The sequence below is a fragment of the Lygodium microphyllum genome, chromosome 10, assembly GCF_053477565.2.
Source record: "Lygodium microphyllum isolate KBCC chromosome 10, Lygodium_microphyllum_v1.1.10, whole genome shotgun sequence".
Lineage (NCBI taxonomy): Eukaryota > Viridiplantae > Streptophyta > Polypodiopsida > Schizaeales > Lygodiaceae > Lygodium > Lygodium microphyllum.
In genome coordinates this window covers 161,627,375-161,699,463 of record NC_141144.1, presented here as the reverse complement: position 1 = coordinate 161,699,463, position 72,089 = coordinate 161,627,375, and the positions used below count along the sequence as shown (strand labels likewise).

Here is a 72,089-nt window from a genome sequence, read left to right as displayed (position 1 = left end):
GGGGTGTAGGCCAAGGGCATCCTATACTTGAATCTCATCAAAAGCTCAACCACGCTTCGATTGATTCGATGTAGTCTCGTGACCTGCAAGCTCTCTCTCTCTAGAGCTTGGTTTGACAGACATGGGCTGGACGTTGATAGGCTCCCACTTACACCTTCTCTCTCTCTCTGAGAGGAACAGAGTCATCAGACAGGAGATATGGCATATTTATATACAGAGGACATGGGTCAGCCCTGCACAGCCACTGCCATCGAAGATGGCACATTATTATACACAGTTCTTGAGCATATCAGAGCAGGGATTCATAGAGATTCCAAGATATATGCAGATCTATATGCCACATCGATTGAGAGTTCTTATTGGACAGCTCAAGGTATCATCACATCAGCTTATGATTGCGAGTGGTAGAGCCAGTGGCATCCCACGGGAGGAGAGGATATGTCCCCTTTGCAAATCAGAGGTGGAGAGTGAGGAGCATTTTGTTCTCAGATGCCCGGCATACTCAGAGTTGAGATCTAGATACACATTGAGCAGCTCACTTCAGGGATGTATGACTGATATGGATCAGAGATCATTTGGCCGTTTTCTGGGAGAGGCATGGCACATCAGAGAGCAGAGCACACAACGGGTCCCAGTCAAAGAGGGGCCCACCCAGACGACTATTACACAGTTCTTTTAGACAGACAGAGTGAGAGCTACTGTACCAGCCTCCAGCCAGACCTCCGAGCTCACACTACAGCAGGCTGAGGACCAACGTACCCGACGCCGCACAAGGATCCGTGGGTTTCGAACCCCACATCCACACCGACAGGAGATCCGGAGGATTCTTGATCTACATCGACAGCAGACTGAGATTCGACATCACTCGACACATTGGATCTCAGATCTCCCGTCGTTAGAAGACGTTAATATATATATATATATATATATATATATATATATATATCTCTCTCTCTCTCTCTCTCTCTCTCTCTCTCTCTCTCTCTCTCTCTCTCTCTCTCTCTCTCTCTCTCTCTCTCTCTCTCTCTCTCTCTCTCTCTCTCTCTCTCAAAGCCAGGACTGCAAATGAGGTCTTCCCTAGTTACTCAGGACCTTAAACCTTAGCTGGCCAGCACCTTAGCCTTCTCGATTACTCCAGTTGCAACTCCGAGGCATCTGAGAACTCTTTTTTTCCCATTTTACCCTGTTATTGCCCTACTCATGACTGTTTTATGGCAGTGAACCTTAAGCTTCCCACTCCTATTTCTTCCTCCTATCCTACTCTAAATGCGTTAAAAATCAAAAGTAAAGTACTAAACTAATTTCTCCTACTCAGCAAATCACCAGAAACCAAAAATACTTAATTGTAGCACATATTTAAAAAAACCCAAAATCTCCTATCTATCTCAAGCTCCAGTTCGGAGATAAAACCCTTACTTCGATGCTTGATTTGAAGCGTGCAAGCGCTCAAGCTTCAATCCGTTGGTCTCGAAAAACAAAACTAAAATGTAGAGGCGAGCTCAAGCTCAACCGCCAAGACCCACTGACCACTTATTGGTCAAGCTTTTCAAGCAAGCACTAATGGCTACCTCTCACATAGCCGATGCTCTATCCCTCTCTACGAGTATAGTGAGCTTACCTTAATGCCCGATTGAGTTACTTCCTCTCTCAAGCACTCTAATAGCTCCACAATTCGTGATGCACACTCAAACATCCTCAAGCCTCTTCCTTCAAGCTCCATCCTCCATAGCCATGCGCGAGACGAGAGAAGAGAAGAGAAAAAGAGAAGAAGAAGAGATGGTGGAGGACTTCACCTCCAACATCTCTCACCCTCACACACTCTCTCCCTCACTCACTCTCACTCCCTTCCTCAAGCACAAGCAAGCAAGCAAGCAAGAGAAGAGAAGAGAAAAAGAGAAGAAGAAGAGTCCACTCTGCCACACACCAAAGAATGAGCTCTTATTCACTTTTTGAACTTTATATACAAAACCCTCTTTCCCTTGGGCGATCATCCCCTTTTTACATGGCTAGCACCCTTTTTTCCATTGTTCTCCTATCTTCCTAGCTTCCTTCCTACTGCCCATCTACCTTTACAATTTGCACGGGTGAGAGCCCGATGCTCTTTTACAAAGGTTTTGGTTGTGCCTTTGTATTTAAAGGTGCACCTTCTTGCCTTTGGCTTCTTGCGGCTTCCATGGTTGCATCTTGTACTCCTGGTGGTTGTTCCCATGCTTTTAGATTTCTTCCGGGCCCACTTTCTTATAGGGCACCTTTTCCTTTTTTCCACCTTGTGCTTTTCCTCTTGATGCCTCATTTTCCGCTTCCTTTGCTTTGCAGTAAACAAACCTATAGCTAGCCTTGGGGAATGAAATGAACTTGGCCTAGATTGAAATAAAATAACACGAATTTCAAGAAACAACAATTGAATCAAATGGCCATAGCCATGCCATAGATGGAAATGTATTAAATCTATAGCACAATGAGAGTGGGACTTTATGACCTAAAGAAAGTCAAAAATGTGCCAAATGTTGTCAATTTGAGGCAGAACTCAAAGCTCGATGAAAGTAGTAGATGTAGATCTGACAATTTTAAGTGGCCATGGAAGAGAGAATTTAAAATCACTTCAAAAGATGGCCTTCGTAGTGGTCACCGATCTTTCATAATTTTTCCAAGTGCTGAAATGAAGCAGAATAAGTTCCAGGCAGTGCAAACTCTGAGACAGTCAAGCACAGAAATTTATGGACTTCGAATCAGTCATCATCGAAAGCTGGAGATGCCAAAGGTTGGGCACAGGGTCCAAATGGAAGTATAAAGGAACTTTAAAATTGAAGAGGGCTGACCTTTGGGAGCTAAAAGACCCCCAATTTTTTGTGTAAAGGGGGGGGGGGGGGGGGGGGGGGTCGACTTTTTTAGCACAGGTGGAAAAAAACAGTCATGTCTTGCACATCGTAATGATTTTTGGAGGGTGGGCTATAAGCTTACAAGCAATCACATAATCTGATCTTATCAGGTTGATCCTCGAATTTCTCACTTCATATCACCGATCGTGACTCTGAAATTGATAGCTTGAGTAGGAAGTTCAAAAATCACTCTCTCTCCTCCCTCTCTCTTCTCCAATGGGCTATTCTCATGCAGGTACTCTTTGGAGAAGACCGGGATGGAGATCGATTTTTCGGCTGGAACCCCAGATTGATATGAGAGCATGCTGATGCTCAAGAGTGATGACCAATGCTATTTGGAGACCAAGGGCAGGTCTAGTGGCTATCCAAAAATTCAATTCTTGAGACCCAAAACCCAAAAAATTGCCTAAGTCTCTTTTTGATAGAAATTCGGATTCTTTTTTATAATTTATGGTGCAAATATTATTCATATGCAATGAAAATGTATTTGAAGCTTGGTTATGATGTGTTTGAGGGCTCCAAATCATACAATGTAGAACCTATGTTGGTGCATGTGAGTTATTAATTTTTAAAGCCCTAAAATGTGTGTTTTAAGTGAAAAAATGATGTTTTCTTGGTTTCAAGGAATCAAAACATGTTCATACGAGATAAAATTAAATGTAATGATGGTTCAGACTGTGAATTAATTTCTTGACTTGGAAAATAAAATTGTTTATATAAAGAAAAATATACAGTTTGGGACAAAAGAAAATAGAAAAAATATAGTTTTTGCATCTGGAAAATCATGGAAAATTAGAGGCATGTTTGTGCAGGTATAATGAAGGTAAAGCATGAGGATAGGCCTTAGTTTATCCTCGTATGTATGTCAAAGTGTGTGTTTACCACTTCCTACATAAAGAAATATACATGAAAAACCCTTTCAACTATCAAATGCAAAATCTTAAATGGTAGGGGGGAGCGGATTGTGGGAGTTAAGTATCATTTAAATTTTAATTATATGCATATCCCAACATATAGGATTTGTTTTATTTAAGTCTTAAAAGGGCAGTAGCACTACCGGAGTGCCCACCTCCAATCCAAAGCTAGAGTCAAGAAGGAACCGTGCTCGAATCAAGGAGAAGAATTCCCAAATCTTAATGATCAAAGCAAGGATCAGGGAGGCCGAGATCCTAATCCTAATAATCCACTCTTTGAAGATCCCTCCACTTCCACCGTAGACATCATAAAGCTAGCAAATATCAACCAACTTTGGGTGCACTTGACCAAGTCCAAAGCCCTCTCCCTCAAGCATTGGCACCACATCAATTTCCTCCTAAGCATTGAGTCTAGGCATAAACTCCCTTTACTCCAACACCAACCTCCCGAGCCGATCTCTAGCCTCCATAAAATCCCAGCCCACCTCACCCCTTACTGCCTCCATCTCTCCTCTAACCCTCATCACCCAACCTCCACCCCATGACCAAATCCAACAGGAGGATGTGCTTGACACAAAGGATGAAGGCAAGATCATCAAGTAATTTTATGGATCCAAGTCCACCATTACATGTTAGTGTTAAAGGCAGTGGGCAATTAATAGGCCACCAACAACCCATTAATGAGCCAATGAGTGCAGGAGTAGTGAAGACCATCTAGCAAAGCACATGGGTGGAGAGAATATCATAGCAAGCAACATGCTATATAAGGAAGGGAGGGAGAAGATCAAGGGTTACACATAGAGGGAGAGAGCAAAAGGGATCAAGTGTCCAAGGAAAATTAGGATTCAAAGGCTCAAGGTCTTCAAAACTCGACTGTTAGATCTTTCATGTGTTGCTCTGACCAGTCCTTTGACTAGCATCTTGAGTGCTATCTAGTAGCAAAGCTATCACTTGTATTGTCCTTAGTCACAGCATTTGGCAGTAGTACTTCCATCATCTTTGTATTCATTGATTACCATGAGTTTATGAAGGTTCTATGATCCCTCACTGATTGTCCTCGAGTATTGTGTTGCCATCACATCCATCTCTACTACCAAGATAGTTATATTGTTTTCATATAACAATATGCATTTGGGATTATTTTGTTTTTTAGTACATTTGGTATCCATTTTTATTGTTATGACTATGTTGAGCTCTGCACACCGGATGCTGATGGTAGAGTAGGATGTTGATGTCTACTTGTGTCAGCTCTGCACTCTGTGGTAGTAGTGTGTTGGGACCTAAAATGGGCCCGACACTGGCTCTAAGGCACTAGTCGAGGCCTCTACTACTCACCTCAAACCATCCCACACAGCCTTGCAGCCAGAAGCATCTAAGAACTTTTGCGTTTGTACATTTTTTTAGTCTAACAAATATTATTTCCCACACTCCTCAGAGGGAGCCCCTAAATATATTGGTGTTATACACCATGTAAGTACATACAAAGGGATCACCCCTTGGCTAATCACTGCGGCTCCACTATGGCTCTCCTACGGCTCTCCTACACCTTAGGGATTGACCCCAAGATGCGTCATGAACACATAAAACATTTGAAACACACTCCACTCTTTCAACTGATCGATCTAGGAGATAATAGATAAACCTCATCGAATATCCCCCAAAGAACCGAATCTCTAATCCTACAACTTGGGACACCTCGCACTCTCAACATAGGTCATCGCTCATACAAACAGGTGCTATGCATCCAGGATATGATACCATATGGTGCATGCAATGCAATTGTGTATGACCACCGTGCTCAAACAAGTTTATTCATTAGCAATCAACATGGTGAAAGTGCAAAGATAGTTCTTTTCATACTTTCCTTCTAATACGCGATTGCTTCATTGCTTGGGCTAGTATTGAGCTTTCTCCTGCTACTAGATCCTTTTAATTTTAGAAAATAATGAACCTTACATGGCATGCATCATGAAACAACCGAATTTAGCGTACTTTAAACACTCAACAATCCCCTTCTCCATATCGTTTAGAGTTATGCATTTGTTGGTAGGTTTAAGGCGTATTTTTCATGTATTTTTCTTTTACGAAAGCAATAAAAACCCACTTTAACAAAAAGATAGGCCTAAAATGATTCTAAACTTCACGCTTTAGCTCTACCATGCATTCACAAACATTAATCTTATTTTTCAAATGCAAAAAATCTATTTTTCCCTTTTTTGCTATTTATTTATAGAAAATTAATTATATTTATTGATTTACTAGCTTAGATTGATTGATCTTATTGAAAATGATTTTCTTATCATGTTTCAATCCATAATAGAAACAGAATATGCACGACGAAAACCCCAAAACCGCATATTTTTCATTAAATCGCATAGTCTCGAGTTTTGCGTGTTTAGCATAAAATCATTATATGACTAGTTTTTTGTGATTTCTTCAACATGGTTGATAAATCAAAACATCAACAATCAAGAATGATCATTTCCATCCAAAATTGATCATAAAATAATGAAATCGATGACTTACTCATCAATTTGTGCATTATGGCATACGTATTTCAAAATTGGAGGCATGTTGACGCTCTTCAATGGCCACTGATGATCCATCCAAGCTCAATTTATGTCCCTTTTCACTCCTGCATCATCGCACGATCAAAATCTTTCCTCTTAGCCCACCCCCTTCTCTCATACACTAATCCATGAGAACAAACAGGAGGAGAGAGGAGAGAGAAAGACTAAAATCAAATCTCTTCAATTAATGCATCATTTTCTGATATGTTTGTCATGATGGAGGGCAAAGAAATCAAGCAGCTCAATGCCTAGAGCATTCCCCTCATGATTAAGAGTAGCAAAAATTAAAATTTTAATCTGAGTAAGACTCCTCCTCTGGAACCAAGGGAAAAACCAAAGCTACTAAGACCACTACACCAACTTCTCTAGCTATTGGAAATAGAATTTCATCTAGAAGGAAGAGGAGACCTACAAGGGGTTCCCAAAGCACTACTATGTATTCAAGGGTTTTATACAGGAAATTGTTGGATATGATTGCCAAAATCACCCACACAACACCTCCATTGATCACAGCCCAAGTCCTAACAACATCACAACGAAAGAGAAATAGATCTAAATGGAGATCTAGATCAAGGACCAATACTTGAGAAGACAAAAATGGAAAAGTCACTAAAAAGTTAGTTGTTGTGACACCAAAGTCTCCACAATTCAAGAAGAGCAACTACTTGAGGCAGCTAGTAATCCACAAGAGGAACCAAATGTTAGTTCTTGTGATGCCAAAGTCCACAATTCTAAAAGAGCAACTGCGTGAGGCAATCGGTAGTAATCCACAAGATGAACCCACGCTGTTTGAGAAAACTATGAGTCAAGAGGAGACGACCGAGCAACCACTTCCTAGCGATGTTGCTTATGTTGAAACAAAAAGTCCAAAGAAGGAGAAGATAGAGCCCTCATGTATTACCAAGAAAAAACTCAAGGAAGTTGCCAGTCCATTATCCTAGCCAAAGTCTCCTAAGAACAGAGAACGTTTTGCCACCTAAATCCAAATAGAAAAATCTAATAGCAAAAGCCTAGTGTACCTACTCAATCTACAAAAAGGAACCACAAGGAACAACTTAGAAAACATCTAAAGATCAATAGTCTCCCTCTAAGACCATTGTCAGAAACAAATCTAGAAATTTCAAGTTTGAGACTATTTCCAATCAGTCTAAGGATCCAAGTGTATAGTCTTCTTTGAGTGTCATAATTGACATGTCCACTGAATCAGAAGTTACCACTTCCATCTATGATGTGATATCCCCATAGTCACAGCCTTTAGCTACTACTATGACCAAGACTTTCACTTCAAATGAGGAACAAGCCTCTAGTGCTTCTACCTTAAAACAAAATACAAGCTCCAACCCAAAGAGCACAATGAATCTGTTGATTTTGTAAGTCATATTCTTCTCCCCTAAAACCCCTTGCACACTTGAAGCCTAAGCAATCTCTCTTGGAGAAGGTGGATAAGTCATTGCAGTAAGAATATCAAGGGAAGGCCGAGCATCAAAAGGAACTAAAGGACATAATGTTATCACTCACACATACACACATTCATGATGACATTGGAATTCAAATTGCCAAGGATGAGAAGCTTTTAGAAAGGCCTTTAATATGGTCAAAACAGGCACACATCTATTAGTTCTTTCTAGCACGTGTGGAAGAAGTCTTAAAGCAATTTACTAAGGTAGAGTATGAGAAGCATTACTTGATTCTAGTATTCCACATTGGGCAGTGCACAACAAGCAAGGAAGACGTTGTGGCATTGGCCCAAAAAGTAGAAGGTCAAAGTGAGCATGAAAGGAAATGGTATTCTAGTTGAGGTTTAGCTACAAGATATGGCAACCATCTAATGACTATTGCTAAGCAAAGAAAGGAACTCTAGACTTTCTTGCATGATTTGACATATGTAGCCACTACGTCTCTAAGAGTGCCTTGTAATTGTCCATAGTGTCAACTTTTCTAAACTTGCCAAAAATGATCCCTTCTATGACAAACTCCTATCCGAGGAAGAACTACACATTGCAATTCGATTGGGAAAAAGAAACTTGATTATATGTTTTCTACCTCACATATGATCCAAAACTTCTTGATGGCCACACTTTATTATAGTATAATCCCAACTTCTACAAGTGGTTTATTCCAAAGTTGAGTAACACATAACTTTATATTTCCTTTGCTTCTACCACCATAAAAAATGAATCTTCTCATTACATGATGTAAATCATAGTGATGTACATAAAACTCCTACTGACCACAATGGATAACTAAGAGTAGTGTGTTTGGAACTCTAGATCCTAGGCCCATAGCTATTGATGTCATGCTACTAACCCACCTCATCAATTTATCCAAGTTGAGCTAGCTAAATCCCAAGATGCCCCAAAGGAGGCTGCCTAAACTCATCTCTAAATCAACACTACTAAACTTCTTTTGGCCTCCAACCTTTGCTAAAATGTTGATTGTTTAGTAGCACAACTGGTCATTTGGCAAAGAAATTCAGTTCCTCTCAAAACGAATGCCTACTCTAATTTGATGTAATATTCCAAGTTCATTCTTATAGAAGTGGTTTTCTCATTGACTTGACCTTGCTCATGATGGCAATCACCTTGTGACAATGGCTAAGTAGTGACGTATAGTGAATACACTTCAATCTGACCCAACTTATTATGAAACCACTTCACTACACTCTATCATCCTAGCTTGAAATATGGACATGCCATCATTGACAAAATTTTGATTGAAGAGGAATTACATATAGCTAGTTGCTTTGCAAGACTTTCCTTGCTTAGAAATTTGATTACTTACCTTTATGGATTGGTTACCAAACCAATTGACTTGGATACTTTTGTTAAATTGGAGTACAACCCAAGTTTCTACAATTGGTGGAAAAACAAGATAGTAACTCTTGTATATTACTAATCCTAGTTACTTTATATGTATTTATTTCTTTAGCTCAACATGTTGCATTGAAAAGAACCTAGTACCCTCTGGCCTTTGAAGTAATGCTACATCTTATGCAAGGGCAAGATCCATAGTACAAGATGTAACTTTTTCTTAGGTACAATGGCACAAAGCAACAAAGTTGTTATTAATGCTTTCTATTTTTTGCCTTTGAATCCACTGCATAGCATTCTCAAGGTTTCACCACGTGAATATAGGCAAATAATAGGTGACACGACAATGCAAATGAATTCCTGTTTGAAGCCAACATCATCAATAGTAGAATCTTTCTTTGAAGATTCCAAGATATGGCAACATTATGACAACAAGATCATTTGAGAGACTCTAACAAAAGACAAAGATATTAGAGAGCCATCAATACTATCCCAATTTCTTCGTCCATAGCACACCTTCATTACAATCATCCACTAGTCATCTATTTTTATGTGAGAAGCTACAAATTGCTTTATGTATAGGCATTCAAATGTTCATCAACGAGGACATGTTCTTCTTCAAGAACAACTTCATCAACAACACGACAATGTGCTTCCAATATCTAGCCTCAATCTCTCATCTTTGTTGTATGGATGTCAGTGCACTAGCTCTCTTGTAAGCCAAGTTTACTAGTCTCAATCAACCTTGTGATCTCTTCTCCTTCCATTTCAATTTTGAAAGGCTACCTGGTGAGTTGTATAAGACTATCACTATGCCGAAAAAGAAGTAAGAAAAAAAAAGAATCTAAAAAAGTGAAAACAAGCGACAAAAAGAAAAAGAGAGAGAGAAAATAAAAAGAGATATGCACACACATGCCATGTATCGCACCTAGGGGTCCTCAAGTTGGATGTGTTCGATGATCCTAGTTGGCTAGCTCCGTCTCTAATCCCTTAGTCCTTTTCCCATTTCCCCCCATAATTACCTAGGGCACATCAAGGTCAAGACACATCTAGGGAGTCTCACCTCACCTTGGTTAGACTTGTCTCCTTAAGTGACTTGCACTTTTTCCCTTTCCACTTTATTCATCCCAGTGCCAACACAAAACCTTGAAGCAAGCTGGAAAAATTACTTCAATTGTAGGATAGCAATTCCATCACATTCTACCTGTGTTTGATCTAGTAGCGAACCATATGCTTCAAGAGCTTATTGACCTGGACTCCAACTTTTGTCCCTGTCTCCCCAAGTGTATCTCTCCAATAACTTCCTTTTCCCTCAACCATGCTCCTTCTTCCCATCTTCATCAAGTTCACGATTCCTTGCTTCATCAACCAATCATCAACAGAAGAATCCTTGGAGTTGTTTTTGAACTAAGTATTAAACTATGTAAGCATGTGCACTCACATTATATTTGCATTATGAGCTACTTGCATTTTTGGGTCCTCAAGTGTGGGACAACACTTCAAGCTTGCCTGGAGTTCCTCGACCCATCTTGCAAACCATCAATATTCTACGTCTTGTGCACACATAAAAGACTATCACCTTTACCTAAGAAGGGAATGCATGTGATGTTTTCCTTTGTAGGTACCATAGTTCATGGAAAAGCAAGTGCCATCACTTCTATACCAATACCAACTCTCCCAACTTTTGCAACCTCCAATTTTTTTTCCTATCCATTCAAGCTTTCTCTTTCTCCCATAGGAGATATCACCAATCAAGTATATTCTCAAGAAATAACACCAACTTTTAAAATTTTTGTCACCAACCATCTTATTCTCATTGCATCTACCACAATACTAGTAGCATCACACGTACCACATGCAACATGAATATCATCATCATCATCTAGAGTTCTTCATTAGTTGCAAGCATTACTCCTCCATTAGGACCATTGCTTCTTTAAAGATACTTCATCGACTATTCCCAACACTATGCATCTACCTTTGACACATGGGTGCCATGGGTTTGGCACTTGTCTCAAAGGGGGGATAATGCTAATAGTGTTTTGTGAAGATTAAACTAAAAAAAGGTGATAGCAAAGTTAAAGCTAAAGTGCCGAATTTATTTGATGGTCGATTATTGTTTTTGAAGCTACAATGTGTTAACTATGGGCACTATGATTTTACTTTATAAACATCAAATTATTATGGATGCATTATTTTGTAAGAGTTGTGCTCACTCTCATGCAGATTGTATTATTAACCACAACTGTGTTTGTCACACCTATAACTATTGCATGGGTTGCACACATGGATTTGTGTCTAAAATAGCATAGACTAGGTCTATTTAGACTAAGGCACAAGCATGCTTCAAGGAATGACTAGCCTAGAGCTCACAAAGTGGGTAGAACACCCAAAGAAGGGTGCAAACTCTAATTCATAGTGGTGTAAACCCTAAAACGCAAAGTGGGGTGCAAACTCTAAAACACAAGCAACATGCCAATCTAGTATGAGTCAATGGTCAAGCAAGAAATCTTCAAACGATACCTAGGAGCAATCCAAACAATGTTGAAATGATTGCCAAGGAGTGTATTAAGCAATAGGAGCAAATAGTGGTTGAATTAAGCCAACTATGATGACAGGCACGGGCAGAGCCCACAAAATGCATTGAAAATTGCAAGACGGTCCCTACTCTCTTCCCTAGATGCTATTGACCACAATAGGTCCTCGAGAAATGCCCAAACAACCTCTTTGAAGTCCCAAAATAAGCCTTGGAAGCCTTGAAGTAGACAAAGTCTCAATGCAAACTTGGGGGGAAGAAGCCATGGCTGTTGTGAAACCTTAAGTTGAAGCTTTGTCATGGGCTGAAGTGAATGATGAAGAAGCTCCTTGAATGGTAGGCTCTAATACAAGTTAAAGGGTGAAGCTTGAGTTGAAACACGAGCAAGTAGAAGAAAGAGAGATGTGAGCTATGGCAAATGGAGCAAAGAGAGCAAGAGAGAGAGACACAAGTTGTGGAAACTCCAATAGTTACAATGTGTGATCAGCCTTTCCTTATTCAAAAGGCATTATAAGAATAAAAAATAAAGTAATAATGATGGGCACTTTCACTTGCAGTGTACATGTGTGCGATCATAATGTGTGTAGTAAATATAGGGTGGCGTTGTTGTATTGCTGCGCATTCGAGGTGTGTAAACCACCCAAAAGTTGTGCATGGGATTTGGTACTTTGTACATATTTAGTTGTTGTGAATACATTTATTCTCTGCGTATGAGTATCTGTTGTATATGTTAATGAAGATGAGACCGAGAAGTCTGAAAAACCCTTGGCACAATATGAGGGCCTTCTTTTGAGGAGCTTGATGAGAACCTTCAACGGGCATTCCTGGATATCATAAAAGCCAAAGGGCTTACTGTAAAACTTGCAGCAAATATGCTGAATTATCTAAGGTCAAAGGAGCAACGACAGTACATGCGATGGTTACACAACATGGAAACTTTCTTCAGCTGATGTGTTTGCTATTTGGGCAACCACCAATTTTGGGCGGATCTCTGTAACTGGGAAATAGAGCTACGAAGGCTAAAGAGGGGATTTTGAAAGGCTAAAGAAGGAGGGAAAAGGAGAGCCGTGCTTTGAGGGCAAAAAGGAGAAGCTTTTGGGCTATTTTAAAAAAAAAGGGGTTTTTTTTTGGAGGGAAGACGTATGATTGTTACGGAAATTTTGGGTGGTGTGGAGGTATGGATTTGATACAAGATGCGCAGAGTAGAGAGAGGGGAAGTCATCGAATCATGACTGGCAGAAGACGAACGATGGAGAGGATGGACCGGCAAAGCTGGCAGACAGGGACGAGGTGATGCAAAGAAGTTAAATTCTGAGTAGTTCTGGGACTTGTAGAATGATGACGAAGGAACGACGGCAACCTGCACCACATGTGACAAAGGAGATACAATGCAGAACATTGCTGTGACGGAGAAAAGCTAGAAGATTGTGACGAAGCCGAAGGGAAGAAAGCACGAAGGTGGATCTAAGTTGACGTGGCTGAACAGGAGAAGACTCGTTTTTCTCTGCGACTGCGACAAGGAGTATGCTTCGACTTGAAGGAATGAGAGGGATTGATTAGAGGGTGTGTGGGAGGGGGAGAGGGTTTCGCCATGCCAACGCTGAAGATAAGCACCAACGTTCCGCTAGACGGAGTCTCCACCTCTGACATCCTCAAGCATTGCAGCAAAACCGTGGCCAAAACCATTGGCAAGCCAGAGCAGTATGTGATGGTGCTTCTCAGAGGGGGCATTCCCATGTCTTTTGGAGGCAGTGAAGAGCGGCAGCATATGCAGAGCTAATATCCATAGGTGGAATTGGTGGGGCAGTTAACAAGACTATCAGTGCTGCCATTGCAGAGATACTCGAAACAAAGCTTTCAATGCCTAAGTCACGGTTCTATTTGAAATTCTCTGATGTTCAGAGATCAGACTTTGGTTGGAATAGGGGAAGATCGACTGTGGAAGAGAAAGGATTGGAGGTTTGATGGGATGGAGAACAGGGAGCGCTGGGTGGCAATATTGACGTCACGGAAGGCAGAGACGGAGTGCTGAAGCCTTGCGCAAACGGAATGCTGATGCTCTGTAATCGGGGGGAAATAAAGGGGAGTATGGTGGCTGAAACCAGGCTCTGGGAGCGAAAGAGATGGACCCAAAAAACCTTATCACAGAGGCATATTATAAAAAAAAGCCTGATGATTGCTATCATTCCATTTACGAAAAAGATCCTTGAGCCTTGCTAGTCTAGTTTGGCTTATCAGCCTCCCAATCCTTGGACCATGGGTATCCTGCTTCTGAAGGTCACACTCGGCTGCTCACTGATGGTGCAGAATTGCAGCATCAACAGTCACTGCAGCTTCAACAAAGCCAGAATCAACTGTCAGGTTTTAGTGACGAAAAGGTGAAGAATAATTCTATGCCAGCAGGTTCCGCCTTCTCAAAACCTTCTGGTGCAGCATCTAGCCTGACATCGCAGCGTTCTGAATCCACCAATCAGCTGTTTGACTTTGGAAAAACTCAGAAGGTCTCTCAACTTTATCAGGGTAGTGGCAATACAACTTCAGTGCTGAGTCCAGGTTTTCTGCGCTCGTCAAGGAGTAATATACCTGGGCGGCAACCTCCGTCCACTATAGGTTTTGGTCATGCTTTGAACATTGAAACACTAGTTGCTGTAGCAGAGAGATGGAATGTTCCGATTGAGGCTCCTACCTCAGAGATGCACGACAAAGTTGCTTTCTTAATCAACAACATCTCTACCTTAAACCTTGATGCAAAAGCTAAAGAGTTTGGGGAGGTTCTTAAGGAGCAGTATTACCCTTGGTTTGCTCAATATATGGTGATGAAAAGAGCAAGTATTGAGCCCAATTTTCATGACACATACCTCAAATTTTTGGATAAGATAAACTCCAAGGTTTTACATAAGGAGGTGGTAAAAGCCATGTATGAAAACTGCAAGGTTCTTTTAAGGTTACAGAAACAGCCCATCATAACAATATAGTTTCACCTATTCATCCTATTCAGCTTGGAGTAACCCTGAAAACTTGATGATTGAGCTCACTATAAAGAGAGTCATATACCATCAGTGGATTACAAGAATGTTATTGGTACACTTTACCTGTATGACATGCTGAAGCTAAATCAGAATTTATTGATTGAAATCTGGAATTATTGTATGGCTATTAAAAATATATGACTCAGAGTTGAATGCTAGAACCATCTCTGACATTGGATTATTTATTTGTTTGATCTTCCATCTTGATATATATCAAGGTCTTCTGAAGACGCGACTTTGCTTTCGAAAACCCTTCGACAGCGTAGGCACATGTGCCTTTATCCCAAACACAAAGAATGCTAGAGATGGTAGCCTTATCATTCTAGTATTATATGTTGATAGCATGTTGATTACTATGACAATGCTCATGATAAGTTGGATGCTTTGAAGGATTAGCTCAAGAAGAGCTTTGAGATGAAGGACACGAGGTATACCTCTCATATACATGGTACATGCATTACACGCAATCACTCTACGGGATTTCTCTACATCATAGAAGGAGCACATTCCTAAAGTCCTTGAGTGGTTCCATATGCAAAGTGGTAAGCCTATTGGCTGTGCATTCCCTTCTCATGTGAAGGCCAATCAAGTAGATTATCCCTAGTTAGATGATGAGAAGGCTGGGATGGCCAAGTTCCTATATACACCCATTGTGGGTAGCTTGATGTATACCATGATAGCCCCTAGACTTGACAAAGCATTCATAGTGGGACTTCAGGCTTATTATATGGTTACACTTGGTAGGTGACATTGGGACATCATGAAGCATATTATGAGATACATAAAAGACAATGCACATATGTACATTTCTTATGGTGGCTAGGATACTGGAGTAATGGTTATATAGACTCTAATTATGCAAGACATGCATAATCAAACAATAGGAAGTCCACCTTTGGCTATGTCTTCACTTTTGCTAAAGGTGCTATTTTTTGGATGTCTAGGGTGTAAAAATGCATAGCCTTGTCTACTACCGAGGTTAAGTATATTCTAGCCACCTAAGCTTGCAAGAAGACCCTACGATTAGGCTATTTGGTTGTAGACCTTGTTATAACCATGACTCCTATATTGCATTCAAACCCTGTGAGTGCCTTTTAGTTGGTATGTAATTTGGTCTTTCATGTAAAGACCAAGCACATTGAGGTCCTTTATCACTTCAATAGAGAGGGATTGAGAACAAGCAAATATAGCTTGTTAAGATCTCAACTAACGAGAATTTTGCAGATCTGCTCACTAAATTTGTCCCAGTAGAACACTATGCCTTCCTTAGAAAGATGATGAGTATAAGATGAGATGATATCTATTCCTCATCCTGTCATACTTCAATGTACATATTGTACTTATCCTACTAATTGAGTTATTGAGGTAAAGTGGAAAAAATTATATTTCCTTGTTGAAAAAATCATAAACATTAAAAAAAAATGAAAACACTCATTAGTATTACATGGTTAAAACAGACATTTACAACAGTGGGACTCAGCCCCTTCTCTAGACTTTAAAAAGAGTTTACCAAAGATGGGATAAAGACAATCCCCCACCAGCTCATAAACCCAAGATCCCCGCAACTAGGGATTATCTTCAAGTTTAGTTCTCTTGAGTCCTAATCCTTAGCTTCATGCTTCTAGTATATCTAGACGGAGGGAAAAATTCATAGGTAATGAAACGTTCGCACAATGAATATATGATTAGTTCTGCTAAGCCTCAGCTTCATGCTTCTAATATATCTAGACGGAGGGAAAAATTCATAAATATTGAAACGTTCGCAATATGATTTTTGAGAACAACAAAACAAATATTTCTTTTTCTTTACGCGATAATTTGCCAAAAATTTAATTACGGCTCTCCAAAATGCAATCGACATGAAAGGCCGGCTTATGTCTGCGATTATGACGAGGGGATCTGTCTGGTTCCCTCGTTCTCTCGTCTTCCTTACCCGATCGCCTGGCTTCCGGCCGCGTCCCTTCTCCTCTTCTTCATCTCCCGTTGAGTCTCCCCTCTCCTCGGCTGCTGCTACCGCCACCCCTGCTCTGGCAGCTCTCCGGGAGCGCCTCGCCAACGGAGGCCCCAACCTCCAGGACTTCATCAACGACACCACTTCTTCCTTCCAAGATGCGCGTTACTCTGTGGAAGTCGGCACCAAGAAGAACCCCATCCCTAAGCCCGAATGGATGAAGAGGGTCATCCCTGGCGGCGAGAAATACACCGCCATCAAGGCTAAATTGAGAGAGCTCAACCTCCATACGGTCTGCGAGGAGGCCAAATGCCCCAACATTGGCGAGTGCTGGACCGGTGGAGAGACTGGCACTGCCACGGCCACGATCATGATCCTCGGGGACACTTGCACTCGCGGCTGCAGGTTAGCAAATGCTGCGCCTGTCATCGAGCACTACTTTTAGGAGCTAATGCGATGTGAGTGTGGGTGTGTTGAGTTGGTTTGACAGATACGTGACGAATTAAGTGTGTCATCTTGTCTATCTTCCTAGAATCCAGCATATGCAAAATGGTCCGCTCATAATTATCTGATGGATTTGGAGTGCGATTATGTGCAAGGAATGGTTTGTCAGCTCTCTATGTGCAAACGATAGGATGCATGTCTGTCACCATCTATGTCACCATCTATGTCACCACCAGATCCAATACACAAACAAAGAACGAACATACACATGTGCGCGCACGCAAGCGAGGGCAACTGGTATCATCATCTCTCATCAGAGAAGAAGATATAAAATTTATGTGTAGGTCTACATGGTAGATTGGAATGAGAAGTATGGAAACTGAAAAAGTGAAAAAATAGGAAAAAACTAAAAAGATCAAAAAGAGTGTAGAGAATTTCCCCCTTAGTCTATGGAATCCACCAAGACTCTGCAAACTACCTTTGATAGAGTCACCGCGCCAATCTTCCTTTGTAACGAGCAACCGTGATGCGAATGTGATGCATATGGGCATGCCTATGCCGTAGAGTAGGTACTCTAGGGTGTCGTGCTCTGCGTAACGTTGTAGCTCTGTCAATTGTGATGCCACCTGATGATGTATCTCGACACAACGCCTATCAGTAGGAGATGTAGTGTTAGGGGTGGTAGCGGCTAGGGCACTCAGCTATGCTGAAATAGTCTGTAATTGCTCTCTGGAGGGGTGGATGACGCTGGGGTCACCTCCTAATGTGTAACAATAATGCTCTGCGCCGCTGGAGCTCCAATAAGAAAAGGCCCAAACATCTTTGGTCCTCATAGTCCATCAACCATCTTAGTGGTCCAAAGCCCTCATTAAAGAGGCTATGATAGTGGCCTCGGATATCATAGTATACAGTATATCTACAAATGTATTGCTCCGTTTTTGGCTCCCATCCACAAAGCTGGCACATCCTCTCATTGGCTGCAATATGGCTCCATCGACCTGTCTCAATCATTAGCTGATGCGACGAGGTGAGAATCTAACCAATAGCAACTCGGAGTTCGTGGGAAAGTTGAGCATCCGTGTATCTCGGCCTCAATATGAAACCGTCATGAGAAAGTTGCAAGAAGTGGCATTGGTATTGTGCCATTTTCATTCCTAATGGGAGAGGGGGACTTAGACCAAGTCCTTTCTGTCTCCACTTTAGTGATGTCTCCTCTGATCACACTATTCAGCCCTGCATGACTGAGGCTCAAAGTAGGGCACTCGAGGTTGTAATCGAACAGTGGTAGTCTATGTGTACTCATGCCATGTAAGTTCAACCACGTGCTCATATGTGCATACCAACATTTTTTTATCTCCCTCTGCTACAAGCTATCTTGAAGACTCCAGAGCTAGTCCAAGATATCGGTCTTTAGGGAGTTTCCATATCCTCTAGAGGAAAGTAATTGCTTGGAATAATGCCTCAACTACCATGGGTGCAATTTTGCTTGGATGATCTCTTGTGGTATTGAGGCTTTTGCCCTTATCATATGTCCTATCATCATGACCAATGGTCTTTCCATGTGTTCCCAGCTATCATAATGTTGTGCTTCTAGTCCATCACAATCCATAAATGGCATCCGTCTAGTATGATAAAGGCTTGGGCCACAAATGGCTGCCCCATAGAGTAGTGTGGGCATAACTAAAGTGTCAAAAAACCACAATTTGGTACGAGGCTCTTGAAACTGTATGTGTGCACACTGCCGCTCTAGAGTACCCATAGCTGCATATGCCTGTGCAAGCCTAGCCTCTGAAGTCTCATTCCATGAAAATTGTAGCCCTTTGAAAGTGACCCCGAAGTATACATATTGTCTAACCATTTCCACAGGCTGATCACTATACATAAAGTGGCGCTCTGAGCGTGTCACCCAAGCTGTTGAGGTGTTGAAGACCATAATTTTAGTCTTTCCAAGATTAACCTTGAGACCTTTATCTTCACAGAACATATGCAATGCATCCAGATGTCGTTGTAGTTCCTCTGGTAAATTTGAGATAAGCACTATATCATCAGTGTATAACAAAATTGGTATCAGCACCCTAGCCAAGCTAGCTCCCATACTACCCTATCTGTGCATGTAATCAGAAATCTCGACAATGTAGATGTTGAGAAACACGGATCTAGAGCTATGCTAGCTATGGCGGACGCAGGTTATAAACATAAAACATGATTGAGATAAAGAATTGTAACTCAAGTGAATTAGGTTCCAAGATAGATTAACTTGGACTCATAAACACAATCTTGAGAATGATAGTACTATATATATGAAATGAGTGTCAAGTACATGCTTATATAGCTTTTGGATAGTACCACTGTACCTCATTGTGCTGATGGGATTCTGTCATCTCTTCTTAGAGCATACATCATATGTCTATCTTTCATAAAAAGGCATTTGTGGGAAAGCCTCTTTTGGGCACACATGGAGTTAAACTCACTCAAGTGAGTAGACATTGCTGTACCCTCTTTCATACGCAAATCCATAAGCTTTTTCAGCCAATACACTTTGCTTGCAACACTCTTTTGTGCATATAGTTCTTCCAGTCTAGTCCATATAGCATATGCAGAATCCAAACCTTCAATGTTGAAGAGCAAGGCATAAGAAATCGATAGCTCTATGGTTGAGCGTGCAAGCTCATTTAACTCATCCCAATCGTCCCGATCCATGTCTGTGGGCTTTGCCCCTTTGGTTTTGATCAGCTTTGCCTGCTTCTTTTGTAATAGGATATTGTAGCACTGCTTTTGCCAAATTGCAAAATTGTGTGTGCCTTCAAGCTTCTTTATATGCATCAGATTACTACTGTCATTGCTGCCAGCCATGATTTTCAGCCCTAATGTGACAAAAAAACCAGTAAATGCAGGCCCAAACTATCACCCAAGTGACCAAGGTACAAACAAGTACCAATCAGCAATAAATGACCACACAGAAGCACAGATTTCAGATCTGTAATTAAATTTTCAGAAGCACCAAACCATGTGCTACAGTATTATCCAACTGATTACAGCTGTTCCAAGGACATGTGCATCACATTACATGAGGAATCCCAAAATTTCAGCTCCGATTTCTGTTGTACCCACAGGCATTAAATTTGACACAAACTGTCAAAAGCCCCAAAATTTTGTGCTCAAAGCATCAAACACACATGCATTTTCTCTGTCATGCATAGAACAATCCAATTTTTCCAAAATAGAGTAATTTTAGCAAAACCCTCAAATTTTACCAAGTGTTGATGTCCAAATTGCGTGAAATTCAACCTGCATGTACATAAAATGACCAAATGCTGCACAAATTTTGCCCAAACTGCAAAAGCCCCAAATTGCACGGGGTCCAATGTGCATCAATGCCGAGAAATTGGGTAAATTTCAGCCCAATTTGAGCATGTACATGAAAAGTCCCAAATGTTGGGGACAAAATGTCTCAAATTCTTGCAATTTCTGAGACAAATTTGCTTGTCCTGCATCACAATCCCCAAATCCAGGAAAAGCCCCAAATTTTCGGGCCAAGATTGCACAGATTTCAGAGAAATTGACTCATCCAAGAAAAAATGTCACTTGCATTTGAGAATCCCAAAAAAAAAAAAGAGGCCTGCACATTCAATGTCTGCATTTTCTAGTTCAGAGAACATTGCAGTGTGTGTCGGGCAAAAATTTGGGAAAACCCCCAAATTTTAAGAGAAAAATTTGCACAAATTTGATCTCTGTGCCTGCTCACGTGAAGACTCGGAAGAAGGGAAGTAAATCTTATTGAAATTTTCTGATTTCAATTTAAAGAAAGAACGGGCGTTGATTGCCCGTGGTTCGGCTACGTGACGTTCGTCACTCGTGCAGTCCCCCCATTGCCCGTTACGTGCGAGTCAATCGTGGAGCCCCCGCCCTCGTGCGGCCCCCCTGTCATTCTGCAGGTCGACAATCGCGTGGTCGCTTGTCAGCCAAGCCCGTTGGCGTCGTGGTCCACGGTGGACACCCGACCAGTCGCTTGGCCCGTTACGCCTTCACTTGACTATCCTGTCAGTCCCCGCTGGTCGTCGCCACGCTGGTCAGCTCGTTTCGTCAGCTGCCATCGCCTATTTACGACCTATCGCATCCCGTCCAATAGTTCGTTGACTTGGACTTCATCAGTCCTGTCGCCCACGATGCTTGCAGCCCAACCTGCAACTCCGACTTTGCCATTGACTCTTGCAAGACTGATGGAGTGTTGAGCACCTGGGCTGTGATACCAGTTTGTAGAGATGGGTTTGTCACGGAGATCGAGGCAGACAGTCATGCGCAGTGAGAGACAGAGAGAGTGAGAGAGAGTAGAGTAGAGAGTTAGCACGTTTTCATGTACAATGACGAGTGTGTACCTTTAGGTTTTTAGATAGATATATATGTGTAAGTATAAGTGCTAAGGGTCACACCCGAGCACATTTAAAAGGCACGAGGCCTTTATTCCCAACAGTCTGCTGTGCCACTTGTGCATAACTGCCTTGACCATTCACTCCCTGATCTTGTGCTTGTGCTTCTTGTTGCATTGGACTTGTCTCCATGTTTGGTGTCTTTTCCACATGCTCACGAACATTAGAGGTTTGCCTTTTTGAGCACTCCATGGTATGATGTGATGACTCAGCCTGAGAATCCTCATTATGTGACTTCAAAAATTTTTGCATCTGAGGATTCTTTACAAGCTGTTCGAAAGAGCCAACCATACTGAGGAGTTGTGCCATAAACAAGTTCTCCTGTTCTTGCTCCTCATCTTGTGGTTCAATCTCGGTTCTAGAGGATAATGACACCTATGCACCAATACTCTCTCTTCGGTGTCTATTAGCAGAAGAACTCTCTTCTTCATGAGGGAGTTTTCCTTTGCCTTTATACATGTCTGCCATCTTTCTAGTCCTGTAATCTCTGTAAAACTTGTGTGTATGGCCTTTTCACCCAAAACTGTCCGAGCCTAAATTCTTATAGAAAAGAATTTAAATCCGGAGGATGGAACCATGAAACTGGTCTATGACTCACATAAAGCGGTAGTTCCTTCAATTAACACCTGGTCTTTTTACACACACACACACACACACACACACACACACATACAATATTCCCAAAATACATAACCTGTGAACAGTTGGTTTTCATCTTTTCTGAGTAAATCCCAGTTGCATAAGGACAATACAGCATGACCAGAACAACATCCTTTTAGGAAAGCATTTTCTGTGACCATAACTCAATGATTCACGTGCAGAATTGCAGTCTGCAGAACTCTGTATTTACTGTTATTACTGTCCAACATATCCAGAACCACATCCCTTTTAGGAAAGCATTTTTTGTAACCATAACTCAATTATTCTTGTGCAGAATTGCAGTCCACAGAACTCTGTATTTACTGTTTTTACTGTCCAACATATCCAGAACAACATCCCTTTCAGGAAAGCATTTTCTATGACCATAACTCAATGATTCATATGCAGAATTGCAGTCTACAGAACTCTGTATTTACTGTTCTTTACTGTCCAGCATATCCAGAACAACATCCTTTTACCTTGGCATCATTCCAGCAGTAAAACAGTCCCACAAATAGCACTAAATCAGAGCTGGAAAAAACCTGTTTCTGTGTGGCATGGTCATCACTTTCTTTAGTTCCTGAATTGGAGAAGCCAACAGTTGCTCCTGAACCTGGACAATGAGGCTCTTGCCTCAACAGAAGTGCAAAGAAAACACAGAACTGTACTTGCGATGGAATCAGCCCATCATGCAAAGCATTTCCTCTGAGAATAGAGAGAGAGTTGACTAGAGGGAGCAAGCTCTACCTCTGTACATGAGTCAGAGACGAAGAATCACTCTCCATAGCTGATGTACTTGCAACAATCCGTCCTCAGCTCCTCAAAAATTAACTCTCAGATCTGCCCCTCATTCCTATTACACTTTTTTTAAATGCTCTCTCTCTCTCTCTCTCTCTCTCTTTTGGGAATTTGTGCCCCATGGCATACACGTAACAATTTTCTTGTTTAAACCTTCCTGTCTAAAATTCTCAATGATTGGTGCAAAATTTGACCTTGGCACAACCAGAGAATTAATCCTGGTGCAAAAACGAAGATAATGACGCGAACAGATTCTAGGATCCAAAAATAGTAACTCCCTAAATTTTAGGGATGGTGACCCCTGCATTCCTCAAGTTGTTTTGAGCAACTTTTATCATTGCAACCACATCAAAAAGTGTAATGTGGCTCAATTATGGTGACTTTTATTTCGTGAGTATTCTTACATGTGCATCTTCTGTCTTGGCCAGGTTCATTGTCCTGCACCATCTCCAGTGGCTAAGCACACAGTTCCAAACCACTGGCATTCTATTCTTTAGTGCCCATTCAATATGGAACCGGTCCTAAGGCTCAGACAAAACCATTAGTTCAATTTGTCCCAATGATTGCCTCTTCTGGCCATGCAAAGATCTTAGCTTAATCCAAGAGAACTCTAGGGGTAAAAAGCAACAACAACTAAAGAAAAGAAAAATAAAATATTTATATAAGTAAATAAGGAAAGCAACTGCAAAAAGTAACACTACCTGGTGACAGGCAGACCGTTTGTTACCTAGGGTTCCAGGTGGAACTTGATATTACTCCCGCGTATCAGTTTCTTCTAGTCCTCGACTCTATTCGGAGTAAGTTGACTTATTGGAGTACTGCTCGTCTCTCCCTAGCAGGCTGAGTCTTGGTGGTTAACCAGGTACTCCTAGCGACGGCCTGGTACATCGCCTCGTGTAGGTGCTTCTCCTCATCCTGTGTAGTTCAACTTGGTTGCCTAGTGCGGAACTTCCTTTGGTTCGGGGCAGACGGTTCTAGGGATTCTTGGGCTAAGGTGGCGTGGGTGACCATCATAGGGTATCGATCAGAGGGAGGGCTTGGGATCATAGATTTGGAGTATTGGAATATGGCTCTCTTGGGCAAGCTAGTAGTCCGTGGCCTCACACCAGGAGGACAGACCTGGAAGGTCGTATAGTAGGAGGGTCTTTAGGATTGTAGATCGCGGCTTGGCGGTGAGTGAAGACTGTCCCTGAGATGGATCTTCACGATAGTCTAGATCCCCCCCTCCCCCCCCGCCTTCTTAGGCAGCTTGCTTCGTGCATGGCAGGGTTTCCGTAAGGCCCTAATGCAGAGCCCCCTAGGTTGCCAAGAGGAGATAGACCGTCAGCCGGTGATCTGGAACTCCCAGGCCGGAGATTGAGAAGGGGCACAAATTAGCAAGTGCCCCCACATCCAGTGGGCTGGTTGGGAGGCCGGCCCGGCTCGTACTATCAGGACATGGTGGAAGGTGTACAGGATGGTGGACGAGGAGGTGCTGCAGCAAGGATGAGGTTGCCAGAGGGAAGTGGAGTTGAGAAGAAGGGAGATAGATGCAGCAATACCTCAGGAGTGGCTTGCTCCCTCGATACGAGAGCCGATAGAGCTCGGAGAGGTATGGGTTGCTAGGTTCTCACCAGCAGGTATTTCCCTACAGGTGGCAGGTAGAGTGGGTGGCGCTCCACCTGGGACCTTCACCGTGCAGGAGGGGGGGGCATCTGGCCCTCGATAGAGGGCAATAGAACGAGGGGATAGCTGTCCTTTCATGGAGGAGGATTCGGGCCATTGGCCTTCAAGGGAAGACATGGCGGCTGGATCTTTATGTCTTTTGGAAGGAGCTCATGGAGTGGTGTCTTTGGATCTGGGAGAGTAGGCTACTTGATGAGCTGAAGTGGGATCTGGGAGAGTGGCTATGGCCTGCCACTGCAGTCGCCAAGAAGCCACTGAGGTTCCTGGAGTACACTGCCAGGATTGATAGACACGTACTAATGCAGGAGGACATGGATTGGGCGCCATCACGTAGTAGGCACTAGGCGGAGCACATCATCACGGTGTCAGAAGTGGAGCAACGGTGGAAGCATAAACATGTGCTGAAATAAACTGCTGAAACACAAGACAAAAAGAGAAAAGAACACGATACAGATGAGAACTCAGATGTATGCACGAGAAATGGAATCCATATATCTGAATACGAGACAGTCGCATACAACAGTGAGTCACTGGCTATGTGGACACTGGCACTGGCACTGGCTCCTCTCTCCACAGAGTCTGCAGATGGTGAAGGTGATGATACTGACTGAGGAGGAGCCACTGAGTATAAATAGGTTGAAAAGTGGGGAGCAATAAATGCTGGTCGGACAGCATTAATGCTGGCCGATTGGTGCATAAAAATGCTCCACTGGCATAAAATGCCACACCAGAAAAAAACCTAAAATACCTAATAAAAATGCCCAGCCCAGATCAAGCTCAGACTCACACATGAGCTGACAAATACTCTGCTAACACCCTCTCTCAGATCATGAGTGATCTGATACAATACAATAGTACAATGAAAAGGGATCAGAAACTATACAACATAGAACCACCAAGTAGAACCATGGATACCCAAGCAGTGGGTGATCAAGCCACCACCAATGTGCCTCGAAGAGAACCTGATGTCGATGTCGATCATACCAAACACCTGAAAATAAAGAAGATCATAGAATGTCTCTGTGTCCATTACCAATGTCTTGCAGTAGCATACAAGACCATCCTGTCAAAAAATGCCCCTGAACATAGGTGACCATGGATTCCCCGCCTTTGGCCAGACTGCCAAAGTGTCCCCTCATGTGAGCTCTAGACGAAAGCCTCCTGCTCTCTGTCAGATAACCAGCTCATCATGAACCTGGATGTCAATCCCAGCTCCAGGATTTGATTCCGCCAGACTGAAATCGATGCGTCAGGGACGTCCCTCTCTGGAACCTGTGCACCTGTATAAAAGTATAGATGAGGCGCGGCTGCCCCATCTGAACACCCGCTCACACTCCCTCTCTGGCACAAGAGAGTCGTGAGGGATGACCTCATCACCACCACTAGAAAGCAGCCGAGGAAGGGGCCACCAAGCCCTTCCCGCGATCCGAAGAAGAGGATCCCTTCCGCGCCTTGGACTTCACCTTGGTCGAAGGATCGGAGTCGGAGTCTGATGAAGGAGAGGACTCATCGGTAGAGTCAACATCCCGCTTCGTCTTCTGCTCCTTCTTCCTGGAAGCCGCTAACTTCTTGCAGTCCTTCCGCAAATGTCCCTTTTTGTCACAGTGGTAACACTGGGCCTTCGACTTCTTCTTCCCGTCACCCCTCTCTGAAGCTACATAAGCCTCGCCTCCATAATGTGCCGGAAGCCGCCCCTGTAATCTCAAGGATGTCTCATGCTCAAGAAGCATCGAGGTCATATGTATAAAGCTGACAGGAATCGATGATGTCTGCGCCCGCAAAGCATTGGCCACTCCATCAAACTCCGGGGGGAGCTTGTAGAGGACCGTCCTGACGAGATGCGCCTCGGGAAGAGCAGATTGCATGTGCCGAAGCTGGTCCTGTACCTGCGTAACACGAAGAAGAAAAGACTGAATAGTATCTTTCGGCTCAAACTTCATCTGTTGGAGCTGGCCATAAAGTGTGACGGCCCGCATGGTGGAAGGTGCCTCGTACATTTGCTGCAACTTCTGCCATACTCCAGGAGATGTCCTACAGGAGGTAACCGCCGGTAAGACCGCTTTAGAAATACACCGAAGCAACGTCGAGTGAGCACGGGCATCGTCTGAGTCCCATGTGAGCACCGCTTCCTCATGGTTGTCCTCATCAAAGTCTTCAGGAAGAGGAAAAGGACGGAGAGGTCGAGCAATAGCTCCACAGACGATGTACCATAACCGCTTCTGCACAAACCAAGCTTTCATGACAGCACTCCATGTGAGATAATCAGGTCCATGTAACTTATCATCAGTGGAAGTGCACGGAGGAGCCATATGGAAGGTAGAGAGGAAACACAGCCAAAACACAAGCACAGACTGCAGAAAATGAGAGTTCACATGCAATAGAAATTAAAATCTGATCAATAGAAGACAAAATCTGCTGCAGAAAGTCAAAAAATCAGTCAAAAACTGCCAAAAACAGCAAAAACGGCCTGAATTAACAGTCACCCAGCCATGAGAGACGCGGAATCAGCAAAAACGCAGGCTGTAAACTGGAGAAAAACAGGTTGAAAACTGTCGCCAGCAGCTGCAGATGAAAAACGCAGGCAGCAGAGGGTGCGTAGGCAGCAGGCGATGGCAAAACTGCAGAAAACGCAGGCTGAAAACAGCCCCAAAACAGGTCGCCTGGCTGCGACAGCAGTCGTTTGATCAGGAGGGGTACAAAACAGTCCTGAAATCAGCAATAAAACACAGCTGAAACACAAATCCTGAAAACTGATACCATGTCAGAAGTGGAGCAGCGGTGGAAGCATAAACATGTGCTGAAATAAACTGCTGAAACACAAGACAAAAAGAGAAAAGAACACGATACAGATGAGAACTCAGATGTATGCACGGGAAATGGAATCCATATATCTGAACACGAGACAGTCGCATACAACAGTGAGTCACTGGCTGTGTGGGCACTGGCACTGGCTCCTCTCTGCATAGAGTTTGCAGATGGTGAAGGTGATGATACTGACTGAGGAGGAGCCACCGAGTATAAATAGGCTGAAAAGTGGGGAGCAATAAATGCTGGTCGGACAACATTAATGCTGGCCGACTGGTGCATAAAAATGCTCCACTGGCATAAAATGCCACACCAGAAAAAAACCTAAAATACCTAATAAAAATGCCCAGCCCAGATCAAGCTCAGACTCACACATGAGGTGACAAATACTCTGCTAACACACGGAGCCTTTTCGTCGGACCTTTTGGTGCTGCCTATGAGATACCTGGAGGCCGAGGAGGGTATCGTATTTCTTATGGCTGGTGGCACATGGAGGCTTGGCTGTGGGAAGTTGGCCTGCCAAGACAGTGTCAGAGTGCAGCGGTGCGGAAGCGTAGGACTGAGAGAGAGAGAACGCAGAGAGAAGAGAGAGAGAGACAGTGGAAGATGAAGATCTGCTGTATAAAGCGTGCTGTATACAAAGATATGCAGATATGTACACGGGCGCAGTGCGTTGAACTGCATGTCTCCACCTCGACGATGCAACTTGCTGTTCACCTCGAAGTCCGTTGGAGTCTGCACTGTCTCCTGTCGGAAATCTGCGAACAGAGACGGAATCTGCACGAGCCACCAGCCTGTAATTTGCGAGCAGAAGAATGTGGAAGATTGCTGGAAATCCCGGCTATAAATAGCCAAAAACTGGGCGCAAAATAACTGCAGGTCGGCTGCATTAAATGCAGCCGACTGTACGGCAGCAGGTCGGACTGCTACGTGGCAGTCCGACTGGCTGCAGTCCGACTGGCTCTGATGGCTAATACCCCCTCTCAGAGCCTGGGCGGGATAGAAGCCCGAGGGATTTGGAATGTCTCCGAAGGAGAGCCTGTGGAAGTGCCTTTGTAAACAAATCTGCAAGATTGTCCTCCGTCTTGCAGTACTCCACGGTGATGGTCTCATCCAGAAGCTTCTCTCTGATAAAATGGTACTGGATCTCTATGTGCTTCGTCCGGGCATGGAAAACAGGATTCCGTGCCAAGGCAATGCAACTCTCATTGTCGCATTGCAGCGAAGTAGGACGAGTCTGGGGGCAGCCAAGCTCCTCCAACAATCTCCGAAGCCACACAGCCTCACATGTGGTGGAAGACGCGGCCCGATACTCCGCCTTAGTAGACGAAAGGGCTACCGTGGGCTGCTTCTTGCTACTCCATGAGATAACACCTGCACCCAAGGTAAAATAGTAACCTGTAGTAGACCGCCTGTGGTCCACATCACCGGCCCAATCGGAGTCGCTCCAACCTGCAAGAACAAGATCTGAACCACTTGTGCCTGCGGGATGATGAATCCCTAAATCAAACGTCCCCCTCAAATACCGAAGTATCCTTTGAGCAGCCTGCCAATGCACCGTTAGAGATTCACTTATAAACCCTGCCAAGAGCCCAACAGCAAAACAAAGATCAACACGAGTGTTGAGGAGCCAAATCAATGATCCAATCGACTGACGATAGCGGGAAGCATCCGCCATGGGAGAAGCTGAATGGGATGTGGCCTTCCAGTTCAGATCCATAGGAGTAGAAAGGGTCCGACAATCCTCCATCGCAAAAGAAACCAAGAGCTCCTGTACATATCTCTGCTGAGAGATGAAGATCCCCCTCTGAGACATAAATCTCATGGCCCAAAAAGAAATGGAGTAGACCCAAGTCTGTCATCTCGAACGTCTAATGTAAAGCTGCCTTCGTCTCTTGGACCTTCTGTGCATGATCACCTGTAATAATCAAATCATCAACATACAACACAAAAAGCACACAACCAGCCTCGGAAGGGTGTACATAAAGCTGCGGATCGGCCTTAGAACGCCGATATCCCAACTGTGATTGAAGGAACGAATCAATCTTCTCGTTCCATGCACGCGGAGCCTGTTTGAGGCCATACAAGGCCTTCTTCAACCTGTAGACTTTCCCATCTGAAGATCCAAAGCCAGGAGGCTGCTTGACATAGATCTCCTCCTTTAGATCACCATTGAGGAAGGCCGACTTCACATCCAACTGGTAGACAAGCCATCTCCTATGGCCAGCCAAGGCAAGAACAGCTCGAATAGTCGCCATACGAGCAGTGCGGGCAAAAGTATCATGACAATCAATCCCTGGGCGCTGTACAAAACCTTTAGCAACAAGGCGAGCCTTGTGCTTGTCCAAAGAACCATCGCTTAGGTACTTGGTCTTGAAGACCCATTTGACGCCAATCACCTTCTTATTCGAGGGGCGGGGCATGAGTGACCAAGTGCCATTCCTCTCAATAGCCTCCAACTCGGCTTCCATAGCTTTCTTCCATGGTGCGGACTGTAAAGCCTCTTGCACGGAGGTGGGCTCTCGATCCTGCATAACACGGGTCATCAAACAATAGTTGGAGCAAACAAGCTCCGTAGAATGTGCCTAGTGCCTCCGTGACCGCCGCGGGCCATCCTGCGGTCCCCACTCCTTGGGAACCCCCTCGATCCCTGAATCACGGAGTGTGTCACGGGCCCAACGAGGAGGCCGGACCTCTCCTCGTCTCTCTCCATCAGCTGAAGACTTTGGGATATCCACCGGTGGTAACTCCTCGGGGGTGACCGGTGGAACAGTAGACTCTGTGTCAGAAACAGAATCTGAATCAAAAGATGCGGGCTCCAAAGGAACTGTAGCGGGAGCCCAACTCTCCCCTGGATCTCCAAGAACGGGATGCTCCTCACCCGCTGGTATGGCCGGAACCTCCACAAACCGCACATCTCGACTGGTGTACACATCCCGCTTGACGGGATCATACAAACGATAGCCTTGGGACTGGGAGCTGTAGCCAACAAATACCTGTCTTCGGGAAGCTGCTTCAAATTTATCACGATGAGCCTTGGGAATGTGAACATAGGCATCACACCCAAAGACCCTAAAATAAGAAACATCGGGCGTAGTCCCAAAGTAAGCCTCAAAAGGTGTCACCCCATCAACGGCCGAAGTGGGGGATCGGTTAAGGATATGGACTGCAGTAGCCATAGCCTCGGCCCACAGAAATTGAGGTGTCTGTCGGTGCTCCATCATGGTGCGTGCCATCTCGATCACACTGCGGTTCTTCCGTTCAAGAATGCCATTTTCTTGAGGAGTGTTGGTATTAGCAAACTCTTGGTGAATACCTTTATCTGCACAAAAACGAGCAAACTCATTAGAAACAAATTCACTACCCTTGTCGGATCGCAAGGTCTTCAATCTCCGGCCTGATCGGTTCTCCTCAAAGAGAAGCCAATCCTTGAAGTGGGAGAAAGCTTCTGACTTCAATGCTAAGAAATAGGCCCATGTCATCCTGCTGTAGTCATCTACGATGAACATGAAGTACGAGCTCCCTCGCAAGGACTCGTTCCTCATAGGGCCACAAAGATCCATAGATACAAGCTCCATCGGTGAAGTAGACCGCCGCGAAGCTTTGTGGGGAATGACATCCCTATGTTGCTTCCCACGAATGCAGGAGACACATGGTTGCTGGCTCACCACTATGTCCGGCAACCCTCGAACAAGCTGTCCACGTGACACCCTCCGAAGATAATCATAGTTGAGGTGACCAAACCGAGCATGCCATAGCTCTGATTGTGTCTGAGAGGTAAGAAGAAGAGTAGAGAGGGCGGTGGAAGACTTCAATTTATAGATGCTGTTCTTCTCATATCCAGATGAGAGAACCTTCCTAGACCCACGATCAAGGACTCGCACCGAATCGCTGTCAAACTCCACCAAAAGTCCAAGGGAGCAAATCTTATGAACTGACAGTAGATGATACCCTAAACCTGGTACATGCAAGACCTCTGAGGTATGGGTACCACCACGTCCATCTGGAATAAGCTGCATCTCACCCCGACCTGCAATAGACATTGAAGAGCTATCTCCAATGAGAATCTGCCCATGCGAAGGTCGCAACTGGGCAACACCATCTGATGAAGGAGTCATGTGCCGGGAGGCACCACTGTCAACGATCCACTCTCGAGTTTGGGGAGCCGTCATCGCAGCATCAGAAGCATTCGGTGTAGAGTCCTCAATGACAGCTAGATGAAGAAATGCAGCTGATGAGGGTGTAGCCACCGCTCCAGAATCCTTCGTGTCCTTCTTGTCTTTGTTAGGGCAATCCTTCTTCCAATGGCCAGTTTTTCCATAAATATGGCATGTGGATTCTTTGTCCTTGTCCTTCGTCGACTTGTTATCCCCCTTCTTCTTCTTTTGGTCCTTCCCCTTCTTCTGAGAGGCTTGACCTGTCAGTGCCTCCGACTTGGAAGCATTCTGTCCCTTCAGTTGTTCCTCTTGGTCCAAGACCATAGGAACCAACTCTTCCCACCGAAGAGTGGACTCTCGCCCCGAAGCAATAAGGGCGGAGTAGAAAGCACCGAATTGTGGCGGCAACTGGGACAAGAGTGTGATCGCCATGTCTTCAGAGGAAATCGGCTTCCCCGCATTCTGAACCTGCATTTGAAGCTGTCTAAGCTTGTTGATGTGCTCCCGCAACGAAGAAGACTTGTTCACGGACAAGGTCCGCATCTGAACCTCCAAAGAAACCCGCTTCATAAGAGTCATCCGGTTATACATCTGATCAAGCTCCAGCCATATCTCCCGAGCCACCGTCAAGTGCTCGATGTGAGCTATCACGGCTGTAGTACAAGACAAAAAAAGAAAGGAACGAATCGTTGCATTCAGTTTGTCCCAGTGAGACTGTGCCTTGGCTAACTCCGCACGAGCATCGGAAGAGAGTTTGGACTCATCTCTCACCGAGGGCCGGTTGATCTCCTCCTGTACAAGCTCCGCCCAATCATAGGACTCTAGGATGGCCAACATCATTACGCGCCAGATGTGGTAGTTGTCGCCATCGAGCTTCTGATTTGCGGGAAGAGCCGGTAAGAGAGGCACCTTCCGGTCCATAATCGCCTGGAACTCCAAGTCAATCTCTGTAGACATCTTCACCTGTAATGCCTTCACAAACGCAAAAGCAGCCCCCTCTGACTGTGAAAACGCAGCCTGCTAGGGCTCTTCTGCGTCCCGAAACTTCTTCACCTGCCGGAGGCGATGAAAAAACAAAACCTGCACTTGAAAGCTGAAAACTCAAACTTCCTCCTCGTCAAACAGCAGAAAACAGCAGCAAATCCACCACCTGGACTCCTTTCCGGCGCGCCCACGCTTGCTTCAGCCTTGTTCCGAGGTGCAGCCCTCTTGCCTGCCCTCAAATGCTGAAAACGCAGCCTTGTGTTGCGATAGAAACTCCTCTTCAGGTTGGTTCTGCACTCAATCAGCCCTTCTACACTGCTCTGATACCATGTCAGAGTGCAGCGGTGCGGAAGCATAGGACTGAGAGAGAGAGAACGCAGAGAGGAGAGAGAGAGACAGTGGAAGATGAAGATTTGCTGTATAAAGTGTGCTGTATACAAAGATATGTAGATATGTACACGGGTGCAGTGTGCTGGACTGCGTGTCTCCACCTCGACGATGCAACCTGCTGTTCACCTCGAAGTCCGTTGCAGTCTGCACTGTCTCCTGTCGGAAATCTGCGAACAGAGACGGAATCTGCGCAAGCCACCAGCTTGTAATCTGCGAGCAGAAGAATGTGGAAGACTGCTGGAAATCCCGGCTATAAATAGCCAAAAACTGGGCGCAAAATAACTGCAGGTCGGCTTTAATGCAGCCGACTGTACGGCAGCAGGTCGGATTGCCACGTGGCAGTCCGACTGGCTGCAGTCCGACTAGCTCTGATGGCTAACATATAGGAGGGAGGTTGTAAGCGCTACACACAACAGCCTCTGGAAACCCCAAAGCACCGCCTTTGGTCATGTGAGGCAGTGCAGCTTGTGTGGAGAGGAGCATGCTGTATCCTTTGCCGTATAGCACCCAGCCTTGGATGTATCTCATGGGGAGCTTTCTGCTAGCAGGCAGTTAGCTAGGGCCGTCACCTTCTGTATGAGGCCGGAATGCAGGATACGATATTCATTATTGAGGTAGGGTTGTGCGGAGTGGTTGGTTTGGAGGCTTTATCCATTCGCCAGGTACTGGAGCCTACAACAGACCGCTCTGAGGTATGGGAGATCATAGGGAGTCTTACTGGATGGCATATCTGGAAGGCGCGGTGTCAAGAGGCTTTTGGCGGAGAGAGACTTTTAGTTTAGGCAACCTTAGCAGAGCTCTGGACCTCCATCATCCACTCCCTCTGTGGTTGATGGGACAAGGTGGAGGGTGAGTCTAAGACTTGTCAGGAGCTCCATTGTCATTTCATGCGCACTTGGGGCGGCCAAGACTTGTTTTTTGTGATTTAGGCAGGCAGCCCTAGATGGCGATACACCATCTCTCCATGGCTTCTTGTCCCCATTCTCCCTAGACCGCCCTAAGAGGCTTGTATATATGTTATATCTATGACTTTGCATCAGCTCCGACTAGTTTGTTGAGCATGAGCACTTCTTTGTATTCAGGTTTTTTCTGAAGTAATATAATTAACCTCATTTTATTTGCAAAAAAAACTCAATCTCCTCTTGCTGGGCTGCATTGATTCTGTAGGGTGGCTTATTAGGTGGATTACTTCCAAGGATAAAATCTATGCCATGATCTTCAGGCCTTTTAGGTGGTAGCTGTCTTGGAAGTGACTAAGAGAAGCAATCAGCATACCTTTTCAAAAATGACATGCGATCCTTCTCTAACTTAGACACGTTTCCAACATTCTCATCATCATATTTATCCTTAGTAAAGACTAAGTATGTTGAAGGATGTTTTTTCATTACGTTAGAAATGATAGTTCTAGACACAATAGGGACAGATTCCCCTTTGAACTTTACATCAAGTGTGAGTATCTTTCCCTTATGCTGAATTGTGATCTCTTTTGCATGAGAATCAATCAGTGCATGCATACGGTGACATCATGGCATTCCAAGCAATACATCACAACCCTTAAGTTGAGCAATGAAGAACTCTTCGCTGTCCACATATACTTGTATATGCAACCGAAGCCTTTCAATGAGTGGTGTGATGGGCTCTGCATGGCCTTTATATGCCATTCCAACTTCTCCCATGGATTCCGTCTCATCCTCTTTGATGCCTAGATGGGTTGCTAAGCAACAGTGATGAAGTTTGCTCGTGTACTATTATCAAATGAACAGGTGGTCCATTGCCCGATTTCATCCCGAGGCAGTCAAGCGACAGTCTCTAGGGACTAGGTAGTAGCTTTTTTGCATCAAGTAGCATCAACTTTTGCGTTTTGCTCAAAACTCAAATTGATGTTTTGCAAGTGTTCGTTTCCTCGTGTAGGTGTCCGCATCTTTCTGTAGGTGACAACTTCTTTAGCCTTGGTGATAGCTTTCTGTTGTTGTGGGCGATAGTGTTTTGTGTAGGTGACAGCCTCTTGGTAGCAAGCCATAGTTGTTTCTCTGTTAAATGCAGCTTTTTGGGAGATTGCAGGTTCGAAGATGTCTTATCACCAGTCCTTTGTTGACTCAAAGGATGAGGTCTCTATTCTTTTCTTTGAGAGACGGAGAGATTTTTATGCTAGTTCATGTTGTTAGCAGTCATATTTGTCATGCCTTGTCATGTCCTGCCTGTAAGCCTCAATTTGAGTCAGATGAGGACTTTAGGAGCTCTGACTTGTCTATCACTTGTTTTGATGGAGGAGGTAGCTCATTCTAGAGTACTCAGTTTCAAAATGCCTCTCTCTAGTCTCTAAAGACGTTTTTCAGTCTTGCATGGACATATTTGATAAGTGATAGCCTTTTCAAATGCTTTTTTTAACATTATTCATAATTAAATATTAATTTTCAGTCTTTAAATACTGAAAATTAATCTAATAATTATTTCGGTGCCCTGAAAAATAATTTGACTTGCCAATAATTAAATTGGCTACGCATCTTACATTCTCGAGAGTTTCTATGCCATCTTTGACCATCAGATTGACGTTAGGTACCATTAAATGTTGCTTCTCTAGTATCACCAATTTACACTTATGGCCAAATGAATGACCTAGGCCAACAACTAGCACTAGATACCACTAATTACTTGTATAGCATAACTTATAACAACTTTTGCCTTTGACATCTTGTGATTTCCTTGGGTCTGGGGCTCGTAAATTTACTTGAACCCTAGTTATTCCTCACATGTGCAACATTTACTTAACCATATGATTAAAACTAAATCCACACGTTAAGTGCGGTTTCAAAAATACATGTCCTCATGACATTCTTATCCACTCTATTTCTTGTCCAGTGAAAGATTCCACTGTTAAATTTACTTGAACCCTAGTTATTCCTCACATGTGCAACATTTACTTAACCATGTGATTAAAACTAAATCCACACGTTAAGTGCGGTTTCAAAAATACATGTCCTCATGACATTCTTATCCACCCTATTTCTTGTCCAGTGAAAGATTCCACTGTTGAATCATCGATGGATCGTGTGGCCTTGTGGGATTGGCTCAACTTCCTCTATATGAGCTTACAGGATTTTGTCCTAGTATATGTGTTAGGTTGCGGCAAGCAGCGGAAGTGTTGACAAAGCTTGCTTCTTTTTGTACCATTAGAAGACATTTGCTCATCGGATTACTCTCGAGAAGAAATTATGGATGCTTGCTGTTGATGATTCTATATCAACAGGTTGGAGGACACGAGGGATGAGCTTGTGTCCCTTTGCAGACTCATCTCTTCAGAGGTTATGACCATGATTCTTTTGACTCAATTGCCATCTCCCTAGTTTGATGTCTTCTATACTAGGGAGGAGCTGGCCCCGCTTGTTGTGGAGCATGACAAGTGTGTCAAAGAGGTAGCCAGTGGATCAATCTACACTAAATCTTTTGTTACAGGTACGGGAGGGTGGAAAAAGAAGAAAGGGAAGTTAAAGGCTAAAAGACTGGAGAGTTCTTTAGGCTTTGACTTCGACTTAGAGAAGCCTAAATGCCCATACTGTGGGAAGGAGATACATCTAGAGGAGAAATATTGGAAGAAGTACTCTCATCTTCGTTCGGGAGCAAAGGATGGAGCTAAATCGTGTTGACTTGGAGGAGCCTTCTGTAGTGGTTGCCTCATCTTCTGAGAGGGCTTGGCTTATTGATAGTGAAGCTCCTGCTCATATGACTCCATGAGATTATTTGTTGCAGGAGCTATGCCCTTCTAAGGGTTCAGTCATTGTTGGTGACATTGTATTGGTTTATGTTTCGGACTTGGGCTTTCCACTTCTCTTAGTTTATGGCCTTACTAGGCTTGGTACTTGGGTTGTCTTCACCAATCAGGCCATTTGTATTGAGGATTCTACTATAGGGGCTGTTATTGTAACAGGTTGGTAGTAGTGCGGGCTTTAGATGTTTCATTTCCCTTCTCTTATCCAGGGTCCTCCGAGTGACTATTGCTACACTTGTTGTTGCAGCGCGTAGGGTTGAAGGTCACCACAGGGGTTTGGGAAGAAAACTGGACAAGATAGATAGAGATGTGACTTCAAGAGATAAGTAGATTACAGTGAATGTTTAAAGGTTCAAGAGGTACTTCACGGTCAATCACAGGGGTTTGAGAGAGAAGAATGAATGGGGGTTTAAGAGCTTAGACTCCGGAGATGGTAGAGATAAGAGAAGGGTTGAAGGTTTCAAGCCAAGTTCTTGCAGATGTTAATAGAGCTTCCAAGTGCATGTTCTTAGCAAAGATCACAAGAGTATTATCTCGTAAGTTCCAACTCAAATCAAGCTTGTTTTCTTGACTATAAGAGCAATCACAAATTATAAAATTAAGTACAATATGCTGTCATGTATCATAAACAACTCTGCATCCCATCATTCATACATGATGCCATAGCATGAATCAACTTTGCATGATTATATTCAATGTAGATTGTTAGGGACAAAAGCTTATGAGTCAATTACAAGGCTTGTAGGGTAAAGAGACTTGCTTCAAGAGAGCTTCAAATTGAGTTCTTGATAAGGATAAGTTACCACAGCCAAGAAATAAGAGAAAAAGCTCCTCTTAATTCAACTCAAAGCATCTATGAATGATTTACAAACATTGCCCTGCCATAAGGGCTCATAATACTTGCATATTTTGACAAGGTGTCTTTTGTAGAGTAAGAAATGAATTAAAAGAACATTGCTGTAGCTAATTCTCTGAATATAGCTGAAGATATCAGCCCCAAATCAGCCCAAATATCTTTCGGAATTCACCTCTGATGATAGCATAAACTTGTCCTAACACGGTGTCGGTGCGCTTGGTGTCGAAAGTGTACCACGAGGGTAAGAGATAGCAGGGTGAAGGGAGATTCAGGGTGAGGAGTAGATGGAAGAGAAGGGGCTTGAAGAAATAGAAGATGTAGAAGAATACTCATAGAAAGAAATAGAAAATGTAGAAGAATACTAACAGAGATGAATCTTGTCAGTTTATTTCTGCATTATGAGAAGATAAAACTCTTGTAGACAAAAATGCGTATAACATAATATCTTCCTCTATGCTGCTCAGATCGCCAATCAGATGCTTCCATTAAAATACCAGCACGCTTGGCCAGAATTATAACAGATCACTCTCTCTTCATCTCCCATTCAGAGTGTTGTTCACTGCCTGAAAACAGCAGTCGCGCATCGCGCGATTTCGCTAATCTTTCTTTTTACATAAAATCTTCTCAAAATAGCTGAAAGCTACATGCTTTTTTACATGTTATCCTAATCTAGAAGTTGTCTACAGTTTTATGGATTTTTACAAAAGATAATATCTAAAATATCAAAAATTGGTTAAAAATTATCCAAAAATCTAATATTTTTGAACCATGGACACTAACACTAATGCCTAAAGTGGCATTGGCTCTCTAGGTCTATAAGGAAGCCGCACTCTAGAACTTTTCACACGATGTGCGCGTAGCGGCACGACACAGTTCGCGCTTGTGTACTATCTTTTCCACAGGTTCCTTTCCATCCCCCGCCCTCTCCTCTAGTTGTTCCCTCGTATCCCCCATTTCTTTCAGAGGGGCATGATCTCGGTGATGTGTCTGTAGATTTTCTAGCCCCTAATGTTTCAGAGGCGGCTTCTCAAGAACGTGAAGTCCATCATCATTGTATCAACATTCTTATTCAATCAATGCAGTATTCTTCCCTCATCTTTTGCTTCCTCTCTCTCTCTCTCTCTCTCTCTCTCTCTCTTTCTCTTTGCTTCTCTATGTGTTTATGTTTCTCTTCAATTCCCTGATCAAGCACTTAATTACAACATTTAGCAAATAAACGTAAATTGAAATGCACAATTCACCTCAATAATATTGCACAATAGACACCCTATTGACTCCAAAATTGGTACCCCTTTCGGTATTTCTTTACTTCAATTGCCAATGGGTGTATTACAAGCCGAGATTCTATGATCTCCTTGTCTAATCCAAAAGCCCCTTACTGGTCCAACAATGAGCAAACAAATTGGGGCAAATGCCCCTTAAATTTCACCCAAGACTTGCTTTGAATTGGGTCCCAATTGACCAAATGCTGCCCCAAATTTACAATGGATGTTTAGGCATTTGAAATCCTCGACAATTCACAAGTTTATAGTGTTGATTTCAATGTAGGATGCCTTCTTTTGATGGCACAGGTCTCGAGCTGGTTTCTTAACCCTATTTTTTGTAGAAATTTAGGGTTTAGAGTGGAAATTCCTCAGTTGTCCACTAAATATGGTTGAGTTCTTTTGACAATGGTTGGGAAATGCTGAGATCTCTTGAGAATGGGTTGGAGAAGGTGAGAGAAAGCCAAGATTTGTGAGAAATCTGATTTTCTTCACGAGAAAACCCTAAAATCTACTTGCTGCCTGGTCCAGTTTACATTTGATATAGTCATCTACTGTTAGGCACCTCCACCTGATCCACAATGCTGTTGCTAGCGCTTGGAAGGTGTCTTCTTGTTGTTCTTGCTTGCTGAGGCCTTCCAGATGGCTGTCTTCTGCAATAAATTGTTGTTCTCTAACTAGATGGATGTCTTTTGCAACAAATTGCTGTTCTCACACTAGAGTGGCTATCTAGGTGCATTTCTTTTGGTTTGTCGGGTTGCAATGTGTTTTCCATGAGCAGTTTTTGCATTTCCCAAGCTGTCCACACTTGTCGAACATTGTCCTTGCTAGTCAGCTTTTTTGGTGGCCATGTGGCATTTTCTAGGCATTTATTATGCCATGCTAATCGGCCTACATTTATGGCATTTCTAGATTTCAGCAGGCCAGTTTAGGGGTGTTGCGGCTATTTATAGCCATTCTCCACTTGGCAATCATTCATATCATCATCTTCCTTATTCATTGGTAGGTGCACATTCCGACTTTGTCATCTTCCTTTGTCTCCGGAGTTGCCGTCATCATCAACCTAATCTGGTGCTCTCACTGACGCCGTGGGCTGCATGCAAGGACTGATCAGTCCATCATCATTGTGTCAACATTCTTCTTCAATCAATGTAGTATTCTTCCCTCATCTTTTGCTTCCTCTCTCTCTCTCTCTCTCTCTCTCTTTGCTTCTCTCTGTGTTCATGTTTCTCTTCAATTTCTTGATCAAGCACTTAATTACAACATTCAGCAAATAAACGTAAATTGAAATGCACAATTTACCTCAATAATATTGGACAATAGACACCCTCTTGACTCCAAAATTGGCACCCCTTTCGGTATTTCTTTAACTTCAATTGCCAATGGATGTATTGCAAGCCATGATTCCATGATCTCCTTGTCTAATCCAAAAGCCCCTTACTAGTCCAACAATGAGCAAACAAATTGGGCCAAATGCCCCTTGAATTTCATCCTAGACTTGCTTTGAATTGGGTCCCAATTGACCAAATGCTGCCCCAAATTTACAATGGATGTTCTAGGCATTTGAAATCCTTGAAAATTCACAAATTTCAAGTGTTGATTTTAATGTACGATGCCTTCTTTTGATGGGATAGGTTTCGAGGTGGTTTCTTAACCCTAATTTTTGCAGAAATTTAGGGTGTAGAGTGAAAATTTCTCAGTTGTCCACTAGATATGGTTGAGTTTTTTTGAGAATGGTTGGAAAATGCTGAGATCTCTTGAGAATGGGTTGGAGAAGGTGAGAGAAAGCCAAGATTTGAGAGAAATCTGATTTTCTTCACGAGAAAACCCTAAAATCTACTTGCTGCTTGCTCCAATCTGCATTTATTTCAGTTATCTATTGTTAGGCACCTCCACCTAATCTGCAATGCTGTTGCCAGCCCTTGAAAGGTGTCTTCTTGCTGTTCTTGGTTGCTGAGGCTTCCAGATGACTGTCTTCTGCAACAAATTACTGTTCTCTAATAAAAAATGGACCGGTAGTTAGTTCTCTCTCTCTCTCTCTCTCTCTCCTGCCGCCTCCCAAAAGCTATAAATTGATCGAATGGTTGAGACCTAGCCCCTTAAAACTTTTTTTGAGTTTGCATAGGCATTTTTGCTAAATGGGAGCCTTCTAAACTCATTTTCCAGCATTATCCAACCATTTAAATAAATTTCAGAATCAAATAATATTGAAAATTAATTTTAGGTCTTTTGATCTTGCCCAAATTAAATGTGCCCATCATAATTAAATTGGCTAGGCCATTTGCAACCTGGAGTAGTCCACAACCTCTGTTAATTCTTAGACTGACATTAATTAATTAATTAATGCTACTCCCTAATGTCACCATTTACACTTATTTGCCAAACAACTATTCTAGGGTTAAAATTGACACCAAATGACCATCAAAACCCAGTTGGCATAACTTATCACAAATTTTGCCTTTGAGACCCACTGCATTCTCAGGGTCCTTGGCTTGTTACCATGCAATAACTACCATGTGCTAAACAACCTTGCACTTTGATTAATATCTTGATTAAATGTTATTGACAAGATTAGAGTATCTCAAAATTTCATGTCCTTGTGATACCAATCCTACAGTAAGTGACATCAGTTTAGAGCCCTCTAGGTATAGGTGACAACCCAAGGTCCTTCTATTGCAAGTGAGAGCATAGAGGAGGGGGCAATAGCCTTTCTAGTGGTCCTAAGCTCTACCTGATAGTTTCCACGACTGTTTGAGCAAGGTAGCACCACCTTTTTAGCCTTTTTTGTGATGAAACTTGAAATTTCTCTCTCTCTAGTATTCTCTTCCATCCCCCAGCCATTTGTCAAGTTCTCTAAGCAAAATCCAATTGAGTCTTTAGAGGTGGAGATTTTGGTAAATCTTTGTTGTAAACCTTAATTTACAGCAAAAATTAGGGTTTGACAGCCACCTCAAGATGCGTGCTTAGAATTGAAGGCCTAGGACTTGGATTCTAGTAGCTGAAATTAAAGTATTTCAGGAAGATTGAAGAGTTGAGCTAGCCAATGTCAATTTGGGGTGAAATTTGTCTCACAACGAGTAGGGTAATTCTTCAATCTAACTAGGGGGCAAATTGGTTTGAAGGCTTGATGGTTAGTTTTGATAGCAAGAGGCACTTGGATTAGCAAAGGGGATTAGAGAATCTTAGTTGTACTCCATCCATTTGCAATAAAAGCTAAAGAAATATTGCAAGGGACACCAATTTTAGGGCCAACAGGTTGTCCATTGTCCAAGATTAAAGTGGTAAAGTGTGCATTCAATCTATGTAAATTAATTACTTGCTGTGACTAGTGTTAAATCAAGTTAGTACCACCCTATCCAAGGAGAAAGGCTGGTTTCAAGGTTCCATTAGTGGAATACCATTGAATCCCTCAATTTGGTGAGCCCAAGGTACACGATTGAAGGTCAGAAGCTTTGCTTTAGTGCTGAAATTGTATTCAGCTTAGTATTACAGCAAGAATGCCTTGAGATAGTGAGATGGGATCAAGGAAGGATGATGCCTCTCAATCTAAAAATTCACAGAGTGTTGGGGAAAATGCAATGCTTGATCTTGGATAAGGCATGCAACATGGACAACTAGCTATAATGTTGATTTAGATTAAAATGTGGGTCCTTCTAGGTCTCTTGAAGTTGATTACAGTAGCAAGAGGAAGAGGAATCTGATGACCACTTTAAAGATCAATTGAGGAGGGTAACTAAAATGCCTGTGTAATTGGCAAACAATCCTCATTTAATGTGCTTTTTGAACCCCTTAAAGGAGGGCAGCAAAGGCAAGAATAGGAAATTGTCTTCAAGAGCTTTGGGACAGCAAGATGCACCAAAGGAAGAGCTAATACAATAGCATAATGTTCCAAATGTAGGTAGTGAGCATAAGCAAATGATGTAAGAGGGGCAATTGATGCATATGCAAGGCCAACTTGGAAGTGCCAATTTAATGCTTTTTGGACAACAAGGCATGCATGCGATGATGGGGTTGTAACCAACCTTCCTCCTTGGATAGGGTGGTAATTCCCTGATTACAACTTAGTTACAACAACAACATTTATTACAAAACTGAGAAATGCACATTAAGTCACAGTCTTGGACAATGGACACCTTGTTGGTCCCAAAACTGACACCCCTTTCGGTATTTCTTTACCTTAATTGAAGTAGAAGTTGATATACAATGGGATTTTCCCAATCCCTTTTGGTATCCTGACTACCCTTGTTGTCCAAAATGACCGGCAAGTCTTCAATTTGATTTGGCTCTTAATTCGGGCAATCAATTGATTCAACCGTGTTGAATCCAAGTCTTTGATCTTTCAATTTTTGACATGTTTCTCGAAGTTGTTGCTAAACCTTAATTTGTGCTTTGCAGATTATGGTTTACAGTAAAGAAATTTGAAATTTCTCAGCCTCTAGTGATCTCAATATTGTAGTCTTTAGACCAAGGCTATAGAAAGGTTGAAAGATGAGAGAGAATGCTGAGGAGAGAGAATTTTCTTCACAAAAGAATTGAAGAAAATCAGTCATTTATTACTCTTGCCTTGTCAAATAGCGTGTAGATGTTGTTGCCTCTTGTTGATTGGTCTTCTCCTGCCCTTGGTTGCATTAGAAGGTCCTCCAATGGCTACAGACCAGACCAACAACATCTCCTCTCTCTCTGTCTTGCAGACTGAATGGACTAAAAATGCCCCTCTCCAATCTCTAAAGGCGTTTTTTAGTCTTGCATGTGCATTTTTAACAAGTGATAGCCTTTCCAATGGTTTTTCCAGCATTGTCCATAATTAAATGTTAATTTTCTGTCTTTAAATATTAAAAATTAATCTAATAATTATTTTGGTACCCAGAAAAATAATATGATGGGCCAATAATTAAATTGACTAGGAAACTTGCATTCCCGAGTGTCTCTACACCATCTTTGACCATCAGGTTAGTGTTAGGTATCATCAAACACGACTTCTCTAGTGTCACCCCTAATTGACACTTTTGTCTGAATGACCTAGGCCAACAATTGGCACTAGATACCACCAAGTACCTATGCAACACAACTCATAGCAACTTTTGCCTTTGACATCTTGTGATTTCCTTGGGTCCCAATTTACTCTAACCCCAGCTACACCTCACATGTGCAACATTTACTTAACCATGTGATTAAAAATTAATCCACATGTTTAGCGAGGTTTCAAAAATACATGTTCTCATGACAACCCTCCCCCTTAAAATCCTTGCAATCGTCCTCAATTGCATTGCTAGATGCATCAAAAGCAAAGTAGTGGACTTAAATTTTCACACGGCATCATAGTTAACACAACATTGCGCATTGTTGCCTAACCATTCCATATGCCCAACACATGCTAAAAATTACAAGCCAACATGACATAACATAAGACTTACAAAGAATCTCAAAATAATTGCCAGATTATCATGTGACATGTCTATTTCTCATAAGCTCAACTCATCTGGAAAAACCAAACCATAACATTTTATAAACCATGGCTAAAAACATCAATGACATCATAACATACGCTGCTGTCCACAAAGCCAATTGAATACTACTGAATATTAATGATCATATAGTGAAAACCAGCATTCGTTAATCAGTCCTCGATGATCATTAATCAATGCAAATGTACAGTTTTGGAGTTGCAGTGAAAACCATACCCATCTCCATACCAAACATAGTGACTAGTACACTGAATAGTGATCTCCTAGCAAATATATTGTTAGCTACAATACTCTGAATGCATGCTGAATAGATCCGAGATCCTCTACATCTAGACCTGTCCATCATTGAGGAGCAGAGGTGCTAGCTCCCTCACGAGTATTAGGTAATACTTTGGGCCCCTGCTCTGCTGAACCTGATTGAGCGCGAACTAAAGTCGGCTGTAATTGGAAAGCATAAAGGTATAGCTGCAACAACAGAGGATGGCCTACCAAGTCATCCTCTTCCATCCATTTGGTATCCATTGGTGAATAATTATGAAACTTCACCAAGTATCTATTGGAAACTTTACCCTTGATCTTTCGCTCTTTGTGTGCCCAAATTTGCTTTGATTTTCAGGTTTATTTTTAGATTTACCCTTTTTCTCAGCCTTGGCCTCAGTGAAATGTGGCTTAGCATCACTACCTTGGAATCCTGCATCCTTTCCATGCAGCAATTTTCTATAAGCTGAGAATTGTTGGAAACAATGGACTTAATGCAAAATTCCCAAATACCCTTTGGTAAACCATAAATATACTTTTCCACCTACTCATGGAGGGGTATTGTGCGATAAGAAGCAACTGGCAGCAATGCATCCCAAAACTTATTATTATACCGATCCAAGTTCTTGCAATCTTTGGAATTCAATTGATTCCAAGTTGTCATAATGTCTACTTCAAAGGTACCTATCAACCAATTTGAAGCAAACATTTGCTTGAATTGGACCCAAGTGGTAGGCGACTTCCCTTAGTTAAGAAGTGTAGACCACCATTGCAATGCATTTATCTTAAAAAATGTGGTTGTCTTTCGTATCTTATATGCCTCTGTGAAGTTGCTTCTAGAGTAGACTGTATCAAACAATTGAATAAAAACAAGTGCTTTTAGTCTATCTTGTGCACTACTGAAAGGCTCAAAACTCATACTTTTGCCACCTTCATCATAGTACCTATGGGAGTCAAGTTATCATAAATAGGTTGTTGCAAAAAGGGTGGATTTGCTGTATTTACATGATAACTGGCACTTTCAGATACTCCTATATGACCAGCACCGAATTCTTGTGCTCCAAGAGTCCTTGGGGGTGTAGATACATATTCATATGGCCCACTTTGTGCCCCAGGCATCATGCTTATGCTGCCATACATGGGATTAGCATTTCTCGGATACATTGGCTGCTGCATACCATAGGGATTTGAGCAATGCATTCCTGTATGCGGTGCCTGTCCAACCATAGCATGACAACACCAAAGTATCCTTGCTGTCCCATTCTTGCATGTGTATAATTACCTTGCTGCCCATGTTCCCATGGATTGGCACTACCAAGTTGGCCATGCATTTGCACTTGCTGCCCCAAAGGTACCAATATTTATGCTTATCAGACATTTTGGGCTCTTCCAAAGAAGGCTTAGGCATTTCCTTCGGTTCTTGTGGCTGTCTCGAAGCTCTAGAAGGTGTATTTTTCTCTTTGCCTTTGTTGTCCTTCATGTTAGAGATTGTCATCCCTTGGACAGGTAGTCATATGCATTCACGAGCAGTTTTGTGTGGTGGAGTAGGTAGGATATCCAGGTGGGAGGTTTTGTGCAGTCGTAGCAGGTAGGACATGTGGCAACTTGACCGTACAGCAGGTGACATTAGCAAGCAACAGCTATCACAGGTGCCATATGGCACAACAGGTGCAGTTGGCTAGTTTCTGTGTAGTCAGCTGCATTTAATGGAGCCGACCTGCATTATTTTTCACATTTCTTTTGGGCTATTTCTTTTGCCCAGTCTCCATATACTTTCAGTTATTTTGATCACAGGTTTCTAGATTGCTGATCATGGAGACTGCTTTGAGGTTCATAGATTATGAGATCTTCAAGGTGGAGACATACGCAAACATACACTATACGCTCGTGTACATATTTACTTCCTTACATAGCATTCCTCATTGTAGATTTTGTGTGTTCCATTGTCTCTTTATCTCTTTGTATTCTCTCTCTGTTCACTCTCTGTCTCGATCATATGCTTTTGCACTGCTTTACTCTGACATGGTATTAGAGTGCGGCACAAGGCTGCGTTTTTAGTGTGACACAATGCTGTGTTTTCATCGTTCAAGGGTGAGCAGGAGGCTAGCGCATTAGAACAAGGCTGAGGCGAGCATGGGCGTGCGAAAAAGGAGCAGAGTTGCTGATGCTCCTATTGATTTTTGCTATTTGAGAAGGAAGAAGGCTGCATTTTGGGCCTTCTAGTGCAGGTTTTATATTTTCATTGTCTCCAGTGAGTGAAGAAAGAGCAAGACAAGTGGAGAAGAGCCCTAGAAGGTTGCATTCACACAATCAAAGGGGGTTGCTTTTTGTGTTAGATATCTTCTGAGGCCGAGACAGAGTTTCAGGCGATCATGGACTGGAAGGTGTCCGTATTACTGGCTCTTTCATCTGATCAAAAGCTCGATGGCGAGAACTATCGCATCTGGTGGGTTATGATACTTGCCATTTTGGAGTCCTATGATTTGGCGGAGCTTGTTACGGAGGCTATTCATAGTCGTCCTTCAAGAGAGGAGTCTAGAATCTCTATAATTGATAAGTTGGAGTTGGCAAAGGCTCAGGCACATTGGGATAAACTAAATGCTTGTATCTGCTTGTTTTTATTTCTCTTGTGCACTATAGTTGTGTTCTCCCATATAGAGCATTTGACGGTGGTCGGGGAGATATGAATGGAGCTTGATTAGATGTATAATCGCATGACCGTCATGAAACAAGATTATTTGGAAGTGTAGATGAGGACCATGAGTGTCAATAAGTCATCTTCTATGCGAGAGCATATCAACAAGGTGAGGTAATTTCAAATGCAAGTGCAAAATGCATGGAAGGTGATCACTTTTGAAGACATGGCGATAATTCTCCTTTCACAGTTTACTGCCTTGTTTCAGTGGTTTTTATTACGCATTGATTGTTTTAGGGTGGTCAGAGACTCTTCGTTGGGAGTTGGTTTTTATGGTCGTGGATCAAGAGGAGTAGTTGAAAGGAACCAATGCTTCTAAATGGGAGGCCTTGATAGGTCAGTTCTCTCAGAAGAAGGGGAAGGACCAAAAGGAAGAGGAGGAAAAATCAAAGAAGAACAAGAAAAAGGAGTCCACTTGTCACATCTGTTGTAAGACAAGTCACTGAAAGGACTGCCATGACAAGGAGAAGAAGGAGAAATCTTCAAAGGATTCTGAAGCGGTGGTTGCTCCCTCACAGAAGCTGCTTTCCTTCACTTGGAGGCGGTTGAAGCATCGATCCTGAAGGCCTTTGATGCTATGTTGACGGCCCCATACACTCGGGAGTGGATTATTGACAGTGGTGCCTCTCGACACGACTCCCTCTCCAACAGATATTACTCATTTGCGGCCTTCGCATGGATTGATTCTCAATGGTGATAGTTCTTCTATCTCTATTCAAGAATGGGATAACATGCATCTTATTCCAGATGGGTAGGGCGGTGCCCATACATCCGAGGTGCTTTATGTGCCGGCCTTTGGATACCATCTCTGCTTTCGATGCACAAGCTTTGTGGTCTCGGCCTCTTGTTCAAGTTTAATGTGGATTCCTTTCAAATTCTTGATCGTGGATTGTGACAAGTCCTTGCTTCTGGTCATGAGGAGAATGGAGTCTACAAGTTGTGGTCTTCTTTTGCCTTGACTTCTCTTCTTCTTACCTCTCAGACACAATCCGAGCTTTGGCATGCTCGGTTTGGCCACCTCAACTATGATTACCTACAGAAGGCGTCTAAGGGACAACTTGTTCGAGGTTTGCCCCATATTGTGGTAAGCTAATAGCCGTGTGAATCTTGCATCCATGGGAAGCAAACTCATGATGCTATTCCTAGCAAGGCTTCGAGACAGTCTACAATACCCTTGAAGCTTGTTTCTACCGATCTTTGTGGATAGATGAGGATGGGGTCACTTGAAGGGAGTTTGTATTTCATGCTAATTGTGCATGATTACAATAGGATGACATGGGCTTATTTTGTGAAGTTGAAGTTGGAGGCTTTCTCCCACTTCATAGATTGGTTGCTCTTTGAGGAGAACCAATCAGGTCGGAAATTGAAGACATTACGATTAGATAAGGGCGGCGAATTTGTTTCTAATGAGCTTGCTCGTTTTCGTGCAGATCGTGATTTTCACTAGTAGTTTGCCAACACAAACACCCCTTGAGAGAATGGCATTTTTGGAGCGGAAGAATCACAGTGTGATCGAAATGGCCTGTATAACAATGGAGTATCGATAGACACCTCAAGTGTCTATGGATTGAGGTTGTGGCCACTGTAGTCCACATTCTTAATCGATCCCCTACTTCTTCTGTTGTTGGTATGATACCTTATGAGGCGTATTTTGGGTTTAAGCCAGATGTTTCTTATTTCAGGGTTTTTGGGTGTGACGCCTATATTCACATCTTGAAAACACAGTGTGACAAATTTGAAGCGGCTTCCAAACAATAGGTGTTTGTGAGCTATAGCTCGTAGTCTCAAGGCTACCGATTGTATGATTCTGTCAAGCGGGATGTCTAACGAGCCGTGATGTTTGGTTCGTGGAAGTTCTAGCCCCAGAGGGGAGTGAGGAACACAATGTTCTTGGAGGATCTCGGAGATAGTTGGGCGCTAGTGATTGCCCCTCTAGCGCCCCTGCCTCTTGAGGTTTCTTCTTTGGATGAGGAGCTTAGTTCTCAGCCACTGAACTCATTGCTTGAGCCCCAATAGTTAGTGGACCTTCTAGAGACTTCAAGAGATGAAGAGCAATGAGAATAAATCCAGTCTTCTCCTTGTTGGGCATGTGACACTCTTTGTGATACAGGGATTGAGGGGGTCTTTGAGGAGTGGCAATCACGGGATGGCCCGTAGCGTTCTTGGAGGAACCATGCACACCATATTGAGCTTGTGTACAATAATTACTGTCTAATGACTCGTGCCATGTAGGATCGGGAGCCCACCTCCGTGAAGGAGGCTTTACAGCATGATCATTGGTGGAGGGCGGTGGAAGAGGAGCTAGAGTCAATTGAGAGGAATGACACTTGGTACCTTGTACCTAAGCCTTCTTATAAGAAGGTAATTGGAGTCAAATGGGTCTTCAAGTCCAAGTACCGCAGTGATGGCACGTCAGACAAGCACAAGGCCCGCCTTGTTGCTAAAGGTTTTGTATAGTGCCCATGCATTGATTTCCATGATACTTTTGCCCCTATAGCTCGGATGGCTACTATTCATGTATTTCTTGGCTTTGCTAGCCATAGGAGATGGCCGGTCTATGAGCTGGATGTGGAATCTGCCTTCTTGAATGAGAAGTTGAAGAAGGAGATCTACGTTGAGCAGCCTACAGGCTTTGGTTCTTTTGATGGTAAGGTGTAGAGGTTGCAGAAGGCTCTCTATGGCCTTAAGTAGGCTCCTTGTGCTTGAAATGAGAAGATTGACTCGTTTCTCCAAGAGAGATTGGGGTATCGGCATTCCACGACTGACCCACAGATTTATGTGCATTCCTCAGGTGGAGGTCGTGTGTTGTTTGTCCTTCATGTGGACGACTTGATTGTGACAAGTGACCATGCCTAGATGGTCGTAGACAAAAGACAGCACTTCATGAGAAGTTTGAGATGACAGATATGGGACTTCTTCATTTCTTTTTAGGTCGTGAGATCTATTAGATTTCGAGAGGGATCTTTATCTCCTAGCAGCGGTATGTGCAGGAGCTCTTGACTATGTGTGAGATGGAGGGATACAAGTCTATTATGATCCCTGTGGTTTCGAATTGGAAGGCCATAGCTCATGCCAATTCGCCTTTGGCGGATGCTACATGTTACAAACGGTTGGCTCTTTGATTTGGCTTCTCAATACTCGTGTTGACTTATGTTATGTTGTAGGTGTGTTGGCCGGGTCCATGAGTGAACCCAAATGGTGCATTGGCAAGTTGCTCAGAGAATTTTGCGGTTCCTTAAGGGACCCCTACTCTCAGGATCTATTATCCAGCAGGTACATGTGATGCAAGCTTGGTACTTATAGGTGGAGTGATTTATATTGGATTGGTGATGTGGATCATTTGAGGTCCATGACAAGTTATTGCTTTATCTTGGGTGTTGGTACTGTTTCATGGAGGAGCAAGAAGCAGCCCACGGTTTCCCTATCTTTGACTGAGGTGGAGTATCAAGCGGCATCTTCTACCACATTTGAGACTGTGCGGCTTCGCAGGCTATTGGAGGAGCTTGGTTGCTCACAGACAGGTCCTATTGTTCTTTTGTGCGATAATGAGAGTTGCCTTGCCTTGGCATGGAACCTTGTGTTTCATGCTAGGACAAAGTATATCGAGATGTAGTACCATTTCATTCGAGAGAAGCTTTTGGATGAGACTATTGATATGGTTTATTGCAAGATAGAGGACAATCTTGCAAACTTGTTTACGAAGGCACTTCCTTAGGCTTTACTTTGACAACACTCTAGATCCCTTAGCCTTTGAGAGGGGGTGTTAGAGATTGTCATCCCCTAGACAGGTAGTCATATCCATTTGTGAGCAATTTTGTGTGGTGGAGCAGGGAGGATATCCACGTGGTAGGTTTTGTGCAGTCGCAACATGCAGGACACGTGTGGCAGTCTTGCCGTACAGTAGGTAACGTCAGTAGGCGCAGTTATCGTAGGTGCCACATGGGATAGTAGGTGCAGTTGGCCAGTTTTTGTGCAATCGGCTGCACTGGATTATTTTTTGCATTTCTTTTGGGCTATCTATTTTGCCCAGCTCCACACACTTTGAGTTATTCTGATCACAAGTTTCTAGATTGTTGATCACGGAGATTGCTTTGAGGTTCATAGATTGTGAGATCTTTGAGGTGGAGACATACATAGACATACACTGTGTACCTGTGTACATATCCGCTTCCTTATACAACATTCTTCATTATAGATTCTCTGTGTTCCACTCTCTCTTTTATCTCTTTCCCTTCTCTTTTTGTTCTCTCTCTGTCTTGGTCATACGCTTCCACACCGCTTCATTGTGACATTTCCTTGGGGCATTCACAAATCGAGAAAACTGGGGATCCTTTGCCAATTCAGCAAAATGATTTGCTGCTGTACGCATTCGATCCTTGAAGCTATCATTGAATTCTTCAGCCCCTAGCTGGTCATCAATCTCTTTATGCATATGAAGTGCCAACATTTGGGTCATTTTCCACATTTTCAGCTTGCTGTCCATGTTGAGAACCATGCCCAACATCGGTCATTGCATTTCCCCCTTCACCATGTGATTGACCAAGGAGTGATGCATCCTCTCCTGTTGATCCCATATCACCATGTGAAGACATGCTTGCCGTAATTCATTGCTAAGAGCCATTTCAGCACTGATGCAATAGTCCCAAGCTGCAATCAAGTGCCACCGCTCACCAATTCAAAGGATTTGATTGTATCCTGGCAATGGAACCATGTAACTAGCCTTCCTCCTTGGATAGGGTGGTAATTCCTTGATTACAACTTAGTTACAGTAGCAATATTTATTACAAAACTAAGAAATGCAAAATAACTCAGAATCTTAGACAATGGACACCCTGTTGGCCCTAAAACTAGTACCCCTTTCGGTATTTCTTTAACTTAATTGAAGTAGAAGTTGACATACAATGGGATTTTCCCAGTCCCTTTCAGTATTCCGACTCTCCTTGTTGTCCAAAATGACCAGCAAGTCTTCAATTTGATTTTTAATTTTGGCATTCAATTGGCCTTCACCCGCTTTGATGGAGATGGAAAATGCCCCAAATTCATTGATTTGTTGGTCCCTCCACTTGAATTTGATTGAAAACAGCTTCAATTGTGTTGAATCTAAGTCTTGGAGCTTTTAATTTTTGGTACGCTTCCTGAAGTTGTTGCCAAACCTTAGTAGATGATTGTGATGAGCATATGTTTATGAGCTCATTGTTGGATGAGGATGAGGCAAATGTAAGAGAGTATAGAATGCTCAAGGGCCGAGCGATAGAGTGTTAGAGTGTGACGTCTATTGTAGGATGAGATCTCAGAGTGCTATAACCACCAGTTGGAGATGAGAGAGCGTAGAATAATGAAGGGCGGTAGGCTAGTCACCAAAACACAGCAGCCATAGGATGAAATCTCAGAGTGCTATAACCACCAGTCGGAGATGAGAGAACGCAGAATAATGAAGGGCAGTAGGCTAGTCACCAAAACACAGCAGCCGTAGGATGAAATCTGGTAAATGCAGCAGTGTACCACCAGAGAAGGCTGAAAACTGATCAGCAGAGGCAAAGAATTGATAGGCGATAGCAGGAGAGGTGTGTGCTAATGTAGGCGGCCTGTTGGACAGCAAAAACACAAGTACTGCAGTAGTTGATTGGTGGGAGAGATGGCAATAGCCTATCGCGTGGCACTAGATGCTGAAAACATAGGCTGATCAGGTGCTATGATGATGCATCGGATAGAGACCTTCAGACAGCAAGGCGATGGTTGGAAATAGGCCGCCTAGGGCTGGATGGTGACAGGTTGCAGTTGGTGATGGTTGGACAGTAGATGGTAGGTGGCTGATGGCTGAAATTTGCATGGTAGAGTGAGAAACTTGCACAAAGTGATGGGTTGAATGGTGGGCAGTCTGTCTACTTATAGATATGGATGGACCCTCCCACATTAGGGTTCACATAGAAACTCTCTCGAATTGCTCCTCGTTTTAGGGCTTATAATTAACTAAGCATGGTTTGGGGCTGTCTAAGTGGCTAATTAGCTTGTAATGCATTTTTTAGCTCAACAACTATCAGAGCATTCACTGTATTACTGTTATAGCATTCACTATATTGTTGTCAAACAATTCAGCATTCATTGCATTGCTGTCCTTATTGCTGTCAGGGCATTCATGATTGCATTACTGTCATCACTTATGCCTGCATTGCTGTCAATGTATTCAGGACTGCCTGTCTGTGGAAGCAGCCATGATTGCATTTTTATCACTTGCAAGTGCAGTGGAAGGTAGGACAGGAGAGTCATTATTGTCTTATGTCCATTGTAGCGCGCGCACACACACACACACACACACACACACACACACACACACACACACACATATATATATATATATATATATATATATAGAGAGAGAGAGAGAGAGAGAGAGAGAGAGAGAGAGAGAGAGAGAGAGAGAGAGATTATATTAACATCTACGAAAGGCCAAATTGGCCTATGAGACCAAAACATTATATATATATATATATATATATATATAGAGAGAGAGAGAGAGAGAGAGAGAGAGAGAGAGAGAGAGAGAGAGAGAGAGAGAGATTTACGAAAAAAAAAAAAGAGAGAGGGGGGGGGGGGGGGCAATGCCCTTTGGGACCAAAGATGGTGACCACAACTGATCCATTGGTTTCATGCTTGTATTGTAGATTTTGTGCTGTGAAGACATCCCGTGCACCCCCTCCACCTGATCCGGATGAACCAATGAAAGTAGCAGAAGCAATTGCTGAATGGGGATTAGAGTATATTGTCATTACAAGTGTTGATAGAGATGATTTGCCTGATCAAGGCAGCAACCACTTTGCAGAGACTGTCCAACAGCTGAAGGCTCGAAAGCCACATATGTTGGTGGAAGCTCTAGGTCTGTCTCCTTGCTTCTTTTTTGGAGTTTTTGTATTTTTCTGGATTTAAAGCTAGATTTGATACCTAGAAAAATGCAAACTGATATATGTTTGCTTCAGTTCCTGACTTCAGAGGAGATTCAGAATGTGTTCAGCGGGTGGCGACATCAGGCCTTGATGTTTTTGCTCACAACATTGAGACAGTCGAAGAACTACAGAGGGCTGTTCGCGATCGCCGAGCTAACTTTAAGCAGTCACTTGATGTGTTAAAGATGGCTAAGTCCATGGCTGCACCGGGCACTTTGACAAAGACATCTATTATGCTTGGATGTGGGGAAACACCAGTGCAAGTTATAAAAACTATGGAGAAAGTGAGAGAAGCAGGTGTTGATGTGATGACATTTGGGCAATACATGCGACCAACCACACGTCATATGCCTGTTTCTGAATATGTAACTCCAGAAGCATTTGAACATTATAGAAAGATGGGATTGGATATGGTAAGCTTTCTCCATTTGTTGTGCTTGGCCATTTAATGCATAGAGATTAGTTGCTGCCTGCAAATTTTTTGGGTACTATGCTAAATTTGTGTAAGGTATTTCAAGGCTTCAAGACCTCAACATGTATAGCTCGAGTGTCTTATCATAACTAGTTTTAGCTCCAGAATTAATTTCCCTTATTTTGTGGTTTGGCATGCTAAAAGGTGGCCCTCTGGTTGTAATTTTATAGAGAACAAGACACCTACAATTTCTGGGTGCCAGCTGAAAGAAGTGATGTGTAAGAATTAGTCCTTGCATTGAAGCAACAGTGGTAAGGGCACTGAGGATGAAGGAACTGAATCACTGGAATGGCTTAAGTTACCATTTCTTAATGAAAGGCAGCAATATGTTGCTTGCAAAATCAGAAAGCTGGTAATATGTTTACAGAAAAGTGGCAACCATGCAAGTTAACACATGTGCCTGTAGAGATCCATGTCAGAGTTGCTTTCAGCCTTTAGCATGGCTGATTGCAAGTACAATGATCCAGAGTTCAGTTATATCCCAACCTGCAGAGTACAAGTTGGCATTACACCTGTGTAAAAGGGTTTTTGGATTCCAGATTTTGCTCATTCGTAGCAGACAGATTTGATCAGTTGCTTGTCAGTTAATCATGGAAAGTTTTCTGGCAGTCTGTGCTAGTTGACAATATTTGCAAGTGACTGTACTCTGATGACATGGCCTATGTCTAGACTTCACTGATTATTTGGAATTGTGTTTTGACTTTATTCATTCCTTTGAAGTACCAGCCTCCTAGGAGTTATGCTCTTTGGTTGACCAGCAATTGTGGTGATATTTATTTTGTATTGGAGCTGTCTTCCAGATTCGGTCTCCCAGATGCTGTTCCCAGACTTGTGCTTCCAGTCCAAACTCTTCTTATATCAGATGGGGTGCCACTCAATCTTTCCTTCAGTGCTCCCACTCTTTCCCTTAGTGTTGATGTCCAGATGTGTTCCATTGGGTCTCTTTGCAGGCTCATACCTTACTACGGGACATGGGTCATAATTGGATAAAAGCCAATTTTTAGCATTACAGTGCTGTCATGCTACAGTGCTGTCATCAACCTTGTGTGGGGCTCCAGAAGCAGGCCAGAGACAGGATAATGGCATTAATGCAGCAGTTACTCCCTACATTTCCAAGTTTTCAGGTCTCAGAGCTCGTAACTCCTGCTGCCCTTTCTGCAGGCCAGCCTTGCACTTTGGTCCAGATCAGCCCTGGAGCTCTTTGGAGAACACCTGCATTGCTGGTTTTTAACTCTAGGATAGCTCCTGAAGCTTCCCTCCTTCCTGCTCTCTAGATCTCCCAATCTGCATTTTGGTTAGCATTGTTGGCTGATTCAGATTACAGCTCTCAAGTTGTGTAGACATCACTTGGTCCTTTCCAGTTACTTCTCGAGGAGGAATGGTAGATGTAGGAGGGAATGTATGTGTGGTGTGGGATGCTTGGATGGACCATAGCTGTAACAAGTTTTGAGCAATGGTGAAGCAGTTGTTATTCATTGGAGGCCTTAACTGCTTCCACTGGCAGCTGGTGCCACCTATGTGGAGAACTCCCTTCACCACAACTTGAGTGAGCATGTGTATGATATTTATGTCTTCTTGTTTTGACCCTACTAGGACCAATTGGATGATCAACTTTCCAACTGTTCTTTGGGGTTTTGTAGTTTTCCTTCACTTCTGGGTGTGTCGGAATGCACACCGAAGCTGAGGAAGAGCGAAATGATGTTGATGTATTGAAAGAGCTGTTACAGGTGATGCATTGTCAGCAAAAGCAATGAAGGAAGCCACCAATGACAGCCACTCGTGATGTGCAATGTGGACTGGCAGTCAGGCCATTGAAGAAGGCTGAAAGGATGGAAGACCTAAGTACGAGAACTTAGAGAAGTCCTAATTTTGAGTCTTTTCGACATAGTTAGGCTTCCTGTCTTCCATAATATGGTCCATAAGAGCATAGTTCACGAAAAGTGAACTAACATGTTACTATCCCTATTGAGGCTGACCTTTGAAGACCATTTGTGTAGGACTTGTGGAATGAGTGAATCCTAGGCTCCCTTAGAAGACTTGTCAACCAGGGTGGAACTTTGAAGGCAGGTTGCTGAGTAGGGTTGCTAGCCTTTGGCACCTCTGCTTTTTCATCGTAATACTCGAACTCACTCTCCTCTCTCCCATTTGTTAGACATGCTGCATATCAGACTCTAAGGTCGTCCTATAAGTTTTGCTGGAGCTGAATACAAATCACATCAAATATTTACAAGGCTTCCTTAATCCTAGGGCAGTCCCATGGCAGGCATAAGAAGGGGGGGGGGGGGGGGGTGGGGTGGGAGAAAGAAGCCATGGTGGAGGTCCGAGGAGTGTAACACCATTGTGGTTCCATCTTGTAAAGGGCAAAACAAGCTATGGCAACCCCAAGTGTGAAGGATGATGGATCTGTTGCCAAAGCTCAAGTCAATGCTATGTCTCCTTAAGCTATTCCCAGTAGCCTTTGAGGGAATGCATGATGGGCCACTAGAGCTCTGCCAAATTTGGCATGGTACCGAAAGGCTCTCACTGTTGAAGATAAGCTCGCAATTGGCCTTTGAGATGTGCCACCTTGTAAGACTATTGATAATCTCTCACAACTTTGATCGCAATGCACTAGGCTCCAGTACCTATCAGTTGGGTAGAGCCTCCAGGCTCAAAAATGCAACTAGCCTCAATGATGGTCATCATATCATGCCACCTTTCTCTTGTAGAGTAGTGGCACCCTGCATTGATTGATTGGCAACAGAAAGCATCCTAGGTGGAACACCAGAGGTTGGGCTCTACTTGATGAGGGATCCTGCAAGGTCCTCTCTAAACCAGCTGTGTTGCCTGACAAGACCAAAGACAGTGCTTTGCGGTCTCTAGACACTCTTTAAGCAGCAATAACAAACTCTGTCTTAATCCATCTGAGCCAACCAGCTGCTGACTGCTGGACTCACATGGGCTACTAGCCATAAGAAGTATGAGATCCTCCTTGACGGCGAATTATCCCATAAATGCCTCCAGAAAGCATGTTTGAAAGGGTTTGTGATGCTATCCTTTCCCCAATGTTTGCTATGTGTGGGTGCCCAGTCCATCTTGTCCTGCATCAAAATATGCTCGTCAAGCCTTGCTGTGTGGGCGAAGAAACTCTACAGCCTTCTGTGAGACCGATGAGTCAGGCCAACTATCGGAGTGAATGTCTAGAAGGCTACCTAAGAATGTGGAACTGTTGGCTCAGCTCTTGAGCAGCTGTGGTGTGGCAACATGCTTAGCAGTCCTCATCATCTAGTTTCTCTTATGCTTCTTGATGCCATTGCTCAGGGGTTCCTCCTAGATGGGCATGGAATTCAATCTTTTTTTGCAATGTAGCTTCATTAACTACTGAAAACAAAGGGTTCCTCATACCTTGTTTGTCCACCTCTATCCTTATTTTGATTTCTTTCTGTATCTCCTCTTGGACTCTTGTTGTCGTTTTCTTTATTTCATGTTCAATTTTGTCACCTAATTTTTCTCTACCTTGGCCAAATGCATGCGCACTTTGGCTAATGAATCCTTCAATACCATATTCTCTGCTTCAAGTTGCAAACTCATTGTATTCCTACCATGGGCTTGGCTCTTGAGCAAGTAAATGAATACTCTATGGGATAAAAACAACCATTATTAAATAGGTAAAGAAGAGTGTGGAGAATCAGAGCGGTACATCGAATGTGTGCAGAACCAAATGGAATGGGCTTTCTCCAATCTTCAGGGGTGGGTACCTCTTTTCCTAAGGGGAATGGAACCATGGCCATGATGGTCTTAGACAAAGGGTCCTTGCATGCTGTGTGATGCAGAAGTGTGGCTGGGCAATAATTGTGAACTTGGATATGGAGGGGATTTGCATTGAAAAGATGTAGGTCACCTAGAACGCATATTGGTACTAAGTAATGTATGTCATATGTCTAGTATACTGGGTGTTTTTGCTTATGAGCGGAAGGTGTCTAAAGTATGAGTTTCCTGTGTCTCCAAAATTGTGATGCCCGGAAAACCATGGTGGATATCTTGTGTTAAGCTCGAGATGCATGTGGATCCCTGATCCTGGAGCTAAGATCCTTGCATTGCATCAGTTATGTGTTGCTTTCCTCAGTAGATTAAAAGGGATGATTTAAAAGTCGATCTGTAAACAGGTACTAGGAAAAGTCACTTCTTCAAGCCTAAACAATAGACAGAGATACCCACATATTTACAGACTGCAGATGTAGAGAGAGACAGACAGAAGCAGAGTCACAAGCAGGCATAGGTCCTTTACACACGAAGTGTGTACTTAGCTGTGTGGTCTTGTGATTGAACTGTGTTCTCCTATCTCGAACTCTCAGTCCAAGAGTTGTGCTTGACATATTCCCTGCTTGCCTGCTGTGTGTCATAAGTGTGGGTCTGTGTGTGGATGAATGTGATATGATAGAAAAGTTTTTATGAAAGAATCTGAAGTTTTCCAATTCTAATGCATTCACAATGGGGTGTTGCAGGGTTTCAGATATGTGGCATCTGGTCCGCTGGTGAGGTCCTCCTACAAGGCTGGTGAATTCTACATCAAGTCCATGATTGAGGAAGACAGAAAGAAGTCGAGCTAGGGTATATCCAGCTTACCTATCCTTGTAGTTGTAAAATTGGACTCGTGCTGGTAGGTGTTGAAAGTTGGTTGTGTGTCAATCAAGGAGATAATCACATTCTTTGTAATTCAATAATCATCATACCTAAGCTGTTCCTATGGTTTGCTTCTATTTCAATCACCAGTATAAACTTCCAGAACTGACTCTTACTTGTTTTTTTCTGTTCTCTATCATCCTATTTCTAGCCGTAACTGGTCAGGGGAGGAAATTATGGTGTTCTCCAATTTTATTAGATCGTTTACGGAATGCATTACTCCATTGGTATTACGGTAAAACGGAGCAAGTCTTCTGCCTAAAAAAGAACAAAGGCTACAAGTGGGTTTTTCTCTGGAACCATCCTTATGATGTTGTAAATATTTGAACTTAATACTTAAGCAAAAACCATTGCATTAGAAGAAGTGCGATTTGAGTCTTACTTTATCAGAGTATGAAGTGAATGAATTATGGTTGTAGTACTCTAATTGGGCTTGTTTGTAACGCTGTACCAAAGGTAGCAGTAAGCAGAAAGCAATTGATTGTTTCTACTTTATCAGAGTATGAAGTGAATGAATGAAAGTTCTAATGGTTGTAGAGGGCATGACTTTCAGTTAATTGGTCTTCAGACAAACAATGTTCTCTTACAGTGCATTAAAATGAAATGACTCAAAAGGGAAGATGTGTGGAAGGGCTGGGTTTTAAGAATTGATGTGCCTCGTCTAGTGAGTTATGTTTAAACAAAGAATTGGTTGGTGAACCAGTGTCGATTTGTAGAGTGGCCTTTGTTTTTATGGTTCATGTCGTCATACCAGAACATTGCTATTCCTTAACTAGGTCTCATTTAGATGATATTAATCAATGGTTTTTTGGTTAACTTGGCGACTCTAATTGAACTGTGGTGAGATCCAACTAGGGGCAATTACTATAGGCATGTGATTAGTGTAAAATATTGGCTTGCAGTTGGAAAATAATCTAAGATGCAAGATGCTAATAAACCTAACAATTTTTACTTTTTAAAAGAAGGTTGCAACCTTAATTGGCCTCCTTACCTTAATCAAACATTTTTTGGCTTCACTTATTTGCTTATATTGTGTAAACCTGGAAAATATTACCTTCTTAAAGAAGGTTGTGACCTTAATTGGCCTCCTTAGCTTAATCAAATAGCTTTTACCTCCACTTATTTGCTAATATATTTTGTGATTCTCTAGGTTGCCTGTTGTTTCATATTTTAATCCTTGAAACAACATACATTCATTAATCCAAGGTCATCCTAGCTTTATCTTTGAAGATGTAAACTTGTGTAAGGTAATAACATAGTGCTTGTACATGAGGCGGTCGTCCTGTGTACTCAAAAGGAGGTTCATTGATCAAACATATCCTATGCTAGGTGGTTGTGTGACAATTTGTCTTTATAGAGTGGTTGACTACGAGGAGTGGGATTACGGGGAGCATAATTGTTTATATAGGTGCTATTGATGTATTATATTTCTTTGTAGCAATGATGTTAGACAACATTGCAAAACAAGGGTGATGATAATAGGATTGAGGGTATGAGAAGTGATAAAAGATGATAAAAGAATTGGGATATATCATCCTCGTGGTGGGAGCTATGTTTATAGTGCTACATTTAATTTCATATCTTCATGATCAAGGTGAATCGATTTGCAAAGAGGGAAATGAAGTTGCCACACTATCTTTTATTCCCTCATAACCATGCCTCATGATAGTACAGACATTTACTTAGGAAACATTAGATTTTAAAGCTATTTTTGTAGCAATGCAAATTCTTGTTTTCTTTGCGCAAGTAGAGTCTTGAGCAAAGGCATTGCTCAAGATGCTTGGGGTTTGATTCCCTTGGTGTCTCCATTCCACCTTTAGGCTATGGTTTGCATGTCTAATTCCAAAGCTAGGTGAAAAATAGTAGGCACTCTTGTGAAGCAGCTTATCCATCCTTGCACACGCTATCATTAGTCCTTATCTTTTGATATTTCTCTATTTTAAGGGAGGATGACAATTTCCTTTTGACACATAACCTTGTAAGTCATTGATTTCCTTTTGACACATTACTTTTCATTGAAGCAATGTTACTTTATGCATTGATTCCAACAATACTAGCTATGCATGTATGAGTCAATTGACAATTCTTACAAATGACATAGGAGTTGAGAGAGTGCTTCCAAGTACTGTTGAGTGTGTGTATGCGTGCCTTGTGACATGCTTGCACTTATACACACAGAGAGAGAGAGAGAGAGAGAGAGAGAGAGAGAGCTAGCTCTTAAAGGAAAGTAATGTCTAGGACATTGTTTTTTGAATTTAAAATTAGGCGTTTGAAAGTGCTTTAAATCTCAAAATTAATATCAATAATTAGACTAAATAAAAATAAATTTGGTATTGTTAGACTTGTCAAAATACTTGTTTCATGACTAGTTGCAATCTCGTAGTAGTCTACACTAGAGACCGATTCGCATTCTGTGTGTTTGTGTGTGTGTGTCTCTATACGCTCGTGTAGATTTAGAAGTGCTCTTTCTCTCTCTCTTCTAGCTTTCTTTGTAAGTACCTTCTATGCGACCCCTACATCTTGTGATGCACTTGTACTCAATCACACACTCGACACGGCACAGAAAGGTAATGCGATATGGTACTCTTGTATTATTCAATGAAAGAAACGGTACAACATAGGTACATCATAAGACTACACCCTCGTGATGTCGCACATGTGAGGGTTCACCACCAGTGGGTATAGGGAATCACACGTAGAGTGAAAACCAAGCAGGGCTCAAAGTCACTACTACTCTATATATAGGTGTTTTTGGTAGCAATGCCATGACATAGCTAGAAAGCCCTTGTACTCGCCCCCACATAATGGATTGCTGTCCTCATTAATCTAAGGGTAAAGCTTATTTGACTCATTTCGAGGTCTTAACATAGCTTTTTGTAATAAGTTGGTCAGTGTTTACCAGTTTAGGACTTGACGGATTAGCAGGGTCTTAATGTAATCTTTACTATTAGGTTGGTCAGTGTCTAGTGCACTATGACTTGGGGATCTTACCATAGTTTTTTTAGTGTTTGTCCATCTAGAATCTTTTGTTTGTTATTTTATTCTTGCTACCATGCCGATCCACCCTAGACTCAACTACATTTGAGGAGTGGAGGCGTTCCCAAGCCTATGATAAGTTAATTTATGACTCAAGGTGTATTGGAAGAATTGTTGGGATTTTCCTTGAGGCACATGGCAAAGGCCTTATTGCCACATTGGCGGGTGTCCACTTTTGAATTCCAAGTGGCTTTTTTGAGAGGGTGCCCTTTCTACTTGGTGAGGTTCTTGGGGTACCCTTTGTGTTCCAACATTGAAAGATTACTTCTATTTTGAAGGGGCCGCTGGAAGAAGCAATGGAATATGGCCCCCCATTGGGTGTCGGGGTAAAACTTGTATGGAAGGCTTGCATGAAATGCATTGTGGACGCAAATGCTCTTTGGCAGGTCGAGCTTGTATGTCACCTCATTTAGGACTTGTGTGTTTTGATAGGGTCCATAGTAATAGTGATTGAACTTGGGGCTCATATTCTTTGGGAGGGGCATATGTTTGGAGCTGACTAGGACCATGTCTCCTTTGGTGAAGAGGATTTCCTTCCATTTCTTGTTGGCCTATTCAATTATGGTAATTTTTCTCTTTTCTAAACTCTGCTTAGCGGTGTCATTGCAATCTCTCCATTTCTTCAAGAATTCTTTTGCATTCTAATCTTCAACTTTGGTAGCTCCTGAGGCTAAGGCGAGGGGTGTGATGAATTCTTTCCTTGTGGCTAACTTAAAGGGTGTGCAATTTATTGTTGAGTGAATTGAGCTATTATAGTGGAACTTGAGTGCATCAAGGTATATGGCCCAATCTTTTTGGTCCCACCCGACTATACCTCCTAAGATAGTCTTCAATGCCTTGGTTCACTCTTTGTCTACCCATCGGTCTCGGGGTGGAAGGATGATAAGAATCTTAATTGTGTTTTCAGAGTCTTAAAGAGTTCCTTTCACATATCACTCATGAATCTACCATCTCTATCTGAGACAATGGCTAAGGGTAAGCCATGCAACTTGAACACATATGTGAAGAAAAGGCGGGCTACCTCCTTGGCATTCAGTGGCGGCTTAGTAGGTATAAAGTGGGCTTGCTTGGAGAAATAGTCTACCACTATAAAGATGATGGTATAACCGTGGGATTCTAGGAGTTCCACAGTAAAATCCATGCTAATGATATCCCATGACTGGCTAGGTATTGACATTGGTTGAAGTAATCCTGTTGGCTTGGAGCGTGGTGCCTTCACTAGTTGGCAAGTAGGACAAGTCTTGACATAGTCTATTCTAAGACTATGAATCACTGCTAGCATCTCCTTCTCATATGTGCTCCATCTTGTTTCTGTGTCTGTGAACTTTTGGATTCATAAGCTATAGGGTGTCCATCTTGCACTAACACTCCCCCAATGCCATAATTCGATGTATTTATGGAGATTTCAAAGGATTTAGTAAAGTTTGGAGGGCTCACTTTCCCATGTGAAATTTCCATCTCCTTTGGTGAGGCGGGATAGTGGAGGAAAACGCCGTGAACCCTAGGAATTCTTGAACTTCTCTCACGGTCTTTAGCACGGGCCAATTCTTCACTGCTTTTAACTTCTTGGGGTCTACCTTGATGCCTTCCTCGCTGACGATGAACCCTAGGAATTCTAACTCCTTCACTGCAAGCTCACATTTCTCGGCGGGTTCGGCATACAATTTGTGTTGTCCAACTTCTCAAAGACTAATCTTAAGCGTTTCTTGTGTTTCTCTAGGGCCTTAATATACACTAGGAGATCATCTATGTAGATAATGATAAAGACATCTATTTCAGGTTGGAATGCTCCATCCATTAGGCCACAAAAGGTACTCGATCCTTTGCTCAGTCCAAACCCTAGGATGAGCCACTCAAAGCTTCCATAATGGGTATGAAAGACTGTTTTGGGAATGTCTTCTTCTGTTATACGGATTTGATGGTATCCCAATTTAAGATCTATATGACTGAAGTACTTGGCTCCATGCAGCCTATCTAATAGTTCTTCAACTAAGGGCATGGGATACTTGTTCTTGATGGTGATCTTATTAAGAGCCCTATAGTCTACACATAATCAAAGTCCTCCATCCTTCTTCTTGACAAACAACACTGGGGCACCAAACGAGGACTTGTTGGGTCGGATGAATCCTTGCTCTTCCAATTCATGTAATTGCTTCTTCAACGCCATGAGTTGGGTGTGATTCATATGGTATGGGGCTCTAGCTAGAGGAGCTGCTCCTCCATCTTGTGGTCAACCTCTCTTTTGGATGGTAGACCTTTGGGTAATTCAACTGGCATCACATTCTCATATTCCTGAAGTATTGATTCCACTTCTTTGTTGCCAATTTGTGGTTTGGGCTTCTTGACAATCCCCTACTTGATAGGTTGAATCGTGCAAAAATATACCATGTCTCCCTGCTTCATTGATTTCTCCACTTGTTTAGCACTACAACTCATGATGTGAGGCCACACACGGGTGGCATAGTCTAGTGAAAGGATGCTGAGTGAGGAAGAAGAAAGCAGGGGGACAAGAAGAACAAACTAGCCGGGGAAACACTAAGAAGACTAAGAAGAAAATTGCACAAGAACAGTAGGAAGAGGAGAGGAGGAGATAAGAAAAGGCAGACTTATAGAAGGCCCTTAGGGAGTCCAAAAAAGCCAAGGAGGAAAGAAGGAGAAAGCAAGAAGAGAAGGAGGAGTTGAGAAAAAAGGAGGAGGAAGACATGGCCATTGCCACACGTAGGTCCATTGATCAGCAGTCCAGGCATGACGAGTCAAAACCCACGAGCCCAATCACAGACGAAGGGCCAAGCTCAAGCGCCCATGTGCCAGAGTTCGTGCCACTGGCATTGCAAGAAGGCAAGGGCAAGACCCCAATTACCCCCATTCCCACTCTCTTGATGCCCACCATCACCATCGCCATCTCCAATCCTAGTTCTATGACCCAGGTGGGCGCCAGCAACTTAATGGCTTGGGTCCGGTATTTCGTGAATAAAGAAGTGGGCCAGGGAGCAGGAGAAGGAACCCCCTTGGTAGGAACCAAAAGGCCAGTTGCACGGTAGACGCCGAGTCGAGGCAAGACCCTAAGAGGCAAAAGGTGGTAGACGCCGAGTCGAGGCAAGACCCTAAGAGGCGAGAAAGCCAAGGAGGAGAAGAAAATCGCGGTAGCAGAGCTTGAAGCAGAAAAAGAGGCCATGGCTGCATCCCAGTTGGAGAAAACACACCAAATAGCCATGGCCTAAAGGGAAGTTTACAAGTTGAAGGAGTAGCTACAAGCTAAGGAAGAGATAGAAGAAGAATGGTAGGCACGAGTGAATGAAGAAACCGAGGCCATAAACTGAGGCCATACGATGCCTACAACGGCACAATGGAGAGATTATGGCACACTACGAATATCTACAAGCTGAAATGGAGAAAATCACTAAAGCCACGAAAGAGCTAGAGGAGGTGAGGGAGAAAAGAGCTTGTAGGTACAAAAGAGAAGTGGAGAAACTAACCCAAGAGGCTACCTCAGTGCAGGAAGAGCAGCAAAAGCTAAGGGCAGAAATGGAAGATCAAGAACGAAGGCTGACAGTGCTAGCTTAGAGGTAGAGGGAAAGCCTTGAAGATATGAACAAGAGGGTAGAAGAATGGGCTAATCAAAACGAAAAAAGGGTCAAAGCCTTGGCACGCCGTCTCACTCAAGTCAAAAAAGAAAAGATACTTGTTGAAAGTAGAGTGGAAGCTGCCCAAGTGAGCTTCCACACCCAACAATGTGCCTTCCTGGATACCCTATCGGACATCACCCAAGTAGAGGAGGGAGAGTCCATAGAGACAATGAAAAAGAAACTAGGAATGGCTCATAGGGCATTGATAGCAAGACTGCAGATGCTGCCACAACCTAGTGGAGTTGGCCCAAGCGTGGAAGAGCAACGCCATTATCTCCTATTAGCAGGCCTAACCTAACAGGAAGTGGATGCACTCAGTTTCCTCGAAGAGGAGAAGAAGGAGCCAAGCCAGGAGAGGGAGGTGGATGTGAACTTTGAAATGAGATCACATGACGGAGAGCTTGTCCCACCGCCTCCTTTCCCGTGGACTGAAGAGTAGCAACACGTAGATACCTTCGCAGAAAGAAAGGCGGCATTGAGGGAAAGAAGAAAACAAATGGTGGAGGAAACAAGGAGGAAATGGAATGCCAAGGGAGTGAGGGCACCCTAGGAACCTATCCCACCATGCAAGGATGATGCCCCAGTGAGCTTCCACGTTGACCTCGTAATCTGGAAGAGGAAATAAATATCCATGAGCCCCTTCGATTTTAACTTCCAGTTCCCCACCACCTTGCGTAGTGTCTTGCCTATCAAGGTGGTGGAGGAGGTAATTAACATCAGAAGCAGGATCAAACAGAAATGGCTAGAGGAGAGAGAGTAGAATCCCACCTTATGGGTCACTGAAGATATCGAGTTTTGGCAGAATAAGGTTTTTGAAGTGCCAAGGTCTGTGGCCAGCTACAAATTTCAACCTAAATGGAGAAGAAGGGCCTGCGACTGCAACCTAGACACTTGGATGGCCTTTTGAAACACTCAACCTTTTGAGCAGAATGACCCAACCTTTATGCCTTACCCTTGAAGGGTGGGAGTGGACTTTGACTCTAGTGTCCATGACCACTAGACTTCCTTGTAATCTATAATCCTCATTGTACTACATATGAAGAGGGCCTCATCTTCACATAAGAGAACTTGTGTGATACCCTAATCAATTCACTAACCAATTCTCTTCATGCCCTGACCTTGCCTTTATTACCACTTGTAATTACCTTAGACTGCTTAGGATACTCCTTAGACAAGACCCTACCCTGCAGGAGCGCAACCTTCCAGTCCTCCATTTTGATCCTAATGCTATAGATAGTTGTACGATGGCATGTAAAGTACATATATGAACATTAGTAAGAGAATTGAAAGAATTGGATCCCATATATCTTCCTTGTTTTTTTTTAAACTTAGATCTATAGAGTCTCTAGTTGGGGCTCTTCTTACAGGGCTCAAGTTGCTCCAATTGTAGACCCAACACTTTCCATGTAATAAATACAATGATATTTTACATTTACCCCATTACATATTCCAAGCATACATTTGATAGTTTTCAAGTCAGCGCTCATGTGCCATTCCACATTAAAATTACCAACCCCATCAACAACCAACATTTCTCCTTCACTTTGAGACTTAATAATGTTTGGAATACCTGTATGAGTAAACAACCATTTCAGTATTTCGTGATTCTCAATTGGCACCTGAGCTGCACCAATCCACCAAATCTCCATCTCAGACTGGAACTTATGCACTAATGCCTGACCCCCACCATTGATGTATTCCAATGCCATGTTCATGATGCAAATGTTGACTCTTTCCATCTTTTGTCATTTTTGAATCTATGCTTCATCTAACTTCAAGGCAAACTTTAAAACACTGTGACATTCCTCTAATGTGAGTCTATACATGTGAACCATTGTAATCTGCACTCTTCTTAGATCAACCCATATATTGTTAAATACATTGTATTCAAAACTAGATTTTCTTTTTGTCTTTTCATATGGCATAGATGCTTCAATATGAATGTATTCCCCGAAAACTTGTGGAATCTTACGATTCATGGCAGCCCTTGCAACCGATACTCCTAGGGCTCGAGGTAACCGAAATGTAGTTATTCTATTACATTTTAGATTTTTAAACCATAATCTTGAGATAGCCCGATAACCTTTTTGACTAATGCCCATAGTATCACATGTCTCTACAATTTCATTTGGTTTTACTGTGTCCTTTAAGTCCTTCAATAATTCTTTGAGAGTTGGGCCTCTCAAATCCATATTTTGAGGTGACCTAAGAATCCTCAAAATATCATTCTTATTCATGGTCTCTTTTAAAAAACTGATTCTCTCCTCACTCTCTCGAATATTAATACCCGACATGTTGGAGATATATTTTTTTGCAAGATTCAATCTTCTTTTATTTGCTCTCTCACACAAGCTAGTTATATTTTTTAATGGTCTCTTTCTCTCTCTTAATCCTATTGGAGTTTTCTTTAAATGTGCTAACTTGTCTTTTAATGACTTATTAGCATTTTCCAAAACGTCAATCTTATTTGTAAGCTCAAAAATGCTTGTCTATGCAATAAATAATGCTTTTCTCATTTCATTCATCTGAGCCATGTATGTGTAAGATGCAGAGTATAACCTTTTCCCATTATAACCTTCCCCAACATATCTCATGTAGTCATGAATATTAAAAAATTTAGGAGGTTTACCTATTGAAGGATCCTTTGGATAAATATTTCCATCTACCCACAAATCTATATGTTTCTTTCCTTGAGTTCGCAATCTGTTGGCCTCCATCTCATCTGTTACTCGACGATGTATACTTCTCCAAGATGAATAAATTGGATCTAGTTGGATGGTAAGTTTGTATTTGCATGTGCTCGCATTTGTATCACTTGCAGAGGTGTTGCTAAACATGTTAGTAGATCAATGATCACAGTGATAAGAAAGTGAGCACAAAGAAGAGAATGGCGAAAGAGAATGGACAAAGAGCGTATGAAAAGAAGACGCCGGAGTAGACAAATCGCGATATAGCTGGTCATTTCTCGAAAATACAAATTCTCCCAAGTTCCAAGACAAAAAACAACCGAAAAGGTGACACTGACATAAATTAAATTTGAGGGACAATTAATGGCTCAGCTCTTTGATGAATTCAATATTCTCTCATTAATCACATCTGAGCAACCAAATTTGGCATTTTCATTTTTCCAAAATCTCAACTAATTAGCAACTTAATCATTTTCTTACAAGTGCCTTTTTTGAAGTGTTTTTGGCCCTAATGTTGCCACTACTTTTCTTGATTCATAGGTGGCCTACATCTCCAGTTTCCTTTCTTTTGTGTAATGTCCTTCACTGGTCTCAATCAACTCATCTCTCTTCACAATTCTAGCTAGCTTAAAGCTGGCTCCTTCCATCAGCTGCTAAGGACCTTGTTTGTTTTCTTTAGATTGGAATACATCGAGTTTGATAAGCTAGTTGCAGCTCTTCTTCCATGACATTTGACATACATTTGTCTGCTTAATCTCCATGCATGCTTGCCTTTACCATCTTTACTATGGTCATCACTAACAATTTCATGAGCAGGAGTATTGATGATGGCAATATTTCTCGAATCTTTCACTTCGTCTTTAACACGACTCTCTATTCACCTTTCACTTCCACTGAAGTATTGATTGCGGCCTATGTCACCTTTGAACTACAAGCACTTGTGCAATGCCTTCTTCTCTATCACTCTAGATAGCCTCATCTTTCTCTTGAGTAGGTTGCCTTGGTTTTTGTTGTATATCCCATCCCAAAGTTAGTGCCGATGACAACTGACAAGGAAACCTTACTCACCTTCCATAGCCTGCTGCTCACGAGACTATTGTCACTTTTTTTGTGGATCCCAATTGCAATTGACCTTCAACATGGCCATCAACACACAGAATGCTCCCAAAAAGCACGTAGCTTTTTGTTATATCCAACATTAGATTTTCTTTCCTAAAGCTTTGCGACCTATCTCCTATGCTTGGCAAAGCAACACTTTTCTTAGCTTTTGTTTTGCAATATCTTCTACCTTTAAATATCGCATTGGCCATTCATGCATTAATAGAGTACAAGTAATTTTTTCAGCCAGAGAAACACATTAACAACCTGCATGTTCCTCTGAACAGGCCAACACATCCCCTTCAAACACACTCTCTAATTCCACAACACTTCCACATTTTCCATACATATCAATCAATGTGTTTGCCATAAAAATATATTTAACTAACCCCTTGCTCCAAGCATCACCATGTAATGCTTGTCCAATATTCATAACAACAACATGGGGTATCCACCCTCTAACTATGTTTGCTCTAAAAGAATGTCACATGCTTGAAGGGCCATCAACATTGTTTGTTGGTTTGGACTTATACCCTCTTCATGCATTTGTATGCATAACTACAAAATCATGTCTCCTTGGCCATATTCAAGGAATGCTGAGAGTACTACAATCTATAATAAAGTATCATAGTCATATAGCTTGTCAAAAACATTCATTGCATCCATCATTTTTTTGAGTTTTGGAAATTTTTTTGAGAAGGGCACTACTAATCCTAATATCCTTATGACTGCCTGGCTTCTTCATGTGCAAACTTTGGACTAGATACTCAACAATAGAATAAAACAAGCACTCATATGAGCTACCACTCACACAAACATACACACATTGTCGTGCCACTACGAAGCACACCGTGTAAAAAAATCTAGAGTGTGGCTTCCTTTTAGATTTAGAGAGTCAATGCCACTTTAATGTGTTAGTGTCCATGGTTCAAAATATTAGATTTTTTTTGACAAGTTTTTAGTCAATTTTTTATATTCTAGATATTATCTCTTGTAAAAATCCATAAAAACTATAGACAACTTCTAGATTAGGATGACATGTAAAAGAAATCATGTAGCTTTCAGCCAATTTGAGAGGATTTTATGTCAAAAGAGAGATTAATGAAATCACGCAACGCGCGATCGCTGTTTTCAGGCAATGAACAGCACTCTGAAGTGGGAGATTAAGAAGGAGTGATATGGTTGAATTTTGTGTCAGTGTCCTGTAATTTAACCCCCCTTTCGGAGCTAATGGAGGCATTACATTGGCAATCTGAGCAACATAGAGGAAGGTATTATTTTGTACACGTTTTTGTCTATTAGAGTTATATTTTCTCATAATGCTGAAAGAAACTGACAGGCTTCATCTTTGTTAGTATTCTTCTATATTTTCTAATTCTTTTTGGAAGTATTCTTCTACATCTTCAATCTCTTTGAACCCCTTCACTTCCATCTACTCCTCTCTCTAAATCTACCTTGACCCTGTTGTCTCTTATCTTCACGAACTTGGCTTGAAGCCTTCAACCCTTCTCTTATCTCTACCATCTCCGGAGTAAAAGCTCTTGAACCCCCATACATTCTTCTCTTGCTGAACCCCTGTGGTGACCTTCAACCCTACGCGCAGCAACATTGGTGAACCCGCTGTGAAGATCAGTGTAAAATAACTCCAAGATAGGGGATTCTTCAGGAGATACTCTACAACAATTGGTGCGCATACTGCAGGAAACTCAACAACAACAAATCCAAATGTTACAACAACAACAACAAAGGCAAGATGAAGAGAAGATTGATTCCACAGCTATCAAGGCCCTAGAGGAAGTTGGGCAGGATTTAAAATAATTTAATGGTCAAAATGTCTTTGTTTTTATTTGCTTGTATGTTGAAAAAATGCTCTTCTTTGGTGTACCACAACATGCATGGAGTCACTATTTCGCCAAACTAGCCAAGCATGGTCTTCAAGAGAGAATCCATGGTCTTTTTCAGTAAGATGCGGATTGGGCTGCGTTCAAAAAAGCCCTACGTGAAGAATTCATCTTAAAAGACTCTGGCCTTATGACGAAGAAAAGTTTCTCTAAATGGGTTGAAAAACCCAACAAAGGTTTAGCTACAACAGCTCTATACCATGAGTTTGAAAGTAAATTTGGACAACTTGATGCCGAAGACCAACAAAGTATGGAAGGTCAAAAGATTGAATTATTCCTTGAGGTTGCAAATCCCATTTTGCAAGAAAAGCTTGCTGATCACCTAGAATATGTTACCTTCGAATCAGGAGTCAAGAGTACATAGAC

The 72,089-nt window shown here is 42.6% G+C and overlaps 1 protein-coding gene across 2 annotated transcripts; it reads left to right on the top strand.

Annotated features, from left to right (window-relative positions):
- Nucleotides 1–16,589: 16,589 nt before the first annotated feature.
- Nucleotides 16,590–59,739, top strand: LOC148030729 (lipoic acid synthase 1). Of its 2 annotated transcripts, none has more exons than XR_015692243.1 (5): nt 16,590–17,094; nt 53,963–54,174; nt 54,275–54,654; nt 59,198–59,352; nt 59,527–59,739. XR_015692243.1 is itself a non-coding variant. In XM_087687073.1 (5 exons), exons 1-4 carry the CDS (start codon nt 16,598–16,600, stop codon nt 59,300–59,302), a joined length of 1,194 nt encoding a protein of 397 aa, XP_087543199.1. In that variant the 5' UTR covers nt 16,590–16,597; the 3' UTR covers nt 59,303; nt 59,527–59,739. The 2 variants fall into 2 exon arrangements, 1 of the variants encoding a protein (XP_087543199.1); XM_087687073.1 differs by having other exon boundaries at nt 59,198–59,303.
- Nucleotides 59,740–72,089: the final 12,350 nt, after the last annotated feature.

Bases quoted from the DNA above. Each gene is read 5' to 3' on its own strand.
- LOC148030729 (XM_087687073.1), top strand. From the start codon at position 16,598: ATGAAAGGCCGGCTTATGTCTGCGATTATGACGAGGGGATCTGTCTGG. The intron at 17,095-53,962 runs GTTAGCAAATGC...CTTGTATTGTAG, and splicing joins ACTTGCACTCGCGGCTGCAG to ATTTTGTGCTGTGAAGACAT. The intron at 54,175-54,274 runs GTCTGTCTCCTT...TGTTTGCTTCAG, and splicing joins TATGTTGGTGGAAGCTCTAG to TTCCTGACTTCAGAGGAGAT.